A 72089-nucleotide genomic window follows, 5' to 3' on the forward strand; every position below is an offset into this window, starting at 1 on the left:
TTTCTACGTTCCGGGCAACCTAGGCTTCACTCTAGGGCGTTGCTCCACCAGATCGAATAGTTAGGGCCTAAGAAGTCAACGCCAGAAGCATAAAATACAACATAAATACAACAGATTTTCCATCGTATATAATGTATATTTGCAAACAGTGTGAAAGTAATGGTCATTTCTATGTACAGGGCAACCTAGGCCCCACTCTCGGGCGTTGCTCCACCAAATCGAATAGCTACGGCCTTAGAAGTAAACGCCCGAAGCATAAAATACAAAATAAATAAAACAGTTTTTCCATCGTATAAAACGAATAATTGCAACCAGTATGAAAGTTAACGTCATTTCTACTTTCCGGGCAACATAGGCTTCACCCTTGGTCGTTGCACCAACAGATTGAATAGTTAGGGCCTTAGAAGTCAACGCCCGAAGCATAAAATACAAAATAAATAGAACAGTTTTTCCATCGTATAAAACGAATAATTGCTACCGGTGTGAAAGTTATGGTCATTTCTACATTCCGCGCAACCTAGGCTTCACACTAGTGCGTTGCACCACCAGATCTAATAGTTAGGTCCTTAGAAGTCAACGCCAGAAGCATAAAATATGATATAAATACAACAGGGTTTCCATCATATAAAACGAATAATTGCAACCCGTGTGGAAGTTATGGTCATTTCTACGTTCCGGGCAACCTAGGCTTCACTCTAGGGCGTTGCTCGACCAGATCGAATAGCTAGGGCCTTAGAAGTCAACGACTGAAGTATAAAATACAATAAAAATACAACAGTCTTTCCATCCTATAACAGGAATAATTGCAACCCGTGTGAAAGTGATGGTCATTTCTACGTTCCAGGTTACCTAGGCTTCACCCTAGGGCGTTGTTCCACCAGATGGAATAGTTAGGGACTAAGAAGTCAACGCCAGAAGCACAGAACACTATATAAATACAACAGTTTTTCCATCATATAAAACGCATAATTGCAACCAGGATGAAAGTTATGGTCATTTCTACTCTCCGGGCAACCTAGGCTTCACTCTAGGGCGTTGCTCCACCAGATCAAACCGTTAGGGCCTTAGAAGTCAACGCCCGAAGCATTAAATACAAAATAAATAGAACAGTTTTTCCATTGTATAAAACGAATAATTGCTACCAGTGTAAAAGTTATTGTCATTTCTACGTTCCGGGCAACCTAGGCTATACCCGAGGGCGTTGTTCCACCAGATCGCATAGTTAGGGCGTAGGAAGTGATCGCCAGACGCATTAGATACAATATAAATACAACAGTCTTTCCATCCTATAACAGGAATAATTGCAACCCGTGTGAAAGTGATGGTCATTTCTACGTTCCAGGTTACCTAGGCTTCACCCTAGGGCGTTGTTCCACCAGATGGAATAGTTAGGGACTAAGAAGTCAACGCCAGAAGCACAGAACACTATATAAATACAACAGTTTTTCCATCATATAAAACGCATAATTGCAACCAGGATGAAAGTTATGGTCATTTCTACTCTCCGGGCAACCTAGGCTTCACTCTAGGGCGTTGCTCCACCAGATCAAACCGTTAGGGCCTTAGAAGTCAACGCCCGAAGCATTAAATACAAAATAAATAGAACAGTTTTTCCATTGTATAAAACGAATAATTGCTACCAGTGTAAAAGTTATTGTCATTTCTACGTTCCGGGCAACCTAGGCTATACCCGAGGGCGTTGTTCCACCAGATCGCATAGTTAGGGCGTAGGAAGTGATCGCCAGACGCATTAGATACAATATAAATACAACAGTCTTTCCATCCTATAACAGGAATAATTGCAGCCCGTGTGAAAGTGATGGTCATTTCTACGTTCCCGGCAACATAGACTTCACTCTTGGACGTTGCCGCACCAGATCGTATAGCTAGGACCTTAGCAGTCAACGACAGAAGCATAAAATACAATTAAAATACAACAGCTTTTCCATCGTATAAAACGAACAATTGCAACCAGTGTGAAAGTAATGGTCATTTCTACGTACCGGGCAACGTAGGCTTCACTCTAGGGCGTTGCTCGACCAGATCGAATAGCTGGGGCCTTAGAAGTCAACGCCTGAAGTATAAAATACAATAAAAATGCAACAGTCTTTCCATCCTATAACAGGAATAATTGCAACCCGTGTGAAAGTGATGGTCATTTCTACGTTCCAGGCAACCTAGGCTTCACCCAAGGGCGTTGTTCCACCAGATGGAATAGTTAGGGCCTAAGAAGTCAACGCCAGAAGCATAAAACACTATATGAATACAACAGTTTTTCCATCATATAAAACGAATAATAGCAACCAGGATTAAAGTTATGGTCATTTCTACTTTCCGGGCAACGTAGGCTTCACCCTAGGGCGTTGCTCCAACGGATTGTGTAGTTAGGGCCTTAGAGGTCAATGCCCGAAGCATAAAATACAAAATAAATAAAACTGTTTTTCCATCGTATAAAACGAATAATTGCTACCAGTGTGAACGTTATGGTCATTTCTACATTCCGCGCAACCTAGGCTTCACCCAAGGGCGTTGTTCCACCAGATGGAATAGTTAGGGCCTAAGAAGTCAATGCCGGAAGCATAAAATACGATATAAATACAACAGCTTTTCCATCGTATACGACGAATAATTGCAACCAGTGTGAATATAATGGTCATTTCAACGTTCCGGGCAACCTAGGCTTCGCTGTAGGGCGTTGCTCCACCAGATCGAATAATTAGGGCCTTAGAAATCAACGCCAGAAGCATAAAATACAATAAAGATGCAACAGTTTTTCCATCGTAAAACAGGAATAATTGCAACCAGTGTGAAGGTAATGGTCTTTTCTACGTTCCGGGCAACCAAGGCTTCACTCTAGGGCGGTGCACCACCAGATCAAATAGTTAGGGAATAAGAAGTCAACGCCAGAAGCATAAAATACAACATAAATACAACAGATTTTCCATCGTATATAATGTATATTTGCAAACAGTGTGAAAGTAATGGTCATTTCTACGTACCGGGCAACCTAGGCTCCACTCACGGGCGTTGCTCCACCAAATCGAATAGCTAGGGCCTTAGAAGTCAACGCCAGAAGCATAAAATACGATATAAATACAACAGCTTTTCCATCGTATAAAACGAATAATTGCAACCAGTGTGGAAGTTATGGTCATTTCTACGTTCCGGGCAACATAGGCTTCACTCTAGGGCGTTGTTCCACCAGATGGAATATTTAGGGCCTAAGAAGTCAACGCCGGAAGCATAAAATACGATACTAATACAACAGCTTTTCCAACGTATAAGACGAATAATTGCAACCAGTGTGAATGTAATGGTCATTTCTACGTTCCGGGCAACCTAGGCTTCACTCTAGGGCGTTGCTCCACCAGATCGAATAGTTAGGGCCTAAGAAGTCAACGCCAGAAGCATAAAATACAACATAAATACAACAGATTTTCCATCGTATATAATGTATATTTGCAAACAGTGTGAAAGTAATGGTCATTTCTATGTACAGGGCAACCTAGGCCCCACTCTCGGGCGTTGCTCCACCAAATCGAATAGCTACGGCCTTAGAAGTAAACGCCCGAAGCATAAAATACAAAATAAATAAAACAGTTTTTCCATCGTATAAAACGAATAATTGCAACCAGTATGAAAGTTAACGTCATTTCTACTTTCCGGGCAACATAGGCTTCACCCTTGGTCGTTGCACCAACAGATTGAATAGTTAGGGCCTTAGAAGTCAACGCCCGAAGCATAAAATACAAAATAAATAGAACAGTTTTTCCATCGTATAAAACGAATAATTGCTACCGGTGTGAAAGTTATGGTCATTTCTACATTCCGCGCAACCTAGGCTTCACACTAGTGCGTTGCACCACCAGATCTAATAGTTAGGTCCTTAGAAGTCAACGCCAGAAGCATAAAATATGATATAAATACAACAGGGTTTCCATCATATAAAACGAATAATTGCAACCCGTGTGGAAGTTATGGTCATTTCTACGTTCCGGGCAACCTAGGCTTCACTCTAGGGCGTTGCTCGACCAGATCGAATAGCTAGGGCCTTAGAAGTCAACGACTGAAGTATAAAATACAATAAAAATACAACAGTCTTTCCATCCTATAACAGGAATAATTGCAACCCGTGTGAAAGTGATGGTCATTTCTACGTTCCAGGTTACCTAGGCTTCACCCTAGGGCGTTGTTCCACCAGATGGAATAGTTAGGGACTAAGAAGTCAACGCCAGAAGCACAGAACACTATATAAATACAACAGTTTTTCCATCATATAAAACGCATAATTGCAACCAGGATGAAAGTTATGGTCATTTCTACTCTCCGGGCAACCTAGGATTCACTCTAGGGCGTTGCTCCACCAGATCGAATAGTTAGGGCCTTAGAAGTCAACGCCAGAAGCATAAAATACAAAATAAATAAAACAGTTTTTCCATCGTATAAAACGAATAATTGCTACCAGTGTGAACGTTTTGGTCATTTGTACGTTCCGCGCAACCTAGGCTTCACTCTAGGGCGTTTCTCCACCAGATCGAATAGTTAGGTCCTTAGAAGTCAACGCCAGAAGCATAAAATACGGTATAAATACAACAGCTTTTCCATCCTATAAAACGAATAATTGCAACCAGTGTGGAAGTTATGGTCATTTCTACTTTCCGGGCAACCTAGGCTTCACTCTTGGGCGTTGCTCCACCAGATCGAATAGTTAGGGCCCTAGAAGTCAACGCCAGAAGCATAAAATGCAAAATAAATAAAACAGTTATTCCATCGTATAAAACGAATAATTGCTACCAATGTGAAAGTTATGGCCATTTCTACGTTCCGCGCAACCTAGGCTTCACCCTAGGGCGTTGTTCCACCAGATTGAATAGTTAGGGCCTAAGAAGTGAACGCCAGCAGCATAAAATACAATATAAATACAACAGTTCTTCCATCATATAAAACGAATGATTGCAAACAGTATGAAAGTTATGGTCATTTCTTCGTTCCGAGCAACCTAGGCTTCACTCTATGGCGTTCATCCACCACATCGAATAGCTACGGCCTCAGAAGTCAACGCCCGAAGCATAAAATGCAATAAAAGTACAACAGTGTTTCCATCATATAACAGGAATAATTGCAACCAGTTTGAAAGTGATGGCCGATTCTACGTTCCGGGCAACCTAGGCTTCACTCTAGGGCGTTGCTCCTACAGATTGAATAGTTAGGACCTTAGAAGTCAATGCACGAAGCATAAAATGCAATAAAAATACAACAGTTTTTCCATCATATAACAGGAATAATTGCAACCAGTTAGAAAGTGATGGTCATTTCAACGTTCCGGGCAACCTAGGCTTCTCTCTAGGGCGTTGCTCCACCAGATAGAATAGTTAGTGCCTTCGAAGTCAACGCCAGAAGCATAAAATTCAATAAAGATGCAACAGTTTTTCCATCGTATAGCAGGAGTATCTGCAAACAGTGTGAAAGTACTGGTCATTTCTACGTTCCGGGTAACCTAGGCTTCAGTCTAGGGCGTTGTTCCACCAGATGGAACTGTTAGGGCCTAAGAAGGCAACGCCAGGAGCATAAAATACAATATAAATACAACAGCTTTTCCACCGTATAAAATGAATAATTGCAAACAGTGTGAAAGTAATGGTCATTTCTACGTTCCGGTTAACCTAGGCTGCACTCTAGGGCGTTGCTCCACCACATCTAATAGCTACGGCCTTAGAAGTCAACGCCAGGAGCATAAAATACAATATAAATACAACAGCTTTTCCATCGTATAAAATGAATAATTGCAAACAGTGTGAAAGTAACGGTCATGTCTACGTTCCGGGTAACCTAGGTTTCACACTAGGGCGTTGCTCCACCAGATAGAATAGCTAGGGACTTAGAATTCAACGCCAGAAGAATAAAATACAATATAAGTACAACAGTTTTTCCATCGTATAAAATGAATATTTGCAAACATTGTGAAAGTAATGGTCATTTCTACGTCCCGGGCAACCCATGCGACACTCTAGGGCGTTGCTCCGCCACATCTAATAGCTACGGCCTTCAAAGTCAACGAGAGAAGCATAAAATACGATATAAATACAACAGCTTTTCCATCATATAAAACGAATAATGGTAACCAGTGTGAAAGTTATGGTCATTTCTACGTGCCGGTCAACCTAGGCTTCACTCTAGGACGTTGCTCGACCAGATCGAATAGCTAGGGCCTTAGAAGTCAACGACTGAAGTATAAAATACAATAAAAATACAACAGTCTTTCCATCCTATAACAGGAATAATTGCAACCCGTGTGAAAGTGATGGTCATTTCTACGTTCCAGGTTACCTAGGCTTCACCCTAGGGCGTTGTTCCACCAGATGGAATAGTTAGGGACTAAGAAGTCAACGCCAGAAGCACAGAACACTATATAAATACAACAGTTTTTCCATCATATAAAACGCATAATTGCAACCAGGATGAAAGTTATGGTCATTTCTACTCTCCGGGCAACCTAGGATTCACTCTAGGGCGTTGCTCCACCAGATCGAATAGTTAGGGCCTTAGAAGTCAACGCCAGAAGCATAAAATACAAAATAAATAAAACAGTTTTTCCATCGTATAAAACGAATAATTGCTACCAGTGTGAACGTTTTGGTCATTTGTACGTTCCGCGCAACCTAGGCTTCACTCTAGGGCGTTTCTCCACCAGATCGAATAGTTAGGTCCTTAGAAGTCAACGCCAGAAGCATAAAATACGGTATAAATACAACAGCTTTTCCATCCTATAAAACGAATAATTGCAACCAGTGTGGAAGTTATGGTCATTTCTACTTTCCGGGCAACCTAGGCTTCACTCTTGGGCGTTGCTCCACCAGATCGAATAGTTAGGGCCCTAGAAGTCAACGCCAGAAGCATAAAATGCAAAATAAATAAAACAGTTATTCCATCGTATAAAACGAATAATTGCTACCAGTGTGAAAGTTATGGCCATTTCTACGTTCCGCGCAACCTAGACTTCACCCTAGGGCGTTGTTCCACCAGATTGAATAGTTAGGGCCTAAGAAGTGAACGCCAGCAGCATAAAATACAATATAAATACAACAGTTCTTCCATCATATAAAACGAATGATTGCAAACAGTATGAAAGTTATGGTCATTTCTTCGTTCCGAGCAACCTAGGCTTCACTCTATGGCGTTCATCCACCACATCGAATAGCTACGGCCTCAGAAGTCAACGCCCGAAGCATAAAATGCAATAAAAGTACAACAGTGTTTCCATCATATAACAGGAATAATTGCAACCAGTTTGAAAGTGATGGCCGATTCTACGTTCCGGGCAACCTAGGCTTCACTCTAGGGCGTTGCTCCTACAGATTGAATAGTTAGGACCTTAGAAGTCAATGCACGAAGCATAAAATGCAATAAAAATACAACAGTTTTTCCATCATATAACAGGAATAATTGCAACCAGTTAGAAAGTGATGGTCATTTCAACGTTCCGGGCAACCTAGGCTTCTCTCTAGGGCGTTGCTCCACCAGATAGAATAGTTAGTGCCTTCGAAGTCAACGCCAGAAGCATAAAATTCAATAAAGATGCAACAGTTTTTCCATCGTATAGCAGGAGTATCTGCAAACAGTGTGAAAGTACTGGTCATTTCTACGTTCCGGGTAACCTAGGCTTCAGTCTAGGGCGTTGTTCCACCAGATGGAACTGTTAGGGCCTAAGAAGGCAACGCCAGGAGCATAAAATACAATATAAATACAACAGCTTTTCCACCGTATAAAATGAATAATTGCAAACAGTGTGAAAGTAATGGTCATTTCTACGTTCCGGTTAACCTAGGCTGCACTCTAGGGCGTTGCTCCACCACATCTAATAGCTACGGCCTTAGAAATCAACGCCAGGAGCATAAAATACAATATAAATACAACAGCTTTTCCATCGTATAAAATGAATAATTGCAAACAGTGTGAAAGTAACGGTCATGTCTACGTTCCGGGTAACCTAGGTTTCACACTAGGGCGTTGCTCCACCAGATAGAATAGCTAGGGACTTAGAATTCAACGCCAGAAGAATAAAATACAATATAAGTACAACAGTTTTTCCATCGTATAAAATGAATATTTGCAAACATTGTGAAAGTAATGGTCATTTCTACGTCCCGGGCAACCCATGCGACACTCTAGGGCGTTGCTCCACCACATCTAATAGCTACGGCCTTCAAAGTCAACGAGAGAAGCATAAAATACGATATAAATACAACAGCTTTTCCATCATATAAAACGAATAATGGTAACCAGTGTGAAAGTTATGGTCATTTCTACGTGCCGGTCAACCTAGGCTTCACTCTAGGACGTTGCTCCACCAGATCGAATGGTTTGGGCCTATGCAGTCAACGCCAGAAGCATAAAATACAATAAAGGTGCAACAGTTTTTCCATCGTATAACAGGAATAATTGCAACCAGTGTGAAGGTAATGGTATGTTCTACGTTCCGGGCAACCTAGGCTTGACTCTAGGGCGGTGCTCCACCAGATCAAATAGTTAGGGCCTAAGAAGTCAACGCCAGAAGCATAAATTACAATATAAGTACAACAGCTTTTCCATCGTATATAATGTATATTTGCAAACAGTGTGGAAGTAATGGTCACTTCTACGTTCCGGGCAACCTAGGCTTCACTCTAGGGTGTTGCTCCACCAGATGGAATTGCTAGGGACTGGGAATTCAATGCCAGAAACATAAAGTGCAATATAAATTTAACAGCTTTTCCATCGTATAAAAGGAATAATAGCAACCAGTGTGAAAGTTATGGTCATTTCAACGTTCCGGGCAACCTAGGCATCACGCTAGGGTGCTGCTCCACCAGATGGAATTGCTAGGGACTTAGATTTCTATGCCAGAAGCATAATATGCAATATAAATATAACAGCTTTTCCATCGTATAAAACGAATAATAGCAACCAGTGTGAATGTTATGGTCATTTCTACTTCCCGGGCAACCTAGGCTTCACTCTAGGGCGTTGCTCCACCAGGTCTAATAGTTAGGGCCTTAGAAGTCAACGCCAGAAGCATAAAATACAAAATAAATAAAACAGTTTTTCCATCGTATAAAACGAATAATTGCTACCAGTGTGAACGTTTTGGTCATTTGTACGTTCCGCGCAACCTAGGCTTCACTCTAGGGCGTTTCTCCACCAGATCGAATAGTTAGGTCCTTAGAAGTCAACGCCAGAAGCATAAAATACGATACTAATACAACAGCTTTTCCAACGTATAAGACGAATAATTGCAACCAGTGTGAATGTAATGGTCATTTCTACGTTCCGGGCAACCTAGGCTTCACTCTAGGGCGTTGCTCCACCAGATCGAATAGTTAGGGCCTAAGAAGTCAACGCCAGAAGCATAAAATACAACATAAATACAACAGATTTTCCATCGTATATAATGTATATTTGCAAACAGTGTGAAAGTAATGGTCATTTCTATGTACAGGGCAACCTAGGCCCCACTCTCGGGCGTTGCTCCACCAAATCGAATAGCTACGGCCTTAGAAGTAAACGCCCGAAGCATAAAATACAAAATAAATAAAACAGTTTTTCCATCGTATAAAACGAATAATTGCAACCAGTATGAAAGTTAACGTCATTTCTACTTTCCGGGCAACATAGGCTTCACCCTTGGTCGTTGCACGAACAGATTGAATAGTTAGGGCCTTAGAAGTCAACGCCCGAAGCATAAAATACAAAATAAATAGAACAGTTTTTCCATCGTATAAAACGAATAATTGCTACCGGTGTGAAAGTTATGGTCATTTCTACATTCCGCGCAACCTAGGCTTCACACTAGTGCGTTGCACCACCAGATCTAATAGTTAGGTCCTTAGAAGTCAACGCCAGAAGCATAAAATATGATATAAATACAACAGGGTTTCCATCATATAAAACGAATAATTGCAACCCGTGTGGAAGTTATGGTCATTTCTACGTTCCGGGCAACCTAGGCTTCACTCTAGGGCGTTGCTCGACCAGATCGAATAGCTAGGGCCTTAGAAGTCAACGACTGAAGTATAAAATACAATAAAAATACAACAGTCTTTCCATCCTATAACAGGAATAATTGCAACCCGTGTGAAAGTGATGGTCATTTCTACGTTCCAGGTTACCTAGGCTTCACCCTAGGGCGTTGTTCCACCAGATGGAATAGTTAGGGACTAAGAAGTCAACGCCAGAAGCACAGAACACTATATAAATACAACAGTTTTTCCATCATATAAAACGCATAATTGCAACCAGGATGAAAGTTATGGTCATTTCTACTCTCCGGGCAACCTAGGCTTCACTCTAGGGCGTTGCTCCACCAGATCAAACCGTTAGGGCCTTAGAAGTCAACGCCCAAAGCATTAAATACAAAATAAATAGAACAGTTTTTCCATTGTATAAAACGAATAATTGCTACCAGTGTAAAAGTTATTGTCATTTCTACGTTCCGGGCAACCTAGGCTATACCCGAGGGCGTTGTTCCACCAGATCGCATAGTTAGGGCGTAGGAAGTGATCGCCAGACGCATTAGATACAATATAAATACAACAGTCTTTCCATCCTATAACAGGAATAATTGCAGCCCGTGTGAAAGTGATGGTCATTTCTACGTTCCCGGCAACATAGACTTCACTCTTGGACGTTGCCGCACCAGATCGTATAGCTAGGACCTTAGCAGTCAACGACAGAAGCATAAAATACAATTAAAATACAACAGCTTTTCCATCGTATAAAACGAACAATTGCAACCAGTGTGAAAGTAATGGTCATTTCTACGTACCGGGCAACGTAGGCTTCACTCTAGGGCGTTGCTCGACCAGATCGAATAGCTGGGGCCTTAGAAGTCAACGCCTGAAGTATAAAATACAATAAAAATGCAACAGTCTTTCCATCCTATAACAGGAATAATTGCAACCCGTGTGAAAGTGATGGTCATTTCTACGTTCCAGGCAACCTAGGCTTCACCCAAGGGCGTTGTTCCACCAGATGGAATAGTTAGGGCCTAAGAAGTCAACGCCAGAAGCGTAAAACACTATATGAATACAACAGTTTTTCCATCATATAAAACGAATAATAGCAACCAGGATTAAAGTTATGGTCATTTCTACTTTCCGGGCAACGTAGGCTTCACCCTAGGGCGTTGCTCCAACGGATTGTGTAGTTAGGGCCTTAGAGGTCAATGCCCGAAGCATAAAATACAAAATAAATAAAACTGTTTTTCCATCGTATAAAACGAATAATTGCTACCAGTGTGAACGTTATGGTCATTTCTACATTCCGCGCAACCTAGGCTTCACCCAAGGGCGTTGTTCCACCAGATGGAATAGTTAGGGCCTAAGAAGTCAATGCCGGAAGCATAAAATACGATATAAATACAACAGCTTTTCCATCGTATACGACGAATAATTGCAACCAGTGTGAATATAATGGTCATTTCAACGTTCCGGGCAACCTAGGCTTCGCTGTAGGGCGTTGCTCCACCAGATCGAATAATTAGGGCCTTAGAAATCAACGCCAGAAGCATAAAATACAATAAAGATGCAACAGTTTTTCCATCGTAAAACAGGAATAATTGCAACCAGTGTGAAGGTAATGGTCTTTTCTACGTTCCGGGCAACCAAGGCTTCACTCTAGGGCGGTGCACCACCAGATCAAATAGTTAGGGAATAAGAAGTCAACGCCAGAAGCATAAAATACAACATAAATACAACAGATTTTCCATCGTATATAATGTATATTTGCAAACAGTGTGAAAGTAATGGTCATTTCTACGTACCGGGCAACCTAGGCTCCACTCACGGGCGTTGCTCCACCAAATCGAATAGCTAGGGCCTTAGAAGTCAACGCCAGAAGCATAAAATACGATATAAATACAACAGCTTTTCCATCGTATAAAACGAATAATTGCAACCAGTGTGGAAGTTATGGTCATTTCTACGTTCCGGGCAACATAGGCTTCACTCTAGGGCGTTGTTCCACCAGATGGAATATTTAGGGCCTAAGAAGTCAACGCCGGAAGCATAAAATACGATACTAATACAACAGCTTTTCCAACGTATAAGACGAATAATTGCAACCAGTGTGAATGTAATGGTCATTTCTACGTTCCGGGCAACCTAGGCTTCACTCTAGGGCGTTGCTCCACCAGATCGAATAGTTAGGGCCTAAGAAGTCAACGCCAGAAGCATAAAATACAACATAAATACAACAGATTTTCCATCGTATATAATGTATATTTGCAAACAGTGTGAAAGTAATGGTCATTTCTATGTACAGGGCAACCTAGGCCCCACTCTCGGGCGTTGCTCCACCAAATCGAATAGCTACGGCCTTAGAAGTAAACGCCCGAAGCATAAAATACAAAATAAATAAAACAGTTTTTCCATCGTATAAAACGAATAATTGCAACCAGTATGAAAGTTAACGTCATTTCTACTTTCCGGGCAACATAGGCTTCACCCTTGGTCGTTGCACCAACAGATTGAATAGTTAGGGCCTTAGAAGTCAACGCCCGAAGCATAAAATACAAAATAAATAGAACAGTTTTTCCATCGTATAAAACGAATAATTGCTACCGGTGTGAAAGTTATGGTCATTTCTACATTCCGCGCAACCTAGGCTTCACACTAGTGCGTTGCACCACCAGATCTAATAGTTAGGTCCTTAGAAGTCAACGCCAGAAGCATAAAATATGATATAAATACAACAGGGTTTCCATCATATAAAACGAATAATTGCAACCCGTGTGGAAGTTATGGTCATTTCTACGTTCCGGGCAACCTAGGCTTCACTCTAGGGCGTTGCTCGACCAGATCGAATAGCTAGGGCCTTAGAAGTCAACGACTGAAGTATAAAATACAATAAAAATACAACAGTCTTTCCATCCTATAACAGGAATAATTGCAACCCGTGTGAAAGTGATGGTCATTTCTACGTTCCAGGTTACCTAGGCTTCACCCTAGGGCGTTGTTCCACCAGATGGAATAGTTAGGGACTAAGAAGTCAACGCCAGAAGCACAGAACACTATATAAATACAACAGTTTTTCCATCATATAAAACGCATAATTGCAACCAGGATGAAAGTTATGGTCATTTCTACTCTCCGGGCAACCTAGGATTCACTCTAGGGCGTTGCTCCACCAGATCGAATAGTTAGGGCCTTAGAAGTCAACGCCAGAAGCATAAAATACAAAATAAATAAAACAGTTTTTCCATCGTATAAAACGAATAATTGCTACCAGTGTGAACGTTTTGGTCATTTGTACGTTCCGCGCAACCTAGGCTTCACTCTAGGGCGTTTCTCCACCAGATCGAATAGTTAGGTCCTTAGAAGTCAACGCCAGAAGCATAAAATACGGTATAAATACAACAGCTTTTCCATCCTATAAAACGAATAATTGCAACCAGTGTGGAAGTTATGGTCATTTCTACTTTCCGGGCAACCTAGGCTTCACTCTTGGGCGTTGCTCCACCAGATCGAATAGTTAGGGCCCTAGAAGTCAACGCCAGAAGCATAAAATGCAAAATAAATAAAACAGTTATTCCATCGTATAAAACGAATAATTGCTACCAGTGTGAAAGTTATGGCCATTTCTACGTTCCGCGCAACCTAGGCTTCACCCTAGGGCGTTGTTCCACCAGATTGAATAGTTAGGGCCTAAGAAGTGAACGCCAGCAGCATAAAATACAATATAAATACAACAGTTCTTCCATCATATAAAACGAATGATTGCAAACAGTATGAAAGTTATGGTCATTTCTTCGTTCCGAGCAACCTAGGCTTCACTCTATGGCGTTCATCCACCACATCGAATAGCTACGGCCTCAGAAGTCAACGCCCGAAGCATAAAATGCAATAAAAGTACAACAGTGTTTCCATCATATAACAGGAATAATTGCAACCAGTTTGAAAGTGATGGCCGATTCTACGTTCCGGGCAACCTAGGCTTCACTCTAGGGCGTTGCTCCTACAGATTGAATAGTTAGGACCTTAGAAGTCAATGCACGAAGCATAAAATGCAATAAAAATACAACAGTTTTTCCATCATATAACAGGAATAATTGCAACCAGTTAGAAAGTGATGGTCATTTCAACGTTCCGGGCAACCTAGGCTTCTCTCTAGGGCGTTGCTCCACCAGATAGAATAGTTAGTGCCTTCGAAGTCAACGCCAGAAGCATAAAATTCAATAAAGATGCAACAGTTTTTCCATCGTATAGCAGGAGTATCTGCAAACAGTGTGAAAGTACTGGTCATTTCTACGTTCCGGGTAACCTAGGCTTCAGTCTAGGGCGTTGTTCCACCAGATGGAACTGTTAGGGCCTAAGAAGGCAACGCCAGGAGCATAAAATACAATATAAATACAACAGCTTTTCCACCGTATAAAATGAATAATTGCAAACAGTGTGAAAGTAATGGTCATTTCTACGTTCCGGTTAACCTAGGCTGCACTCTAGGGCGTTGCTCCACCACATCTAATAGCTACGGCCTTAGAAGTCAACGCCAGGAGCATAAAATACAATATAAATACAACAGCTTTTCCATCGTATAAAATGAATAATTGCAAACAGTGTGAAAGTAACGGTCATGTCTACGTTCCGGGTAACCTAGGTTTCACACTAGGGCGTTGCTCCACCAGATAGAATAGCTAGGGACTTAGAATTCAACGCCAGAAGAATAAAATACAATATAAGTACAACAGTTTTTCCATCGTATAAAATGAATATTTGCAAACATTGTGAAAGTAATGGTCATTTCTACGTCCCGGGCAACCCATGCGACACTCTAGGGCGTTGCTCCACCACATCTAATAGCTACGGCCTTCAAAGTCAACGAGAGAAGAATAAAATACGATATAAATACAACAGCTTTTCCATCATATAAAACGAATAATGGTAACCAGTGTGAAAGTTATGGTCATTTCTACGTGCCGGTCAACCTAGGCTTCACTCTAGGACGTTGCTCGACCAGATCGAATAGCTAGGGCCTTAGAAGTCAACGACTGAAGTATAAAATACAATAAAAATACAACAGTCTTTCCATCCTATAACAGGAATAATTGCAACCCGTGTGAAAGTGATGGTCATTTCTACGTTCCAGGTTACCTAGGCTTCACCCTAGGGCGTTGTTCCACCAGATGGAATAGTTAGGGACTAAGAAGTCAACGCCAGAAGCACAGAACACTATATAAATACAACAGTTTTTCCATCATATAAAACGCATAATTGCAACCAGGATGAAAGTTATGGTCATTTCTACTCTCCGGGCAACCTAGGATTCACTCTAGGGCGTTGCTCCACCAGATCGAATAGTTAGGGCCTTAGAAGTCAACGCCAGAAGCATAAAATACAAAATAAATAAAACAGTTTTTCCATCGTATAAAACGAATAATTGCTACCAGTGTGAACGTTTTGGTCATTTGTACGTTCCGCGCAACCTAGGCTTCACTCTAGGGCGTTTCTCCACCAGATCGAATAGTTAGGTCCTTAGAAGTCAACGCCAGAAGCATAAAATACGGTATAAATACAACAGCTTTTCCATCCTATAAAACGAATAATTGCAACCAGTGTGGAAGTTATGGTCATTTCTACTTTCCGGGCAACCTAGGCTTCACTCTTGGGCGTTGCTCCACCAGATCGAATAGTTAGGGCCCTAGAAGTCAACGCCAGAAGCATAAAATGCAAAATAAATAAAACAGTTATTCCATCGTATAAAACGAATAATTGCTACCAGTGTGAAAGTTATGGCCATTTCTACGTTCCGCGCAACCTAGACTTCACCCTAGGGCGTTGTTCCACCAGATTGAATAGTTAGGGCCTAAGAAGTGAACGCCAGCAGCATAAAATACAATATAAATACAACAGTTCTTCCATCATATAAAACGAATGATTGCAAACAGTATGAAAGTTATGGTCATTTCTTCGTTCCGAGCAACCTAGGCTTCACTCTATGGCGTTCATCCACCACATCGAATAGCTACGGCCTCAGAAGTCAACGCCCGAAGCATAAAATGCAATAAAAGTACAACAGTGTTTCCATCATATAACAGGAATAATTGCAACCAGTTTGAAAGTGATGGCCGATTCTACGTTCCGGGCAACCTAGGCTTCACTCTAGGGCGTTGCTCCTACAGATTGAATAGTTAGGACCTTAGAAGTCAATGCACGAAGCATAAAATGCAATAAAAATACAACAGTTTTTCCATCATATAACAGGAATAATTGCAACCAGTTAGAAAGTGATGGTCATTTCAACGTTCCGGGCAACCTAGGCTTCTCTCTAGGGCGTTGCTCCACCAGATAGAATAGTTAGTGCCTTCGAAGTCAACGCCAGAAGCATAAAATTCAATAAAGATGCAACAGTTTTTCCATCGTATAGCAGGAGTATCTGCAAACAGTGTGAAAGTACTGGTCATTTCTACGTTCCGGGTAACCTAGGCTTCAGTCTAGGGCGTTGTTCCACCAGATGGAACTGTTAGGGCCTAAGAAGGCAACGCCAGGAGCATAAAATACAATATAAATACAACAGCTTTTCCACCGTATAAAATGAATAATTGCAAACAGTGTGAAAGTAATGGTCATTTCTACGTTCCGGTTAACCTAGGCTGCACTCTAGGGCGTTGCTCCACCACATCTAATAGCTACGGCCTTAGAAGTCAACGCCAGGAGCATAAAATACAATATAAATACAACAGCTTTTCCATCGTATAAAATGAATAATTGCAAACAGTGTGAAAGTAACGGTCATGTCTACGTTCCGGGTAACCTAGGTTTCACACTAGGGCGTTGCTCCACCAGATAGAATAGCTAGGGACTTAGAATTCAACGCCAGAAGAATAAAATACAATATAAGTACAACAGTTTTTCCATCGTATAAAATGAATATTTGCAAACATTGTGAAAGTAATGGTCATTTCTACGTCCCGGGCAACCCATGCGACACTCTAGGGCGTTGCTCCACCACATCTAATAGCTACGGCCTTCAAAGTCAACGAGAGAAGCATAAAATACGATATAAATACAACAGCTTTTCCATCATATAAAACGAATAATGGTAACCAGTGTGAAAGTTATGGTCATTTCTACGTGCCGGTCAACCTAGGCTTCACTCTAGGACGTTGCTCCACCAGATCGAATGGTTTGGGCCTATGCAGTCAACGCCAGAAGCATAAAATACAATAAAGGTGCAACAGTTTTTCCATCGTATAACAGGAATAATTGCAACCAGTGTGAAGGTAATGGTATGTTCTACGTTCCGGGCAACCTAGGCTTCACTCTAGGGCGGTGCTCCACCAGATCAAATAGTTAGGGCCTAAGAAGTCAACGCCAGAAGCATAAATTACAATATAAGTACAACAGCTTTTCCATCGTATATAATGTATATTTGCAAACAGTGTGGAAGTAATGGTCACTTCTACGTTCCGGGCAACCTAGGCTTCACTCTAGGGTGTTGCTCCACCAGATGGAATTGCTAGGGACTGGGAATTCAATGCCAGAAACATAAAGTGCAATATAAATTTAACAGCTTTTCCATCGTATAAAAGGAATAATAGCAACCAGTGTGAAAGTTATGGTCATTTCAACGTTCCGGGCAACCTAGGCATCACGCTAGGGTGCTGCTCCACCAGATGGAATTGCTAGGGACTTAGATTTCTATGCCAGAAGCATAATATGCAATATAAATATAACAGCTTTTCCATCGTATAAAACGAATAATAGCAACCAGTGTGAATGTTATGGTCATTTCTACTTCCCGGGCAACCTAGGCTTCACTCTAGGGCGTTGCTCCACCAGGTCTAATAGTTAGGGCCTTAGAAGTCAACGCCCCAAGCATAAAATGCAAAATAAATAGAACAGTTTTTCCATTGTATAAAACGAATAACTGCAACCAGTGTGAAAGTACTGATCATTTCTACGTTCCGGGCAACCTAGGCTTCACTCTAGGGCGGTGCTCCACCAGATCAAATAGTTACAGCCTAAGAAGTCAACGCCAGAAGCATAAATTACAATATAAGTACAGCAGCTTTTCCATCGTATATAAAGTATATTTGCAAACAGTGTGGAAGTAATGGTCATTTCTACGTGCCTGGCAACCTACGCGTCTCTCTAGGGCGTTGCTGCTCCACATCTGATAGCTACGGCCTTAGAAGTTAACACCGGAAGCATAAAATGCAAAATAAATAGAACAGCTTTTCCATTGTATAAAACGAATAATAGCTACCAGTGTAAAAGTTATGGTCATTTCTACGTTCCGGGCAACCTAGGCTTCACTCTAGGGCGTTGCTCCACCAGATCGAATAGTTAGGGCCTTAGAAGTCCACACCAGAAGCATAAAATACGATAAAGATGCAACAGTTTTTCCATCGTATAAAATGGATAATTGCAACCAGTGTGAAATTTATGGTCATTCCTACATTCCGAGCAACCTAGACTTCACTCTAGAGCGTTGCTCCACCAGATCGAATAGTTAGGTCCTTAGACGTCAACGCCAGAAGCATAAAATACGATATCAATACAACAGTTTGTCCATCGTAGAACAGGAATAATTGCAACCAGTGTGAAAGTTATTGTCATTTCTACGCTCGGGTCAACCTAGGCTTCACTCTAGGGCGTTGCTCCACCAGATCAAATGTTAGGGCCTTAGAAGTCAACGCCCGAAGCATAAAATACAAAATAAATGGAACAGTTTTTCCATTGTATAAAACGAATAATTGCTACCAGTGTGAAAGTTATGGTCATTTCTACGTCCCGGGCAACCTAGGCTTCACCCTAGGGCGTTGTTTCACCAGTTCGAATAGTTAGGGCCTAAGAAGTGAACGCCAGAAGCATAAAATACAATATAAATACAACAGTTTTTTCATCGTATGAAACGAATAATTGCAACCAGTATGAAAGTTATGGTCACTTCTACTTTCCGGGCACCCTAGGCTTCACCCTAGGGCGTTGCTCCAACAGATTGAATAGTTAGGGCCTTAGAAGTCAATGCCCGAAGCATAAAATGCAATAAAAATACAACAGTTTTTCCATCATATAACAGGAATAATTGCAACCAGTGTGAATGTAATGGTCATTTCTACGTTCCGGGCAACCTAGGCTTCACTCTAGGGCGTTGCTCCACCAGATCGAATAGATAGGTCCTAAGAAGTCAACGCCAGAAGCATAAAATACGATATAAATGCGACAGCTTCTCCATCGTATAAAACGAATAATTGCAACCAGTGTGAAAGTAATGGTCATTTCTACGTTCCCGCCAACGTAGGTTTCACTCTACGGCGTTGATCCACCAGAGGGAATAGTTAGGGCCTAAGAATTCAACGCCAGGAGGATAAAATACAATACAAGTACAACAGTTATTCCGTCGTATATAATGAGTAGTTGCAAACATTGTGAAAGTAATGGTCATTTCTACGTCCCGGGCAACCTAGGCGTCACTCTAGGGCGTTGCTCTACCTGACCGAATAGTTAGGGAATTAGAAGTCAACGCCAGAAGCCTAAAATGCAATAAAGATGCAACAGTTTTTCCATCGTATAACAGGAATAACTGCAAACAGTGTGAAAGTTATGGTCATTTCAACGTTCCGGGCAATCTAGGCTTCACTCTGGGGCGTTGCTCCACCAGGTCAATCAGTTAGTGCCTTAGAAGTCAACGCCCGAAGCATAAAATGCAAAATAAATAGAACAGTTTTTCCATTGTATAAAACGAATAATTGCTACCAGTGTAAAAGTTAAGGTCATTTCTACGTTCCGGTCAACCTAGGCTACACCCTAGGTCGTTTTCCCACCAGATCGAATAGTTAGGGCCTAAGAAGTGAACGCCAGAAGCATAAAATACAATATAAATACAACAGTTTTTCCATCATATAAAACGAATAATTGCAACCAGTATGAAAGTTATGGTCATTTCTACTTTCCCGGCAACCTAGGCTTCACCATAGGTCGTTGCTCCAACAGATGGAATAGTTAGGGCCTTAGAAGTCAATGCCCGAAGCATAAAAGGCAATAAAAATACAACAGTTTTTCCATCATATAACAGGAATAATTGCAACCAGTTCGAAAGTGATGGTCATTTCTACGTACCGGGCACCCTAGGCTTCACCCTAGGGCGTTGCTCCACCAGATCGAATAGGTAGGTACTTAGAAGTCAACGCCAGAAGCATAAAATACAATAAAGATGCAACAGTTTTTCCATCATATAACAGGAATAATTGCAACCAGTTTGAAAGTGATGGTCATTTATACGTTCCGGGCAACCTAGGATTCACTCTCGGGCGCTGCTCCACCAGATGGAATAGCTAGGGCCTTAGAAGTCAACGCCCGAAGCATAAAATACAAAATAAATGGAACAGTTTTTCCATTGTATAAAACGAATAATTGCTACCAGTGTGAAAGTTATGGTCATTTCTACGTCCCGGGCAACCTAGGCTTCACCCTAGGGCGTTGTTTCACCAGTTCGAATAGTTAGGGCCTAAGAAGTGAACGCCAGAAGCATAAAATACAATATAAATACAACAGTTTTTTCATCGTATAATACGAATAATTGCAACCAGGATGAAAGTTATGGTCATTTCTACTTTCCGAGCAACCTAGACTTCACTCTAGAGCGTTGCTCCACCAGATCGAATAGTTAGGTCCTTAGACGTCAACGCCAGAAGCATAAAATACGATATCAATACAACAGTTTGTCCATCGTAGAACAGGAATAATTGCAACCAGTGTGAAAGTTATTGTCATTTCTACGCTCGGGTCAACCTAGGCTTCACTCTAGGGCGTTGCTCCACCAGATCAAATGTTAGGGCCTTAGAAGTCAACGCCCGAAGCATAAAATACAAAATAAATGGAACAGTTTTTCCATTGTATAAAACGAATAATTGCTACCAGTGTGAAAGTTATGGTCATTTCTACGTCCCGGGCAACCTAGGCTTCACCCTAGGGCGTTGTTTCACCAGTTCGAATAGTTAGGGCCTAAGAAGTGAACGCCAGAAGCATAAAATACAATATAAATACAACAGTTTTTTCATCGTATAAAACGAATAATTGCAACCAGTATGAAAGTTATGGTCACTTCTACTTTCCGGGCACCCTAGGCTTCACCCTAGGGCGTTGCTCCAACAGATTGAATAGTTAGGGCCTTAGAAGTCAATGCCCGAAGCATAAAATGCAATAAAAATACAACAGTTTTTCCATCATATAACAGGAATAATTGCAACCAGTGTGAATGTAATGGTCATTTCTACGTTCCGGGCAACCTAGGCTTCACTCTAGGGCGTTGCTCCACCAGATCGAATAGTTAGGTCCTAAGAAGTCAACGCCAGAAGCATAAAATACGATATAAATGCGACAGCTTTTCCATCGTATAAAACGAATAATTGCAACCAGTGTGAAAGTAATGGTCATTTCTACGTTCCCGCCAACGTAGGTTTCACTCTACGGCGTTGATCCACCAGAGGGAATAGTTAGGGCCTAAGAATTCAACGCCAGGAGGATAAAATACAATACAAGTACAACAGTTATTCCGTCGTATATAATGAGTAGTTGCAAACATTGTGAAAGTAATGGTCATTTCTACGTCCCGGGCAACCTAGGCGTCACTCTAGGGCGTTGCTCTACCTGACCGAATAGTTAGGGAATTAGAAGTCAACGCCAGAAGCCTAAAATGCAATAAAGATGCAACAGTTTTTCCATCGTATAACAGGAATAACTGCAAACAGTGTGAAAGTTATGGTCATTTCAACGTTCCGGGCAATCTAGGCTTCACTCTGGGGCGTTGCTCCACCAGGTCAATCAGTTAGTGCCTTAGAAGTCAACGCCCGAAGCATAAAATGCAAAATAAATAGAACAGTTTTTCCATTGTATAAAACGAATAATTGCTACCAGTGTAAAAGTTAAGGTCATTTCTACGTTCCGGTCAACCTAGGCTACACCCTAGGTCGTTTTCCCACCAGATCGAATAGTTAGGGCCTAAGAAGTGAACGCCAGAAGCATAAAATACAATATAAATACAACAGTTTTTCCATCATATAAAACGAATAATTGCAACCAGTATGAAAGTTATGGTCATTTCTACTTTCCCGGCAACCTAGGCTTCACCATAGGTCGTTGCTCCAACAGATGGAATAGTTAGGGCCTTAGAAGTCAATGCCCGAAGCATAAAAGGCAATAAAAATACAACAGTTTTTCCATCATATAACAGGAATAATTGCAACCAGTTCGAAAGTGATGGTCATTTCTACGTACCGGGCACCCTAGGCTTCACCCTAGGGCGTTGCTCCACCAGATCGAATAGGTAGGTACTTAGAAGTCAACGCCAGAAGCATAAAATACAATAAAGATGCAACAGTTTTTCCATCATATAACAGGAATAATTGCAACCAGTTTGAAAGTGATGGTCATTTATACGTTCCGGGCAACCTAGGATTCACTCTCGGGCGTTGCTCCACCAGATGGAATAGCTAGGGCCTTAGAAGTCAACGCCCGAAACATAAAATACAAAATAAATGGAACAGTTTTTCCATTGTATAAAACGAATAATTGCTACCAGTGTGAAAGTTATGGTCATTTCTACGTCCCGGGCAACCTAGGCTTCACCCTGGGGCGTTGTTTCACCAGTTCGAATAGTTAGGGCCGAAGAAGTGTACGCCAGCAGCATAAAATACAATATAAATACAACAGTTTTTCCATCATATAAAACGAATAATTGCAACCTGTATGAAAGTTCTGGTCATTTCTACGTTCCGGGCAACCTAGGCTTCACCCTATGGCGTTCTTCCACCACATCGAATAGCTACGGCCTCAGAAGTCAACGCCTGAAGCATGAAATACAATAAAAATACAACAGTCTTTCCATTCTATAACAGGAATAGTTGCAACCCGTGTGAAAGTGATGATCATTTCTACGTTCCGGGCAGCCTCGGCTTCACTCTAGGGCGTTGCTCCACCATATCAAACAGTTAGGGCCTTAGAAGTCAACGCACGAAGCATAAAATACAAAATAAATAGAACAGTTTTTCCATCGTATAAAACGAATAATAGCAACCAGTGTCAAAGTTACGGTCATTTCTACGTTCCGGGCAACCTAGGCGTCACCCCAGGGCGTTGTTCCACCAGATTGAATAGTTAGGGCCTAAGAAGTGAACGCCAGCAGCATAAAATACAATATAAATACAACAGTTCTTCCATCATATAAAACGAATAATAGCAACCAGGATTAAAGTTATGGTCATTTCTACTTTCCGGGCAACGTAGGCTTCACCCTAGGGCGTTGCTCCAACGGATTGAGTAGTTAGGGCCTTAGAGGTCAATGCCCGAAGCATAAAATACAAAATAAATAAAACTGTTTTTCCATCGTATAAAACGAATAATTGCTACCAGTGTGAACGTTATGGTCATTCCTACGTTCCGGGCAACCTAGGCTTCACTCTAGGGCGTCGTTCCACCATATCGAATAGTTAGGGCCTATGAAGTGAACGCCAGAAGCATAAGATACAATATAAATACAACAGTTTTTCCATCGTATAAAACGAATAATTGCTACCAGTGTGAAAGTTATGGTCATTTCTACGTTCCGGGCAACCTAGGCTTCACTCTAGGGCGTTGCTCCACCAGATCAAACCGTTAGGGCCTTAGAAGTCAACGCCCGAAGCATTAAATACAAAATAAATAGAACAGTTTTTCCATTGTATAAAACGAATAATTGCTACCAGTGTAAAAGTTATTGTCATTTCTACGTTCCGGGCAACCTAGGCTATACCCGAGGGCGTTGTTCCACCAGATCGCATAGTTAGGGCGTAGGAAGTGATCGCCAGACGCATTAGATACAATATAAATACAACAGTCTTTCCATCCTATAACAGGAATAATTGCAGCCCGTGTGAAAGTGATGGTCATTTCTACGTTCCCGGCAACATAGACTTCACTCTTGGACGTTGCCGCACCTGATCGTATAGCTAGGACCTTAGCAGTCAACGACAGAAGCATAAAATACAATTAAAATACAACAGCTTTTCCATCGTATAAAACGAATAATTGCAACCAGTGTGAAAGTAATGGTCATTTCTACGTACCGGGCAACGTAGGCTTCACTCTAGGGCGTTGCTCGACCAGATCGAATAGCTGGGGCCTTAGAAGTCAACGCCTGAAGTATAAAATACAATAAAAATGCAACAGTCTTTCCATCCTATAACAGGAATAATTGCAACCCGTGTGAAAGTGATGGTCATTTCTACGTTCCAGGCAACCTAGGCTTCACCCAAGGGCGTTGTTCCACCAGATGGAATAGTTAGGGCCTAAGAAGTCAACGCCAGAAGCATAAAACACTATATAAATACAACAGTTTTTCCATCATATAAAACGAATAATAGCAACCAGGATTAAAGTTATGGTCATTTCTACTTTCCGGGCAACGTAGGCTTCACCCTAGGGCGTTGCTCCAACGGATTGAGTAGTTAGGGCCTTAGAGGTCAATGCCCGAAGCATAAAATACAAAATAAATAAAACTGTTTTTCCATCGTATAAAACGAATAATTGCTACCAGTGTGAACGTTATGGTCATTTCTACATTCCGCGCAACCTAGGCTTCACCCAAGGGCGTTGTTCCACCAGATGGAATAGTTAGGGCCTAAGAAGTCAATGCCGGAAGCATAAAATACGATATAAATACAACAGCTTTTCCATCGTATACGACGAATAATTGCAACCAGTGTGAATATAATGGTCATTTCAACGTTCCGGGCAACCTAGGCTTCACTGTAGGGCGTTGCTCCACCAGATCGAATAATTAGGGCCTTAGAAATCAACGCCAGAAGCATAAAATACAATAAAGATGCAACAGTTTTTCCATCGTAAAACAGGAATAATTGCAACCAGTGTGAAGGTAATGGTCTTTTCTACGTTCCGGGCAACCAAGGCTCCACTCTAGGGCGGTGCACCACCAGATCAAATAGTTAGGGCCTAAGAAGTCAACGCCAGAAGCATAAAATACAACATAAATACAACAGATTTTCCATCGTATATAATGTATATTTGCAAACAGTGTGAAAGTAATGGTCATTTCTACGTACCGGGCAACCTAGGCTCCACTCACGGGCGTTGCTCCACCAAATCGAATAGCTAGGGCCTTAGAAGTCAACGCCAGAAGCATAAAATACGATCTAAATACAACAGCTTTTCCATCGTATAAAACGAATAATTGCAACCAGTGTGGAAGTTATGGTCATTTCTACGTTCCGGGCAACCTAGGCTTCACTCTAGGGCGTTGTTCCACCAGATGGAATATTTAGGGCCTAAGAAGTCAACGCCGGAAGCATAAAATACGATACTAATACAACAGCTTTTCCAACGTATAAGACGAATAATTGCAACCAGTGTGAATGTAATGGTCATTTCTACGTTCCGGGCAACCTAGGCTTCACTCTAGGGCGTTGCTCCACCAGGTCGAATAGTTAGGGCCTAAGAAGTCAACGCCAGAAGCATAAAATACAACATAAATACAACAGATTTTCCATCGTATATAATGTATATTTGCAAACAGTGTGAAAGTAATGGTCATTTCTATGTACAGGGCAACCTAGGCCCCACTCTCGGGCGTTGCTCCACCAAATCGAATAGCTACGGCCTTAGAAGTAAACGCCCGAAGCATAAAATACAAAATAAATAAAACAGTTTTTCCATCGTATAAAACGAATAATTGCAACCAGTATGAAAGTTAACGTCATTTCTACTTTCCGGGCAACATAGGCTTCACCCTTGGTCGTTGCACCAACAGATTGAATAGTTAGGGCCTTAGAAGTCAACGCCCGAAGCATAAAATACAAAATAAATAGAACAGTTTTTCCATCGTATAAAACGAATAATTGCTACCGGTGTGAAAGTTATGGTCATTTCTACATTCCGCGCAACCTAGGCTTCACCCTAGTGCGTTACTCCACCAGATCGAATAGTTAGGTCCTTAGAAGTCAACGCCAGATGCATAAAATACGATATAAATACAACAGCTTTTCCATCGTATAAAACGAATAATTGCAACCAGTGTGGAAGTTACGGTCATTTCTACGTTCCGGGCAACCTAGGCTACACTCTAGGGCGTCACTCGACCAGATAGAATAGCTAGGGCCTTAGAAGTCAACGCCCGAAGCATAAAATACAAAATAAATAGAATAGTTTTTCCATCGTATAAAACGAATAATTGCTACCGGTGTGAAAGTTATGGTCATTTCTCCGTTCCGGGCAACCTAGGCCCCACTCTAGGGCGCTGCTCCACCAGATCGAATAGTTAGGGCCTTAGAAGTCAACGCCAGAAGCATAAAATACAAAATAAATAAAAGAGTTTTTCCATCGTATAAAACGAATAATTGCAACCAGTGTGAAGGTAATGGTCTTTTCTACGTTCCGGGCAACCTAGGCTTCACCCAAGGACGTTGTTCCACCAGATGGAATAGTTAGGGCCTAAGAAGTCAACGCCGGAAGCATAAAATACGATATAAATAGAACAGCTTTTCCATCGTATAAGACGAATAATTGCAACCAGTGTGAATGTAATGGTCATTTCTACGTTCCGGGCAACATAGGCTTCACCCTTGGTCGTTGCACCAACAGATTGAATACTTAGGGCCTTAGAAGTCAACGCCCGAAGCATAAAATACAAAATAAATAGAACAGTTTTTCCATCGTATAAAACGAATAATTGCTACCGGTGTGAAAGGTATGGTCATTTCTCGGTTCCGGGCAACCTAGGCTTCACTCTAGGGCGTTGCTCCACCAGATCGAATAGTTAGGGCCTTAGAAGTCAACGCCAGAAGCATAAAATACAAAATAAATAAAACTGTTTTTCCACCGTTTAAACCGAATAATTGCTACCAGTGTGGACGTTATGGTCATTTCTACATTCCGCGCAACCTAGGCTTCACACTAGTGCGTTGCTCCACCAGATCTAATAGTTAGGTCCTTAGAAGTCAACGCCAGAAGCATAAAATATGATATAAAAACAACAGGGTTTCCATCATATAAAACGAATAATTGCAACCCGTGTGGAAGTTATGGTCATTTCTACGTTCCGGGCAACCTAGGCTTCACTCTAAGGCGTTGCTCGACAAGATCGAATAGCTAGGGCCTTAGAAGTCAACGCCTGAAGTATAAAATACAATAAAAATACAACAGTCTTTCCATCCTGTAACAGGAATAATTGCAACCCGTGTGAAAGTGATGGTCATTTCTACGTTCCAGGTTACCTAGGCTTCACCCTAGGTCGTTGTTCCACCAGACGGAATAGTTAGGGACTAAGAAGTCAACGCCAGAGGCATAGAACACTATATAAATACAACAGTTTTTCCATCATATAAAACGCATAATTGCAACCAGGATGAAAGTTATGGTCATTTCTACTTTCCGGGCAACCTAGACTTCACTCTAGGGCGTTGCTCCACCAGATCGAATAGTTAGGGCCTTAGAAGTCAACGCCAGAGGCATAAAATACAAATTAAATAAATCAGTTTTTCCATCGTATAAAACGAATAATTGCTACCAGTGTGAACGTTATGGTCATTTCTACGTTCCGCGCAACCTAGGCTTCACTCTAGGGCGTTTCTCCTCCAGATCGAATAGTTAGGTCCTTAGAAGTCAACGCCAGAAGCATAAAATACGATATAAATACAACAGCTTTTCCATCGTATAAAACGAATAATTGCAACCAGTGTGGAAGTTATGGTCATTTCTACGTTCCGGGCAACCTAGGCTTCACTCTAGGGCGTTGCTCGACCAGATCGAATAGCTAGGGCCTTAGAAGTCAACGCCTGAAGTATAAAATACAATAAAAATACAACAGACTTTCCATCCTATAACAGGAATAATTGTAACCCGTGTGAAAGTGATGGTCATTTCTACGTTCCAGGCAACCGAGGCTTCACCCTAGGGCGTTGTTCCACCAGATGGAAAGTTAGGTACTAAGAAGTCAACGCCAGAAGCATAAAACACTATATAAATACAACAGTTTTTCCATCATATAAAACGCATAATTGCAACCAGGATGAAAGTTATGGTCATTTCTACTTTCCGGGCAACCTAGGCTTCACTCTAGGGCGTTGCTCCACCACATCGAATAGTTAGGGCCTTAGAAGTCAACGCCAGAAGCATAAAATACAAAATAAATAAAACAGTTTTTCCATCGTATAAAACGAATAATTGCTACCAGTGTGAAAGTTATGGCCATTTCCACGTTCCGCGCAACCTAGGCTTCACCCTAAGGCGTCGTTCCACCAGATGGAATAGTTGGGGCCTAAGAAGTCAACGCCAGAACCATAAAATACGATATAAATACAACAGCTTTTCCATCGTATAAAACGAATAATTGCAACCAGTGTGAATGTTATGGTCATTTCTACGTTCCGGGCAACATAGGCTTCACTCTAGGGCGTTGCTCGACCAGATAGAATAGCTAGGGCCTTAGAAGTCAACGCCCGATGCATAAAATACAAAATAAATAGAACAGTTTTTCTATCGTATAAAACGAATAATTGCTACCAGTGTGAAAGCTATGGTCATTGCTACGTTCCGCGCAACCTAGCCTTCACCCATGGGCGTTGTTCCACCAGATGCAATAGTTAGGGCCTTAGAAGTCAACGCCAGAAGAATAAAATACAATATAAGTACAAAAGCTTTTCCGTCGTATAAAATGAATAATTGCAAACATAGTGAAAGTAATGGTCATTTCTACGTTCCGGGCAACCTAGGCGTCACTCTAGGGCGTTGCGACACCAGATCGAATAGTTAGGGCCTTAGAAGTCAACGCCCGAAGCATAAAATACAAAATAAATCAAACAGTTTTTCCATCGTATAAAACGAATAATTGCAACCAGTATGAAAGTTAACGTCATTTCTACTTTCCGGGCAACATAGGCTTCACCCTTGGTCGTTGCACCAACAGATTGAATAGTTAGGGCCTTAGAAATCAACGCCCGAAGCATAAAATACAAAATAAATAGAACAGTTTTTCCATCGTATAAAACGAATGATTGCTACCGGTGTGAAAGTTATGGCCATTTCCCCGTTCCGGGCAACCTAGGCTTCACTCTAGGGCGCTGCTCCATCAGATCGAATAGTTAGGGCCTTAGAAGTCAACGCCAGAAGCATAAAATACAAAATAAATAAACCTGTTTTTCCATCGTATAAAACGAATAATTGCTACCAGTGTGAACGTTATGGTCATTTCTACATTCCGCGCAACATAGGCTTCACTCTAGTGCGTTGCTCCACCAGATCGAATAGTTAGGTCCTTAGAAGTCAACGCCAGAAGCATAAAATACAAAATAAATAGAACAGTTTTTCCATCGTATAAAACGAATGATTGCTACCGGTGTGAAAGTTATGGTCATTTCTCCGTTCCGGGCAACCTACGCTTCACTCTAGGGCGCTGCTCCATCAGATCGAATAGTTAGGGCCTTAGAAGTCAACGCCAGAAGCATAAAATACAAAATAAATAAACCTGTTTTTCCATCGTATAAAACGAATAATTGCTACCAGTGTGAACGTTATGGTCATTTCTACATTCCGCGCAACATAGGCTTCACTCTAGTGCGTTGCTCCACCAGATCGAATAGTTAGGTCCTTAGAAGTCAACGCCAGAAGCATAAAATACGATATAAATACAACAGCTTTTCCATCGTATAAAACGAATAATTGCAACCAGTGTGGCAGTTATGGTCATTTCTGCGTTCCGGGCAACCTAGGCTTCACTCTAGGGCGTTGCTCGACCAGATCGAATAGCTAGGGCCTTAGAAGTCAACGCCTGAAGTATAAGATACAATAAAAATACAACAGTCTTTCCATTCTATAACAGGAATAATTGAAACCCGTGTGAAAGTGATGGTCATTTCTACGTTCCAGGTAACCTAGGCTTCACCCTAGGGCGTAGTTCCACCAGATGGAATAGTTAGGGACTAAGAAGTCAACGCCAGAAGCATAAAACACTATATAAATACAACAGTTTTTCCATCATATAAAACGAATAATTGCAACCAGGATGAAAGTTATGGTCATTTGTACTTTCCGGGCAACCTAGGCTTCACTCTAGGGCGTTGCTCCACCAGATCGAATAGTTAGGGCCTTAGAAGTGAACGCCAGAAGCATAAAATACAAAATAAATAAAACAGTTTTTCCATCCTATAAAACGAATAATTGCTACCAGTGTGAACGTTATGGTCATTTCTTCGTTCCGAGCAACCTAGGCTTCACTCTATGGCGTTGCTCCACCAGATCGAATAGTTAGGTCGTTATAAGTCAGCGCCAGATGCATAAAATACGATATAAATACAACAGCTTTTCCATCGTATAAAACGAGTAATTGCAACCAGTGTGAAAGTCATGGTCATTTCTACGTTCCGCGCAACCTCGGCTTCAATCTAGGGCGTTGTTCCAACAGATCGAATATTTAGGGCCTGAGAAGTCAACGCTAGAAGCATAAAATACAATATAAATAGAAGGGCTTTTCCAGCGCACAAAATGAATAACTGCAGCCAGTGTGAAAGTACTGGTCATTTCTACGTTCCGGGCAGCCTAGGCTACACTCTAGGGCGTTGCTCCCCAAGATCGAATAATTAGGGCCTAAGAAGTCAACGCCAGAAGAATAAAATACAATATAAGTACAAAAGCTTTTCCATCGTATAAAATGAATAATTGCAAACATTGTGAAAGTAATGGTCATTTCTACGTTCCGGGCAACCTAGGCGTCACTCTAGGGCGTTGCGCCACCATATCGAATAGTTAGGGCCTTAGAAGTCAACGCCCGAAGCATAAAATACAGAATAAATACAACAGTTTTTCCATCCTATATAACGAATAATTGCAACCAGGATGAAAGGTATGGTCATTTCTACTTTCCGGGCAACCTAGGCTTCACTCTAGGGCGTTGCTCCACCAGATCGAATAGTTAGGGCCTTAGAAGTCAACGCCAGAAGCATAAAATACAAAATAAATAAAACAGTTTTTCCATCGTATAAAACGAATAATTGCAACCAGTATGAAAGTTAACGTCATTTCTACTTTCCGGGCAACATAGGCTTCACCCTTGGTCGTTGCACCAACAGATTGAATAGTTAGGGCCATAGAAGTCAACGCCCGAAGCATAAAATACATAATAAATAGAACAGATTTTCCATCGTATAAAACGAATAATTGCTACCGGTGTGAAACTTATGGTCATTTCTCCGTTCCGGGCAAGCTAGGCTTCACTCTACGGCGTTCCTCCACCAGATCGAATAGTTAGGGCCTTAGAAGTCAACGCCAGAAGCATAAAATACAAAATAAATAAAACTGCTTTTCCATCGTTTAAACCGAATAATTGCTACCAGTGTGAACGTTATGGTCATTTCTACATTCCGCGCAACCTAGGCTTCACACTAGTGCGTTGCTCCACCAGATCGAATAGTTAGGTCCTTAGAAGTCAACGCCAGAAGCATAAAATATGATATAAATACAACAGGGTTTCCATCGTATAAAACGAATCATTGCAACCCGTGTGGAAGTTATGGTCATTTCTACGTTCCGGGCAACCTAGGCTTCACTCTAGGGCGTTGCTCGACCAGATCGAATAGCTAGGGCCTTAGAAGTCAACGCCTGAAGTATAAAATACAATAAAAATACAACAGTCTTTCCATCCTATAACAGGAATAATTGCAACCCGTGTGAAGGTGATGGTCATTTCTACGTTCCAGGTTACCTAGGCTTCACCCTAGGGCGTTGTTCCACCAGATGGAATAGTTAGAGACTAAGAAGTCAACGCCAGAAGCATAAAACACGATATAAATACAACAGCTTTTCCATCGTATATAATGTATATTTGCAAACAGTGTGAAAGTAATGGTCATTTCTACGTACCGGGCAACCTAGGCACCACTCTCGGGCGTTGCTCCACCAAATCGAATAGCTAGGGCCTTAGAAGTCAACGCCAGAAGCATACAATACAATATAAGTACAAAAGTTTTTCCATCGTATAAAACGAATAATTGCAAACAGTGTGAAAGATATGGACATTTCTACGTTCCGGGCTACCTAGGCTTCACTCTATGGCGTTCTTCCACCACATCGAAATCAACGGCCTCAGAAGTCAACGCCAGAGGCATAAAATACAATATAAATGTAACAGTTTTTCCATCGTATAAAACGAATAGTAGCGACCAGTGTGAAAGTTATGGTCATTTCTACGTTCCGGGAAACCTAGGCTTCACTCTAGGGCGTTGCTCCACCAGATCAAACAGTTACGGCCTTAGAAGACAACGCCCGAAGCATAAAACACAAAATAAATAGGACGGTGTTTGCATTGTATAAAACGAATAATTGCTACCAGTGTAAAAGTTATGGTCATTTCTACGTTCCGGGCAACCTAGGCTTCACTCTAGGGCGTCGTTCCACCATATCGAATAGTTAGGGCCTAAGAAGTGAACGCCAGAAGCATAAAATACAATATAAATACAACAGTTTTTCCATCGTATAAAACGAATAATTGCTACCAGTGTGAAAGTTATGGTCATTTCTACGTTCCGGGCAACCTAGGCTTCACTCTAGGGCGTTGCTCCACCAGATCAAACCGTTAGGGCCTTAGAAGTCAACGCCCGAAGCATTAAATACAAAATAAATAGAACAGTTTTTCCATTGTATAAAACGAATAATTGCTACCAGTGTAAAAGTTATTGTCATTTCTACGTTCCGGGCAACCTAGGCTATACCCGAGGGCGTTGTTCCACCAGATCGCATAGTTAGGGCGTAGGAAGTGATCGCCAGACGCATTAGATACAATATAAATACAACAGTCTTTCCATCCTATAACAGGAATAATTGCAGCCCGTGTGAAAGTGATGGTCATTTCTACGTTCCAGGCAAACTAGGCTTCACTCTAGGGCGTTGTTCCACCAAATCGAATAGCTAGGGCCCTAGAAGTCAACGCCAGAAGCATAAAATACAATAAAGATGCAAAAGTTTTTCCATAGTATAACAGGAATAACTGCAAACAGTGTGAAAGTAATGGTCATTTCCATGTTCCGGGCAACCTAGTCTTCACTCTAGGGCGTTGTTCCACCAGATCGAATAATTAGGGCCTAAGAAGTCAACGCCAGAAGAATAAAATACAATATAAGTACAAAAGCTTTTCCATCGTATAAAATGAATAGTTGCAAACATTGTGAAAGTAATGGTCATTTCTACGTTCCGGGAAACATAGCGTCACTCTAGGGCGTTGCGCCACCAGATCGAATAGTTAGGGCCTTAGAAGTCAACGCCCGAAGCATAAAATACAAAATAAATCAAACAGTTTTTCCATCGTATAAAACGAATAATTGCAACCAGTATGAAAGTTAACGTCATTTCTACTTTCCGGGCAACATAGGCTTCACCCTTGGTCGTCGCACCAACAGATTGAATAGTTAGGGCCTTCGAAATCTACGCCCGAAGCATAAAATACAAAATAAATAGAACAGTTTTTCCATCGTATAAAACGAATAATTGCTGCCGGTGTGAAAGTTATGGTCATTTCTCCGTTCCGGGCAACCTAGGCTTCACTCTAAGGCGCTGCTCCACCAGATCGAATAGTTAGGGCCTTAGAAGTCAGCGCCAGAAGCATAAAATACAAAATAAATAAAACTGTTTTTCCATTGTATAAAACGAATAATTGCTACCAGTGTGAAAGTGATGGTCATTTCTACTTTCCGGGCAACCTAGGCTTCACTCTTGGGCGTTGCTCCACCAGATCAAATAGTTAGGTCCTTAGAAGTCAACGCCAGAAGCATAAAATACGATATAAATACAACAGATTTTCCATCGTATATAATGTATATTTGCAAACAGTGTGAAATAAATGGTCATTTCTATGTCCCGGGCAAGCTAGGCCCCACTCTCGGGCGTTGCTCCAACAAATCGAATAGCTAGGGCCTTTGAAGTCAACGCCAGAAGCATAAAATACGATATAAATACAGCAGCTTTTCCATCGTATAAAACGAATAATTGCAACCAGTGTGGAAGTTATGGTCATTTCTACGTTCCGGGCAACCTAGGCTTCACTCTAGGGCGTTGTTCCACCAGATGGAATATTTAGGGCCTAAGAAGTCAACGCCGGAAGCATAAAATACGATACTAATACAACAGCTTTTCCAACGTATAAGACGAATAATTGCAACCAGTGTGAATGTAATGGTCATTTCTACGTTCCGTGCAACCTAGGCTTCACTCTAGGGCGTTGCTCCACCAGATCGAATAGTTAGGGCCTAAGAAGTCAACGCCAGAAGCATAAAATACAACATAAATACAACAGATTTTCCATCGTATATAATGTATATTTGCAAACAGTGTGAAAGTAATGGTCATTTCTATGTACAGGGCAACCTAGGCCCCACTCTCGGGCGTTGCTCCACCAAATCGAATAGCTACGGCCTTAGAAGTCAACGCCCGAAGCATAAAATACAAAATAAATAAAACAGTTTTTCCATCGTATAAAACGAATAATTGCAACCAGTATGAAAGTTAACGTCATTTCTACTTTCCGGGCAACATAGGCTTCACCCTTGGTCGTTGCACCAACAGATTGAATAGTTAGGGCCTTAGAAGTCAACGCCCGAAGCATAAAATACAAAATAAATAGAACAGTTTTTCCATCGTATAAAACGAATAATTGCTACCGGTGTGAAAGTTATGGTCATTTCTACATTCCGCGCAACCTAGGCTTCACACTAGTGCGTTGCTCCACCAGATCTAATAGTTAGGTCCTTAGAAGTCAACGCCAGAAGCATAAAATATGATATAAATACAACAGGGTTTCCATCATATAAAACGAATAATTGCAACCCGTGTGGAAGTTATGGTCATTTCTACGTTCCGGGCAACCTAGGCTTCACTCTAGGGCGTTGCTCGACCAGATCGAATAGCTAGGGCCTTAGAAGTCAACGCCTGAAGTATAAAATACAATAAAAATACAACAGTCTTTCCATCCTATAACAGGAATAATTGCAACCCGTGTGAAAGTGATGGTCATTTCTACGTTCCAGGTTACCTAGGCTTCACCCTAGGGCGTTGTTCCACCAGATGGAATAGTTAGGGACTAAGAAGTCAACGCCAGAAGCACAGAACACTATATAAATACAACAGCTTTTCCATCGTATAAAACGAATAATTGCAACCAGTGTGGAAGTTATGGTCATTTCTACTTTCCGGGCAACCTAGGCTTCACTCTTGGGCGTTGCTCCACCAGATCGAATTGTTAGGGCCCTAGAAGTCAACGCCAGAAGCATAAAATGCAAAATAAATAAAACAGTTTTTCCATCGTATAAAACGAATAATTGCTACCAGTGTGAAAGTTATGGCCATTTCTACGTTCCGCGCAACCTAGGCTTCACCCTAGGGCGTAGCTCCACCACATGGAATAGCTCCGGCCTTAGAAGTCAACGCCTGAAGCATAAAATACAATAAAAATACAACAGTTTTTTCATCGTATAACAGGAATAATTGCAACAAGCGTGAAGGTAATGGTTATTTCTACATTCCGAGCAACCGAGGCTTCACTCTAGGGCGTTGCACCACTAGATCAAATAGTTAGGGCCTTAGAAGTCGACGCCAGAGGCAGAAAAAACAATATAAATACAACATTTTTTCCATCGTATAGCAGGGATAATTGCAGCCTACGTGGAAGTAGTGGTCATTTCAACGTTCCGGGCAACCTATGGTTCATTCTAGGGCGTTGCTCCACCATATCGAATAGTTGGGGCCTTAGAAAACAACGACAGAAGCATAAAATACAATAAAAATACAACAGTTTTTCTATCGTATAACAGGAATAATTGCAAACAGTGTGAAGGTAATGGTCATTTCTACGTTCCGGGCAACCTAGGCTTCCCCAAGGGCGTTGTTCCACCAGATCGAATAGTTAGGACCTTAGAAGTCGACGCCAGGAGCATAAAATACAATAAACATGCAACAGTCTTTCCACCGTTTAAAAGGAATAATTGCAACCAGTGTGAAACTAATGGTCATTTCTACGTTCCCGGCAACATAGACTTCACTCTTGGACGTTGCCACACCAGATCGTATAGCTAGGACCTTAGCAGTCAACGACAGAAGCATCAAATACAATTAAAATACAACAGCTTTTCCATCGTATAAAACGAATAATTGCAACCAGTGTGAATGTTATGGTCATTTCTACGTTCCGGGCAACCTAGGCTTCACTCTAGGGCGTTGTTCCACCAGATTGAATAGCTAGGGCCTAAGAAGTCAACGCCAGAAGATTAAAATACAATATAAGTACAACAGCTTTTCCATCGTATAAAATGAATAATTGCAAACATTGTGAAACTAATGGTCATTTCTACGTTCCGGGCAACCTATGCTTCACACTAGGGCGTTGCTCCTCCAGATCGAATAGCTAGCACATTAGAAGTCAACGCCAGACACATAAGGTACAATAAAAAAACAACTGTTTTTCCACCGTATAACAGGAATAATTGCAACCAGTGCGAATGTGATGGTCATTTCTACGTTCCGGGCAACCTAGGCTTCACTCTAGGGCGTTGCTCCACCACATCAAATAGATACGGCCTTAGAAGTCAACTCCAGAAGCATAAAATACAATATAATTAAAACAGTTTTTCCATCGTATAAAATGAATAATTGCAAACAATGTGAAAGTAACGGTCATTCCTACGTTTCTGGCAACCTAGGCTTCACTCTAGGGCGTTGCACCACCAGATCGCATAGTTAGGGCCTAAGGAGTCGAAGCCAGAAGAATGAAATACAATATAAATACAACAGCTTTTCCACCATTTAAATGAATATTTGCAAACAGTGTGAATGTAATGGTCATTTCTACGTTCCGGGCAACCTAGGCTTCACTCTAGGGCATTGCTCCACCAGATCGAATAGATAGGGCCTAAGAAGTCAACGCCAGAAGCATAAAATACAATATAAATACAACAGCTTTTCCACCATATAAAATGAATATTTGCAAACAGTGTGAAAGTAATGGTCATTTCTACGTTCCCGGCAACGTATGCCTCACACTAGGGCGTTGCTCCTCCAGATCGAATAGCTAGCGCATTAGAAGTCAACGCCAGACGCATAAGATACAATAAAAATACAACAGTTTTTCCACCGTATAACAGGAATAATTGCAACCAGTGTGAATGTCATGGTCATTTCTACGTTCAGGGCAACATTGGCTTCACTCTAGGGCGTTGCTCCACCAGATCGAATAGTTAGGGCCTTGGAAGTCAACGCCCGAAGCATAAAATACAAAATAAATAGAACAGTTTTTCCATCGTATAAAACGAATAATTGCTACCAGTGTGAAAGTTATGGTCATTGCTACGTTCCGCGCACCCTAGGCTTCACCCAAGGGCGTTGTTCCACCAGATGGAATAGTTAGGGCCTAAGAAGTCAACGCCAGAAGCATAAAATACGATATAAATACAACAGCTTTTCCATCGTATAAGACGAATAATTGCAACCAGTGAGAATGTAATGGTCATTTCTACGTTCTGGGCAGCCTAGGCTTCACTCTAGGGCGTTGCTCCACCAGATCGAATAATTAGGGCCTTAGAAATCAACGCCAGAAGCATAAAATACAATAAAGATGCAACAGTTTTTCCATCGTAAAACAGGAATAATTGCAAACAATGTGAAAGTAACGGTCATTCCTACGTTCCGGGCAACCCAGGGTTCACTCTAGGGTATTGCTCCCCCTGATCGAATAGATATGGCCTAAAAAGTCAACGCCTGAAGCATAAAATACAATAGAAATACAACAGTTTTTCCGTCGTATAACAGGAATAATTGCAACCAGTCTGAAGGACTTTGTCATTTCTACGTTGCGGGCAACCTAGGCTTCTCTCTAGGGCGTTGCTATACCAGACCGAATAGTTAGGGCCTAGGAAGTCATCGCCAGAAGCATATAATACAATATAAATACAACACCTTTTCCATGGTATAACAGGAATAATTGCAACCAGCGTTCAGGTTATGGTCATTTCTACGTTCCGGGCAACATAGGCTTCATTCTAGGGCGTTGCTCCACTAGATCGAATAGTTAGGGCCTTAGAAGTCAACGCCAGAAGCATAAAATACGATATAGATACAACAGTTTTTCCATCGTATAAAACGAATAATTGCAACCAGTGTGAAGGAAATGGTCATTTCTACGTTCCGGGCAACCTAGGCTTCCCTCAAGGGTGTTGTTCCACCAGATCGAATTGCTAGGGCCTTAGAAGTCAACGCACAAAGCATAAAATACAATAAAAGGACAACAGTTTTTCCTTCATATAGCATGAATAATTGCAATCAGTGTGAAAGTAATGATCACTTCGACGTTTCGGGCATCCTAGATTTAACTGTGAGGTATTGCTCCACCAGATCGAATACGTAGGGCCTTAGAAGTCAAATCCAGAAGCATAAAGTACTATAAAAATCCAACAGTTTGTCCATCGTATAACAGGAATAATTGCAACCCGTGCGAAAGTGATGGTCATTTCTACTTTCCGGGCAACACAGGCTTCACTCTAGGGCGTTGTTCCACCAGATCGAATAGTTAGGGCCTAAGATGTCAACGCCAGAAGCATAAAATACAATAAAAATGGAAGAGTTTTTCCATCATATAGAATGAATAATTGCAATCAGTGTGAAAGTAATGATCATTTCGACGTTTCGGTCATCCTAGGTTTAACTGTGAGGCACTGCTCCACCATTTCGAATACGTAGGGCGTTAGAAGTCAACGCCAGAAGCATAAAGTACAATAAAAATGCAACAGTTTGTCCATCGTATAACAGGAATAATTGCATCCAGTGCGAATGTAGTGGTCATTTCTACGTTTCGGGCAACATACGCTTCACTCTTGGTCGCTGCCCCCGAAGATCGAATAGTTAGGGCCTAAGAAGTCAACGCCAGAAGCATAAGGTACAATAGAAATGCAACAGTTTTTCCATCGTATAGCATGAATAATTGCAACCAGTGTGACAGTAATGATCATTTCAACGTTTCGGGCATCCTAGACTTAACTGTGAGGCATTGCTCAACCAGATCGAATACAAAGGGCCTTAGCAGTCAACGCCAGAAGCATAAAGTACAGAAAAATCCAACAGTTTGTCCATCGTATAACAAGAATATTGCAACCAGTGTGAAAGTAATGGGCATTTCGACGTTCCGTGCAGCCTAGGCTTCACTCTAGGGCATTGCACCACCAGGTCGAATAGGTAGGGCCTTAGAAAGCAACTCCAGACGCATAAAATACAATAAAAATACAACAGTCTTTCCATCGTATAAAAAGAATAATTGTAACCAGTGTGAAAGTAACGGTCATTTCTTCGTTTCGGGCAGCATACGCTTCACTCTTGAACGTTGCCCCGCGAGGTCGAATAGCTAGGACCTTAGAAGTCAACGCCAGAATCATAAAATACTATAAAAATGCAACACCTTTTCCATCGTATAAAACGAATAATTGCAATCAGTATGAAAGTTATCGTCATTTCTACTTTCCGGGCAACCCAGGCTTCACCCTAGGGCGTTGTTCCACCAGATGGAATAGTTAGGACCTAAGAAGTCAACGCCAGAAGCATAAAATACGATATAAATACAACAGCTTTTCCATCGTATAAAACAAATAATTGCAACCAGTTTGATAGTGATGGTGATTTCTACGTACCGGGCAACCTAGGCTTCACTCTAGGGCGTTGCTCCAGCAGATCGAATGGTTAGGGCCTTAGAAGTCAACGCCCGAAGCATAAAATGTAAAATAAATAGAATAGTTTTTCCATCGTATAAAACGAATAATTGCTACCAGTGTGAAAGTTATGGTCATTTCTACTTTCCGGGCAACCTAGACTTCACCCTAGGGCGTTGTTCCACCAGATGGAATAGTTAGAGCCTAAGAAGTCAACGCCAGAAGCATAAAATACGATATAAATACAACAGCTATTCCATCGTATAAAACGAATAATTGCAACCAGTGTGAAAGTTATGGTCATTTCTACGTTCCGGGCAACCTAGGCTTCCCCTAGGGCGTTGCTCCAACAGATTGAATAGTTAGGGCCTTAGAAGTCAATGCCCGAAGCATAAAATGCAATAAAAATACAACAGCTTTTCCATCGTATAGCAGGATTGATTTGCAACCAGTGTGATAGTAGTGGTCATTTCTACGTTCCGGGCAACCTAGGTTTCACTCCAGGGCGGTGCTCCACCAGATCGAATAGTTACGGCCTAAGAAGTCAACGCCAGAAGCATAAAATACAATATAAATACAACAGCTTTTCCACCATATAAAATGAATATTTGCAAACAGTGTGAAAGTAATGGTCATTTCTACGTTCCGGGCAACGTATGCTTCACACTAGGGCGTTGCTCCTCCAGATCGAATAGCTAGCGCATTAGAAGTCAACGCCAGACGCATAAGATACAATAAAAATACAACAGTTTTTCCACCGTATAACAGGAATAATTGCAACCAGTGTGAATGTCATGGTTATTTCTACGTTCAGGGCAACATTGGCTTCACTCTAGGGCGTTGCTCCACCAGATCGAATAGTTAGGGCCTTGGAAGTCAACGCCCGAAGCATAAAATACAAAATAAATAGAACAGTTTTTCCATCGTATAAAACGAATAATTGCTACCAGTGTGAAAGTTATGGTCATTGTTACGTTCCGCGCACCCTAGGCTTCACCCAAGGGCGTTGTTCCACCAGATGGAATAGTTAGGGCCTAAGAAGTCAACGCCAGAAGCATAAAATACGATATAAATACAACAGCTTTTCCATCGTATAAGACGAATAATTGCAACCAGTGAGAATGTAATGGTCATTTCTACGTTCTGGGCAGCCTAGGCTTCACTCTAGGGCGTTGCTCCACCAGATCGAATAATTAGGGCCTTAGAAATCAACGCCAGAAGCATAAAATACAATAAAGATGCAACAGTTTTTCCATCGTAAAACAGGAATAATTGCAACCAGTGTGAAGGTAATGGTCTTTTCTACGTTCCGGGCAACCTAGGCTTCACTCTAGGGCGGTGCACCACCAGATCAAATAGTTAGGGCCTAAGAAGTCAACGCCAGAAGCATAAAATGCAACATAAATACAACAGATTTTCCATCGTATATAATGTATATTTGCAAACAGTGTGAAAGTAATGGTCATTTCTACGTACCGGGCAACCTAGGCACCACTCTCGGGCGTTGCTCCACCAAATCGAATAGCTAGGGCCTTAGAAGTCAACGCCAGAAGCATACAATACAATATAAGTACAAAAGTTTTTCCATCGTATAAAATGAATAATTGCAAACAGTGCGAAAGTAACGGTCATTCCTACGTTTCGGTCAACCCAGGCTTCACTCTAGGGAGCTGCTACACCAGATCGAATAGTTACGGCCTTAGAAGTCAACGCCAGAAGCATAAAATACAATATAAATACAACAGTTTTTCCTTCGTATAGCAGGAATAATTGCAACCAATGCGAAAGTAACGGTCATTTCTACGTTCCGGGCAGCCTAGGCTTCACTCTAGGGCGTTGCTCCACCACATCAAATAGATACGGCCTTAGAAGTCAACTCCAGAAGCATAAAATACAATATAATTAAAACAGTTTTTCCATCGTATAAAATGAATAATTGCAAACAATGTGAAAGTAACGGTCATTCCGACGTTCCGGGCAACCAAGGGTTCACTCTAGGGCATTGCTCCCCCAGATCGAATAGATAGGGCCTAAAAAGTCAACGCCAGAAGCATAAAATACAATATAAATACAAAAGCTTTTCCACTATATAAAATGAATATTTGCAAACAGTGTGAAAGTAATGGTCATTTCTATGTTCCGGGCAACCTAGGCTTCACTCTAGGGCGTTGCTCCACCAGTTCGAATAGCTGCGACCTTAGAAGACAACGCCTGAAGCATAAAATACAATAAAAATACAACAGTTTTTCCGTCGTATAACAGGAATAATTGCAACCAGTCTGAAAGACATTGTCATTTCTACGTTGCGGGCAACCTAGGCTTCTCTCTAGGGCGTTGCTATACCAGACCGAATAGTTAGGGCCTAGGAAGTCATCGCCAGAAGCACATAATACAATATAAATACAACACCTTTTCCATCGTATAACAGGAATAATTGCAACCAGCGTTCAGGTTATGGTCATTTCTACGTTCCGGGCAACATAGGCTTCATTCTAGGGCGTTGCTCCACTAGATCGAATAGTTAGGGCCTTAGAAGTCAACGCCAGAAGCATAAAATACGATATAGATACAATAGTTTTTCCATCGTATAAAACGAATAATTGCAACCAGTGTGAAAGTAATGGCCATTTCTACGTTCCGGGCACCCTAGGCTTCGCACTAGGGCGTTGCTCCACCAGATCGAATAGCTAGGGACTTGGAGGTCAACGCCAGGAGCATAAAATGCAATAAAAATACATCAGTCTTTCCATCGTATAACAGGAATAATTGCAACCAGTGTGAATATAATGGGCACTTCGACGTTTCGTGCAACCTAGGCTTCACTCTAGGGCATTGCACCACCAGGTCGAATAGTTAGGGCCTTAGAAAGCAACTCCAGACGCATAAAATACAATAAAAATACAACAGTCTTTCCATCGTATAAGAAGAATAATTGTAACCAGTGTGAAGGTAATGGTCATTTCTACGTTTCGGGCAACATACGCTTCACTCTTGAACGTTGCCCCACGAGATGGAATAGCTAGGACCTTAGAAGTCTACGCCAGAAACATAAAATACTATAAAAATGCAACAGTTTTTCCATCCTATAACAGGAATAACCACAACCAGTGTGAAAGTACTGGTCATTTCTACGTTCCGGGTATCCTAGGCTTCTCTCTAGGGCGTTTCTCCACCAGAGCGAATAGTTAGGGCCTAAGAAGTCAACGCCAGAAGCATAAAGTGCTATAAAAATACAACAGTCCTTCCACCGTGTAACAGGAATAATTGCAACCTGTGTGAAGGAAATGGTCATTTCTACGTTCCGGGCAACCTAGGCTTCCCTCTAGGGTGTTGTTCCACCAGATCGAATTGCTAGGGCCTTAGAAGTCAACGCACAAAGCATAAAATACAATAAAAGGACAACAGTTTTTCCTTCATATAGCATGAATAATTGCAATCAGTGTGAAAGTAATGATCATTTCGACGTTTCGGGCATCCTAGATTTAACTGTGAGGTATTGCTCCACCAGATCGAATACGTAGGGCCTTAGAAGTCAAATCCAGAAGCATAAAGTACTATAAAAATCCAACAGTTTGTCCATCGTATAACAGGAATAATTGCAACCCGTGCAAAAGTTATGGTCATTTCTACTTTCCGGGCAACCCAGGCTTCACTCTAGGGCGTTGTTCCACCAGATCGAATAGTTAGGGCCTAAGATGTCAACGCCAGAAGCATAAAATACAATAAAAATGGAACAGTTTTTCCATCATATAGAATGAATAATTGCAATCAGTGTGAAAGTAATGATCATTTCGACGTTTCGGTCATCCTAGGTTTAACTGTGAGGCACTGCTCCACCATTTCGAATACGTAGGGCGTTTGAAGTCAACGCCAGAAGCATAAAGTACAATAAAAATGCAACAGTTTGTCCATCGTATAACTGGAATAATTGCATCCAGTGCGAATGTAGTGGTCATTTCTACGTTTCGGGCAACATACGCTTCACTCTTGGACGCTGCCCCCGAAGATCGAATAGTTAGGGCCTAAGAAGTCAACGCCAGAAGCATAAGGTACAATAGAAATGCAACAGTTTTTCCATCGTATAGCATGAATAATTGCAACCAGTGTGACAGTAATGATCATTTCAACGTTTCGGGTATCCTAGACTTAACTGTGAGGCATTGCTCAACCAGATCGAATACAAAGGGCCTTAGCAGTCAACGCCAGAAGCTTAAAGTACAGAAAAATCCAACAGCTTGTCCATCGTATAACAGGAATATTGCAACCAGTGTGAAAGTAATGGGCATTTCGACGTTCCGTGCAGCCTAGGCTTCACTCTAGGGCATTGCACCACCAGGTCGAATAGGTAGGGCCCTAGAAAGCAACTCCAGACGCATAAAATACAATAAAAATACAACAGTCTTTCCATCGTATAAAAAGAATAATTGTAACCAGTGTGAAAGTAACGGTCATTTCTTCGTTTCGGGCAGCATACGCTTCACTCTTGAACGTTGCCCCGCGAGGTCGAATAGCTAGGACCTTAGAAGTCAACGCCAGAATCATAAAATGCAATAAAAATACAACAGCTTTTCCATCGTATGGCAGGATTGATTTGCAACCAGTGTGATAGTAGTGGTCATTTCTACGTTCCGGGCAACCTAGGTTTCACTCCAGGGCGGTGCTCCAACAGATCGAATAGTTACGGCCTAAGAAGTCAACGCCAGAAGCACAAAATACGATAAAGATGCAACAGTTTTTCCATCGTATAAAACGAATAATTGCAACCAGTGTGAAAGTTATGGTTATTTCTACAGTCCGAGCAACCTAGGCTTCACCCTAGGGCGTTGCTCCACCAGACCGAATGGTTAGGTCCTTAGAAGTCAACGCCAGAAGCATAAAATACGATATAAATACAACAGCTTTTCCATCGTATAAAAGGAATAATTGCAACCAGTATGAAACTTATGGTCATTTCTACGTACCGGGCATCCTAGGCTTCACTCTAGGGCGTTGCTCTACCAGATCGAATAGTTAGGGCCTTAGAAGTCAACGCCCGAAGCATAAAATACAAAATAAATAGAACAGTTCTTCCATCGTATAAAACGAATAATTGCTACCAGTTTGAAAGTTATGGTCATTTCTACGTTCCGGGCAACCTAGGCTGCACTCTAGGGCGTTGCTCCACTAGATCGAATAGTTAGGGCCTTAGAAGTCAACGCCCGAAGCATAAAATACGATATAAATACAACAGCTTTTCCATCGTATAAAACAAATAATTGCAACCAGTGTGAAAGTTATGGTCATTTCTACGTTCCGGGCAACCTAGGCTTGTCTGTATGGCGTTCTTCCACCACATCGGATAGCTACGGCCTCAGAATTCAGCGCCTGAAGTATAAAATACAATAAAAATACAACAGTCTTTCCATTCTATAACAGGAATAATTGCAACCCGTGTGAAAGGGATGGTCATTTCTACGTTCCACGCAACCTAGGCTTCGCTCTAGGGCGTTGCTCCACCAGATCAAACAGTTAGGTCCTTAGAAGTCAACGCCAGAAGCATAAAATACGATATAAATACAACAGCTTTTCCATCGTATAAAAGGAATAATTGCAAACAGTGTGAAAGTAATGGTCATTTCTACGTTCCGGGCAACCTAGGCTTCACTGCATGGCGTTCTTCTACCACATCGAATAGCTACGGCCTCAGAAGCCAACTCCAGAAGCATAAAATACGATATAGATACAACAGTTTTTCCATCGTATAAAACGAATAATTGCAACCAGTGTGAAAGTAATGGCCATTTCTACGTTCCGGGCACCCTAGGCTTCGCACTAGGGCGTTGCTCCACCAGATCGAATAGCTAGGGACTTGGAGGTCAACGCCAGGAGCATAAAATGCAATAAAAATACATCAGTCTTTCCATCGTATAACAGGAATAATTGCAACCAGTGTGAATATAATGGGCACTTCGACGTTCCGTGCAACCTAGGCTTCACTCTAGGGCATTGCACCACCAGGTCGAATAGTTAGGGCCTTAGAAAGCAACTCCAGACGCATAAAATACAATAAAAATACAACAGTCTTTCCATCGTATAAGAAGAATAATTGTAACCAGTGTGAAGGTAATGGTCATTTCTACGTTTCGGGCAACATACGCTTCACTCTTGAACGTTGCCCCACGAGATCGAATAGCTAGGACCTTAGAAGTCTACGCCAGAAACATAAAATACTATAAAAATGCAACAGTTTTTCCATCCTATAACAGGAATAACCACAACCAGTGTGAAAGTACTGGTCATTTCTACGTTCCGGGTATCCTAGGCTTCTCTCTAGGGCGTTTCTCCACCAGAGCGAATAGTTAGGGCCTAAGAAGTCAACGCCAGAAGCATAAAGTGCTATAAAAATACAAAAGTCCTTCCACCGTGTAACAGGAATAATTGCAACCTGTGTGAAGGAAATGGTCATTTCTACGTTCCGGGCAACCTAGGCTTCCCTCTAGGGTGTTGTTCCACCAGATCGAATTGCTAGGGCCTTAGAAGTCAACGCACAAAGCATAAAATACAATAAAAGGACAACAGTTTTTCCTTCATATAGCATGAATAATTGCAATCAGTGTGAAAGTAATGATCATTTCGACGTTTCGGGCATCCTAGATTTAACTGTGAGGTATTGCTCCACCAGATCGAATACGTAGGGCCTTAGAAGTCAAATCCAGAAGCATAAAGTACTATAAAAATCCAACAGTTTGTCCATCGTATAACAGGAATAATTGCAACCTGTGCAAAAGTGATGGTCATTTCTACTTTCCGGGCAACCCAGGCTTCACTCTAGGGCGTTGTTCCACCAGATCGAATAGTTAGGGCCTAAGATGTCAACGCCAGAAGCATAAAATACAATAAAAATGGAACAGTTTTTCCATCATATAGAATGAATAATTGCAATCAGTGTGAAAGTAATGATCATTTCGACGTTTCGGTCATCCTAGGTTTAACTGTGAGGCACTGCTCCACCATTTCGAATACGTAGGGCGTTTGAAGTCAACGCCAGAAGCATAAAGTACAATAAAAATGCAACAGTTTGTCCATCGTATAACAGGAATAATTGCATCCAGTGCGAATGTAGTGGTCATTTCTACGTTTCGGGCAACATACGCTTCACTCTTGGACGCTGCCCCCGAAGATCGAATAGTTAGGGCCTAAGAAGTCAACGCCAGAAGCATAAGGTACAATAGAAATGCAACAGTCTTTCCATCGTATAAAAAGAATAATTGTAACCAGTGTGAAAGTAACGGTCATTTCTTCGTTTCGGGCAGCATACGCTTCACTCTTGAACGTTGCCCCGCGAGGTCGAATAGCTAGGACCTTAGAAGTCAACGCCAGAATCATAAAATACTATAAAAATGCAACACCTTTTCCATCGTATAAAACGAATAATTGCAATCAGTATGAAAGTTATCGTCATTTCTACTTTCCGGGCAACCAAGGCTTCACCCTAGGGCGTTGTTCCACCAGATGGAATAGCTAGGACCTAAGAAGTCAACGCCAGAAGCATAAAATACGATATAAATACAACAGCTTTTCCATCGTATAAAACAAATAATTGCAACCAGTTTGATAGTGATGGTGATTTCTGCGTACCGGGCAACCTAGGCTTCACTCTAGGGCGTTGCTCCACCAGATCGAATGGTTAGGGCCTTAGAAGTCAACGCCCGAAGCATAAAATGTAAAATAAATAGAATAGTTTTTCCATCGTATAAAACGAATAATTGCTACCAGTGTGAAAGTTATGGTCATTTCTACTTTCCGGGCAACCTAGACTTCACCCTAGGGCGTTGTTCCACCAGATGGAATAGTTATAGCCTAAGAAGTCAACGCCAGAAGCATAAAATACGATATAAATACAACAGCTTTTCAATCGTATAAAACGAATAATTGCAACCAGTGTGAAAGTTATGGTCATTTCTACGTTCCGGGCAACCTAGGCTTCACCCTAGGGCGTTGCTCCAACAGATCGAATAGTTAGGGCCTAAGAAGTGAACGCCAGAAGCATAAAATGCAATAAAAATACAACAGTTTTTCCATCGTATAGCAGGAATAATTTGCAACCAGTGTGATAGTAGTGGTCATTTCTACATTCCGGGCAACCCAGGTTTCACTCCAGGGCGTTGCTCCACCAGATCGAATAGTTACGGCCTAAGAAGTGAACGCCAGAAGCATAAAATACGATGAAGATGCAACAGTTTTTCCATCGTATAAAAAGATTAATTGCAATCAGTGTGAAAGTTATGGTCATTTCTACATTCCGAGCAACCTAGGCTTCACTCTAGGGCGTTGCTCCACCAGATCGAATAGTTCGGTCGTTAGAAGTTAACACCCGAAGCATAAAATACGATATAAATACAACAGCATTTCCATCGTATTAAATGAATAATTGCAAACAGTGTGAAAGTAGTGGTCATTTCTACGTTCCGGGCAACCTAGGCTACACTCTACGGCGTTGTTCCACCAGATCGTATAGTTAGGTCCTAAGAAGTCAACACCAGAAGAATAAAATACAAAATAAATACAACAGCATTTACACCGTATAAAACGAATAATTGCAACCTGTGTGAAGGTTATGGTCATATCTACGTTCCGGCAACCTAGGCTTCACTGTCGGGCGTTGCTCCACCAGATCGAAATGTTAGGGCCTAAGAAGTCAACGTCCGAAGCATAAAATACGATATAAATACAACAGCATTTCCATCGTATTATATGAATAATTGCAAACAGTGTGAAAGTAGTGGTCATTTCTACGTTCCGGGCAGCCTAGGCTTCACTGTATGGCGTTCTTCCACCACATCGAATAGCTACGGCCTCAGAAGTCCACGCCTGAAGCATAAAATACAATAAAAATACAACAGTCTTTTCATCGCATAACAGGAATAATTGCAACAAGCGTGAAAGTAATGATCATTTCGGCGTTACTTGCATCCTAGACTTAACTCTGAGGCATTGCTCCACCAGATCGAATAATTAGGGCCTGAGAAGTCAACGCCAGAAGCATAAAATACAATATAAATACAACAGTTTTTCTATCGTATAAAACGAATAATTGCAACCAGTTGAAACTTATGGTCATTTCTACTTTCCGAGCAACATAGGCTTCACTCTAGGGCCTTGCTCTACCAGATCGAATAGTTAGGTCCTTAGAAGTCAACGCCAGAAGCATAAAATACGATATAAATGCAACAGCTTTTCCATTGTATAAAACGAATAATTGCTACCAGTGTAAAAGCTATGGTCACTTCTACGTTCCGAGCAACATAGGCTTCACTCTAGGGCGTTGCTCCACCAGAGCGAATAGTATGGGCCTTAGAAGTCAACGCCCGAAGCATAAAATGTAAAATAAATAGAACAGTTTTTCCATCGTATAAAACGAATAATTGCTACCAGTGTAAAAGCTATGGTCACTTCTACGTTCCGAGCAACATAGGCTTCACTCTAGGGCGTTGCTCCACCAGAGCGAATAGTTAGGGCCTTAGAAGTCAACGCCCGAAGCATAAAATATAAAATAAATAGAACAGTTTTTCCATCGTGTAAAACGAAAAATTGCTACCAGTGTGAAAGTTATGGTCATTTCTACGTTCCGCGCAATCTGGGCTTTACCCTAGTGCATTGTTCCACCAGATGGAATAGCTAGGACCTAAGAAGTCAACGCCAGAAGCATAAAATACGATATAAATACAACAGCTTTTCCATCGTATAAAACAAATAATTGCAACCAGTTTGATAGTGATGGTGATTTCTGCGTACCGGGCAACCTAGGCTTCACTCTAGGGCGTTGCTCCACCAGATCGAATGGTTAGGGCCTTAGAAGTCAACGCCCGAAGCATAAAATGTAAAATAAATAGAATAGTTTTTCCATCGTATAAAACGAATAATTGCTACCAGTGTGAAAGTTATGGTCATTTCTACTTTCCGGGCAACCTAGACTTCACCCTAGGGCGTTGTTCCACCAGATGGAATAGTTATAGCCTAAGAAGTCAACGCCAGAAGCATAAAATACGATATAAATACAACAGCTTTTCAATCGTATAAAACGAATAATTGCAACCAGTGTGAAAGTTATGGTCATTTCTACGTTCCGGGCAACCTAGGCTTCACCCTAGGGCGTTGCTCCAACAGATCGAATAGTTAGGGCCTAAGAAGTGAACGCCAGAAGCATAAAATGCAATAAAAATACAACAGTTTTTCCATCGTATAGCAGGAATAATTTGCAACCAGTGTGATAGTAGTGGTCATTTCTACATTCCGGGCAACCCAGGTTTCACTCCAGGGCGTTGCTCCACCAGATCGAATAGTTACGGCCTAAGAAGTGAACGCCAGAAGCATAAAATACGATGAAGATGCAACAGTTTTTCCATCGTATAAAAAGATTAATTGCAATCAGTGTGAAAGTTATGGTCATTTCTACATTCCGAGCAACCTAGGCTTCACTCTAGGGCGTTGCTCCACCAGATCGAATAGTTCGGTCGTTAGAAGTTAACACCCGAAGCATAAAATACGATATAAATACAACAGCATTTCCATCGTATTAAATGAATAATTGCAAACAGTGTGAAAGTAGTGGTCATTTCTACGTTCCGGGCAACCTAGGCTACACTCTACGGCGTTGTTCCACCAGATCGTATAGTTAGGTCCTAAGAAGTCAACACCAGAAGAATAAAATACAAAATAAATACAACAGCATTTACACCGTATAAAACGAATAATTGCAACCTGTGTGAAGGTTATGGTCATATCTACGTTCCGGCAACCTAGGCTTCACTGTCGGGCGTTGCTCCACCAGATCGAAATGTTAGGGCCTAAGAAGTCAACGTCCGAAGCATAAAATACGATATAAATACAACAGCATTTCCATCGTATTATATGAATAATTGCAAACAGTGTGAAAGTAGTGGTCATTTCTACGTTCCGGGCAGCCTAGGCTTCACTGTATGGCGTTCTTCCACCACATCGAATAGCTACGGCCTCAGAAGTCCACGCCTGAAGCATAAAATACAATAAAAATACAACAGTCTTTTCATCGCATAACAGGAATAATTGCAACAAGCGTGAAAGTAATGATCATTTCGGCGTTACTTGCATCCTAGACTTAACTCTGAGGCATTGCTCCACCAGATCGAATAATTAGGGCCTGAGAAGTCAACGCCAGAAGCATAAAATACAATATAAATACAACAGTTTTTCTATCGTATAAAACGAATAATTGCAACCAGTTGAAACTTATGGTCATTTCTACTTTCCGAGCAACATAGGCTTCACTCTAGGGCCTTGCTCTACCAGATCGAATAGTTAGGTCCTTAGAAGTCAACGCCAGAAGCATAAAATACGATATAAATGCAACAGCTTTTCCATTGTATAAAACGAATAATTGCTACCAGTGTAAAAGCTATGGTCACTTCTACGTTCCGAGCAACATAGGCTTCACTCTAGGGCGTTGCTCCACCAGAGCGAATAGTATGGGCCTTAGAAGTCAACGCCCGAAGCATAAAATGTAAAATAAATAGAACAGTTTTTCCATCGTATAAAACGAATAATTGCTACCAGTGTAAAAGCTATGGTCACTTCTACGTTCCGAGCAACATAGGCTTCACTCTAGGGCGTTGCTCCACCAGAGCGAATAGTTAGGGCCTTAGAAGTCAACGCCCGAAGCATAAAATATAAAATAAATAGAACAGTTTTTCCATCGTGTAAAACGAAAAATTGCTACCAGTGTGAAAGTTATGGTCATTTCTACGTTCCGCGCAATCTGGGCTTTACCCTAGTGCATTGTTCCACCAGATGGAATAGTTAGGGCCTAAGAAGTCAACGCCAGGAGCATAAAAAACGATATAAATACAACAGCTTTTCCATCGTATAAAACGAATAATTGCAACCAGTGTGGAAGTTATGGTCATTTCTACGTTCCGGGCAACCTAGGCTTCACTCTAGGGCATTGCTCTACCAGATCGAATAGTTAGGGCCTTAGAAGTCAACGCCCGATGCATAAAATACAAAATAAATGCAACAGTTTTTCCATCGTATAAAACGAATAATTGCTACCAGTTTGAAAGTTATGGTCATTTCTACTTTCCGGGCAAGCTAGGCTTCACCCTAGGGCGTTGTTCCACCAGATGGAATAGTTAGGGCCTAAGAAGTCAACGCCAGAAGCATAAAATACGATATAAATACAACAGATTTTCCATCGTATAAAACAAATAATTGCAACCAGTTTGATAGTGATGGTCATTTCTACGTACCGGGCAACCTAGGCTTCACACTAGGGCGTTGCTCCACCAGATCGAGTAGTTAGGGCCTTAGAAGTCAACGCCCGAAGCATAAAATGTAAAATAAATAGAACAGTTTTTCCATCGTATAAAACGAATAATTGCTACCAGTGTGAAAGTTATGGTCATTTCTACTTTCCGGGCAACCTAGTCTTCACCCTAGGGCGTCGTTCCACCAGATGGTATAGTTTGGGCCTAAGAAGTCAACGCCAGAAGCATAAAATACGATATAAATACAACAGCTTTTCCATCGTATAAAACGAATAATTGCAACCAGTGTGAAAGTTATGGTCATTTCTACGTTCCGGGCATCCTAGGCTTCACCCTAGGGCGTTGCTCCAACAGATCGAATAGTTAGGGCCTAAGAAGTGAACGCCAGAAGCATAAAATGCAATAAAAATACAACAGTTTTTCCATCGTATAGCAGGAATAATTTGCAACCAGTGTGATAGTAGTGGTCATTTCTACATTCCCTGCAACCCAGGTTTCACTCCAGGGCGTTGCTCCACCAGATCGAATAGTTACGGCCTAAGAAGTCAACGCCAGAAGCATAAAATACAATAAAAATGGAACAGTTTTTCCATCATATAGAATGAATAATTGCAATCAGTGTGAAAGTAATGATCATTTCGACGTTTCGGTCATCCTAGGTTTAACTGTGAGGCACTGCTCCACCATTTCGAATACGTAGGGCGTTTGAAGTCAACGCCAGAAGCATAAAGTACAATAAAAATGCAACAGTTTGTCCATCGTATAACAGGAATAATTGCATCCAGTGCGAATGTAGTGGTCATTTCTACGTTTCGGGCAACATACGCTTCACTCTTGGACGCTGCCCCCGAAGATCGAATAGTTAGGGCCTAAGAAGTCAACGCCAGAAGCATAAGGTACAATAGAAATGCAACAGTCTTTCCATCGTATAAAAAGAATAATTGTAACCAGTGTGAAAGTAACGGTCATTTCTTCGTTTCGGGCAGCATACGCTTCACTCTTGAACGTTGCCCCGCGAGGTCGAATAGCTAGGACCTTAGAAGTCAACGCCAGAATCATAAAATACTATAAAAATGCAACACCTTTTCCATCGTATAAAACGAATAATTGCAATCAGTATGAAAGTTATCGTCATTTCTACTTTCCGGGCAACCAAGGCTTCACCCTAGGGCGTTGTTCCACCAGATGGAATAGCTAGGACCTAAGAAGTCAACGCCAGAAGCATAAAATACGATATAAATACAACAGCTTTTCCATCGTATAAAACAAATAATTGCAACCAGTTTGATAGTGATGGTGATTTCTGCGTACCGGGCAACCTAGGCTTCACTCTAGGGCGTTGCTCCACCAGATCGAATGGTTAGGGCCTTAGAAGTCAACGCCCGAAGCATAAAATGTAAAATAAATAGAATAGTTTTTCCATCGTATAAAACGAATAATTGCTACCAGTGTGAAAGTTATGGTCATTTCTACTTTCCGGGCAACCTAGACTTCACCCTAGGGCGTTGTTCCACCAGATGGAATAGTTATAGCCTAAGAAGTCAACGCCAGAAGCATAAAATACGATATAAATACAACAGCTTTTCAATCGTATAAAACGAATAATTGCAACCAGTGTGAAAGTTATGGTCATTTCTACGTTCCGGGCAACCTAGGCTTCACCCTAGGGCGTTGCTCCAACAGATCGAATAGTTAGGGCCTAAGAAGTGAACGCCAGAAGCATAAAATGCAATAAAAATACAACAGTTTTTCCATCGTATAGCAGGAATAATTTGCAACCAGTGTGATAGTAGTGGTCATTTCTACATTCCGGGCAACCCAGGTTTCACTCCAGGGCGTTGCTCCACCAGATCGAATAGTTACGGCCTAAGAAGTGAACGCCAGAAGCATAAAATACGATGAAGATGCAACAGTTTTTCCATCGTATAAAAAGATTAATTGCAATCAGTGTGAAAGTTATGGTCATTTCTACATTCCGAGCAACCTAGGCTTCACTCTAGGGCGTTGCTCCACCAGATCGAATAGTTCGGTCGTTAGAAGTTAACACCCGAAGCATAAAATACGATATAAATACAACAGCATTTCCATCGTATTAAATGAATAATTGCAAACAGTGTGAAAGTAGTGGTCATTTCTACGTTCCGGGCAACCTAGGCTACACTCTACGGCGTTGTTCCACCAGATCGTATAGTTAGGTCCTAAGAAGTCAACACCAGAAGAATAAAATACAAAATAAATACAACAGCATTTACACCGTATAAAACGAATAATTGCAACCTGTGTGAAGGTTATGGTCATATCTACGTTCCGGCAACCTAGGCTTCACTGTCGGGCGTTGCTCCACCAGGTCGAAATGTTAGGGCCTAAGAAGTCAACGTCCGAAGCATAAAATACGATATAAATACAACAGCATTTCCATCGTATTATATGAATAATTGCAAACAGTGTGAAAGTAGTGGTCATTTCTACGTTCCGGGCAGCCTAGGCTTCACTGTATGGCGTTCTTCCACCACATCGAATAGCTACGGCCTCAGAAGTCCACGCCTGAAGCATAAAATACAATAAAAATACAACAGTCTTTTCATCGCATAACAGGAATAATTGCAACAAGCGTGAAAGTAATGATCATTTCGGCGTTACTTGCATCCTAGACTTAACTCTGAGGCATTGCTCCACCAGATCGAATAATTAGGGCCTGAGAAGTCAACGCCAGAAGCATAAAATACAATATAAATACAACAGTTTTTCTATCGTATAAAACGAATAATTGCAACCAGTTGAAACTTATGGTCATTTCTACTTTCCGAGCAACATAGGCTTCACTCTAGGGCCTTGCTCTACCAGATCGAATAGTTAGGTCCTTAGAAGTCAACGGCAGAAGCATAAAATACGATATAAATGCAACAGCTTTTCCATTGTATAAAACGAATAATTGCTACCAGTGTAAAAGCTATGGTCACTTCTACGTTCCGAGCAACATAGGCTTCACTCTAGGGCGTTGCTCCACCAGAGCGAATAGTATGGGCCTTAGAAGTCAACGCCCGAAGCATAAAATGTAAAATAAATAGAACAGTTTTTCCATCGTATAAAACGAATAATTGCTACCAGTGTGAAAGTTATGGTCATTTCTACTTTCCGGGCAACCTAGTCTTCACCCTAGGGCGTCGTTCCACCAGATGGTATAGTTTGGGCCTAAGAAGTCAACGCCAGAAGCATAAAATACGATATAAATACAACAGCTTTTCCATCGTATAAAACGAATAATTGCAACCAGTGTGAAAGTTATGGTCATTTCTACGTTCCGGGCAACCTAGGCTTCACCCTAGGGCGTTGCTCCAACAGATCGAATAGTTAGGGCCTAAGAAGTGAACGCCAGAAGCATAAAATGCAATAAAAATACAACAGTTTTTCCATCGTATAGCAGGAATAATTTGCAACCAGTGTGATAGTAGTGGTCATTTCTACATTCCGGGCAACCCAGGTTTCACTCCAGGGCGTTGCTCCACCAGATCGAATAGTTACGGCCCAAGAAGTCAACGCCAGAAGCATAAAATACGATGAAGATGCAACAGTTTTTCCATCGTATAAAAAGATTAATTGTAATCAGTGTGAAAGTTATGGTCATTTCTACATTCCGAGCAACCTAGGCTTCACTCTAGGGCGTTGCTCCACCAGATCGAATAGTTAGGTCCTTAGAAGTCAACACCCGAAGCATAAAATACGATATAAATACAACAGCATTTCCATCGTATTAAATGAATAATTGCAAACAGTGTGAAAGTAGTGGTCATTTCTACGTTCCGGGCAACCTAGGCTTCGCTCTACGGCGTTGTTCCACCAGGTCGAATAGTTAGGTCCTAAGAAGTCAACACCAGAAGAATAAAATACAAAATAAATGCAACAGCCTTTACACCGTATAAAACGAATAATTGCAACCTGTGTGAAGGTTATGGTCATATCTACGTTCCGGGCAACCTAGGCTTCACTGTCGGGCGTTGCTCCACCAGATCGAAATGTTAGGGCCTAAGAAGTCAACGTCCGAAGCATAAAATACGATATAAATGCAACAGCATTTCCATCGTATTATATGAATAATTGCAAACAGTGTGAAAGTAGTGGTCATTTCTACGTTCCGGGCAGCCTAGGCTTCACTGTATGGCGTTCTTCCACCACATCGAATAGCTACGGCCTCAGAAGTCCACGCCTGAAGCATAAAATACAATAAAAATACAACAGTCTTTTCATCGCATAACAGGAATAATTGCAACAAGCGTGAAAGTAATGATCATTTCGGCGTTACGGGCATCCTAGACTTAACTCTGAGGCATTGCTCCACCAGATCGAATAATTAGGGCCTGAGAAGTCAACGCCAGAAGCATAAAATACAATATAAATACAACAGTTTTTCTATCGTATAAAACGAATAATTGCAACCAGTTGAAACTTATGGTCATTTCTACTTTCCGAGCAACATAGGCTTCACTCTAGGGCCTTGCTCTACCAGATCGAATAGTTAGGTCCTTAGAAGTCAACGCCAGAAGCATAAAATACGATATAAATGCAACAGCTTTTCCATTGTATAAAACGAATAATTGCTACCAGTGTAAAAGCTATGGTCACTTCTACGTTCCGAGCAACATAGGCTTCACTCTAGGGCGTTGCTCCACCAGAGCGAATAGTTAGGGCCTTAGAAGTCAACGCCCGAAGCATAAAATATAAAATAAATAGAACAGTTTTTCCATCGTGTAAAACGAAAAATTGCTACCAGTGTGAAAGTTATGGTCATTTCTACGTTCCGCGCAATCTGGGCTTTACCCTAGTGCATTGTTCCACCAGATGGAATAGTTAGGGCCTAAGAAGTCAACGCCAGGAGCATAAAAAACGATATAAATACAACAGCTTTTCCATCGTATAAAACGAATAATTGCAACCAGTGTGGAAGTTATGGTCATTTCTACGTTCCGGGCAACCTAGGCTTCACTCTAGGGCATTGCTCTACCAGATCGAATAGTTAGGGCCTTAGAAGTCAACGCCCGATGCATAAAATACAAAATAAATGCAACAGTTTTTCCATCGTATAAAACGAATAATTGCTACCAGTTTGAAAGTTATGGTCATTTCTACTTTCCGGGCAAGCTAGGCTTCACCCTAGGGCGTTGTTCCACCAGATGGAATAGTTAGGGCCTAAGAAGTCAACGCCAGAAGCATAAAATACGATATAAATACAACAGATTTTCCATCGTATAAAACAAATAATTGCAACCAGTTTGATAGTGATGGTCATTTCTACGTACCGGGCAACCTAGGCTTCACACTAGGGCGTTGCTCCACCAGATCGAGTAGTTAGGGCCTTAGAAGTCAACGCCCGAAGCATAAAATGTAAAATAAATAGAACAGTTTTTCCATCGTATAAAACGAATAATTGCTACCAGTGTGAAAGTTATGGTCATTTCTACTTTCCGGGCAACCTAGTCTTCACCCTAGGGCGTCGTTCCACCAGATGGTATAGTTTGGGCCTAAGAAGTCAACGCCAGAAGCATAAAATACGATATAAATACAACAGCTTTTCCATCGTATAAAACGAATAATTGCAACCAGTGTGAAAGTTATGGTCATTTCTACGTTCCGGGCAACCTAGGCTTCACCCTAGGGCGTTGCTCCAACAGATCGCATAGTTAGGGCCTAAGAAGTGAACGCCAGAAGCATAAAATGCAATAAAAATACAACAGTTTTTCCATCGTATAGCAGGAATAATTTGCAACCAGTGTGATAGTAGTGGTCATTTCTACATTCCCTGCAACCCAGGTTTCACTCCAGGGCGTTGCTCCACCAGATCGAATAGTTACGGCCTAAGCAGTCAACGCCAGAAGCATAAAATACGATGAAGATGCAACAGTTTTTCCATCGTATAAAAAGATTAATTGCAATCAGTGTGAAAGTTATGGTCATTTCTACGTTCCGGGCAACCTAGGCTTCACTCTACGGCGTTGCTCCACCAGATCGAATAGTTAGAGCCTTAGAAGTCAACGCCCGAAGCGTAAAATACAAAATATATAAAACAGTTTTTCCATCGCATACAACGAAAAATTGCAAACAGTGTGAAAGATATGGACATTTCTACGATCCGGGCTACCTAGGCTTCCCTCTATGGCGTTCTTCCACCACATCGAATAGCAACGGCCACAGAAGTCAACGCCAGAAGCTTAAAATATAAAATAAATAGAACAGTTTTTCCATCATATAAAACGAATGATAGCAACCAGTGTGAAAGCTAATGTCATTTCTACGTTCCGGGCAACCTAGGCTGCACTCTAGGGCGTTGCTCCACCAGATCGAATAGTTAGGGCCTTAGAAGTCAACGCCCGAAGCGTAAAATACAAAATAAATAAAACAGTTTTTCCATCGTATAAAACGAATAATTGGTACCAGTGTGAAAGTTATGGTCATTTCTACTTTCCGGACAACCTAGGCTTCACCCTAGGGCGTTGTTCCACCAGATGGAATAGTTAGGTCCTAAGAAGTCAACGCCAGAAGCATAAAATACGATATAAATACAACAGCTTTTCCATCGTATAAAACAAATACTTGTAACCAGTTTGATAGTGATGGTCATTTCTACGTACCGGGCAACCTAGGCTTCACTCTAGGGCGTTGCTCCACCAGAGCGAATAGTTAGGGCCTTAGAAGTCAACGCCCGAAGCATAAAATATAAAATAAATAGAACAGTTTTTCCATCGTGTAAAACGAAAAATTGCTACCATTGTGAAAGTTATGGTCATTTCTACGTTCCGCGAAATCTGGGCTTTACCCTAGTGCATTGTTCCACCAGATGGAATAGTTAGGGCCTAAGAAGTCAACGCCAGGAGCAAAAAAAACGATATAAATACAACAGCTTTTCCATCGTATAAAACGAATAATTGCAACCAGTGTGGACGTTATGGTCATTTCTACGTTCCGGGCATCCTAGGCTTCACTCTGGGGCGGTGCTCCACCAAATCGAATAGCTAGGGCCTTAGAAGTCAACGCCACAAGCATAAAATACAATAAAGATGCAAAAGTTTTTTCATCGTATAACAGGAATAACTGCAAACAGTATGAAAGTACTTGTCATTTCTACGTTCCGGGTAACATAGGTTTCACTCTAGGGCGTTGCTCCACCAGATCGAATAGCTAGGGACTTAGAATTCAACGCCATAAGAATAAAATACAATATAAATACAACAGTTTTTCCATCGTATAAAACGAATAATAGCAACCAGTGTGAAAGTTATGGTCATTTCTACGTACCGGGCAACCTGGGCTTCACTCTAGGGCGTTGCTCTACCAGATGGAATAGTTAGGGCCTTAGAAGTCAACGCCCGAAGCATAAAATACAAAATAAATGGAACAGTTTTTCCATCGTATAAAACGAATAATTGCTACCAGTGTGAAAGTTATGGTCATTTCTACTTTCCGGGCAACCTAGGCTTCACCCCAGGGCGTTGTTCCTCCAGATGGAATAGTTAGGGCCTAAGAAGTCAACGCCAGAAGCATAAAATACGATATAAATACAACAGCTTTTCCATCGTATAAAACAAATAATTGCAACCAGTTTGATAGTGATGGTCACTTCTACGTACCGGGCAACCTAGGCTTCACTCTAGGGCGTTGCTCCACCAGATCGAATAGTTAGGGCCTTAGAAGTCAACGCCCGAAGCATAAAATATAAAATAAATAGAACAGTTTTTCCATCGTATAAAACGAAAAATTGCTACCAGTGTGAAAGTTATGGTCATTTCTACTTTCCGGGCAACCTAGGCTTCACCCTAGGGCGTTGTTCCACCAGATGGAATAGTTAGGGCCTAAGAAGTCAGCGCCAGAAGCATAAAATACGATATAAATACAACAGCTTTTCCATCGTATAAAACAAGTAATTGCAACCAGTTTGATAGTGATGGTCATTTCTACGTACCGGGCAACCTAGGCTTCACTGTACGGCGATGCTCCACCAGATCAAACAGTTAGGGCCTTGGAAGTCAACGCCCGAAGCATAAAATACAAAATAAATAGAACGGTTTTTCCATTGTATAAAACGAATAATTGCTGCCAGTGTAAAAGTTATGGTCATTTCTACGTTCCGGGCAACCTAGGCTGCACTCTAGGGCGTTGCTCCACCAGATCGAATAGTTAGGGCCTTAGAAGTCAACGCCCGAAGCGTAAAATACATAATAAATAAAACAGTTTTTCCATCGTATACAACCAAAAATTGCAAACAGTGTGAAAGATTAGGACATTTCTACGATCCTGGCTACCTAGGCTTCCCTCTATGGCGTTCTTCCACCACATCGAATAGCAACGGCCTCAGAAGTCAACGCCAGAAGCTTAAATACAATATAAATATAACAGTTTTTCCATCGTATACAACGAATAATAGCAACCAGTGTGAAAGTTGTGGTCATTTCTACGTTCCGGGCAACCTAGGCTTCGCTGTACGGCGATGCTCCACCAGGTCAAACCGTTAGGGCCTTGGAAGTCAACGCCCGAAGCATAAAATACAAAATAAATAGAACGGTTTTTCCATCGTATAAAACGAATAATTGCAACCAGTATGAAACTTATGGTCATTTCTACTTACCGGGCAGCCTAGGCTTCACTCTAGGGCGTTGCTCTACCAGATCGAATAGTTAGGGCCTTAGAAGTCGACGCCAGAAGCATAAAATACGATATAAATACAACAGCTTTTCCATCGTATAAAACAAATACTTGTAACCAGTTTGATAGTGATGGTCATTTCTACGTACCGGGCAACCTAGGCTTAACTCTAGGGCGTTGCTCCACCAGATCGAATAGTTAGGGCCTTAGAAGTCAACGCCCGAGGCATAAAATACAAAATAAATAGAACAGTTTTTCCACCGTATAGAACGAATAATTGCTACCAGTGTGAAAGTTATGGTCATTTCTGCGTTCCTGGCAACCTAGGCTTCACCCTAGGGCGTTGTACCACCAGATCGAATAGTTAGGGCCTAAGAAGTCAACGCCAGGAGCATAAAAAACGATATAAATACAACAGCTTTTCCATCGTATAAAACGAATAATTGCAACCAGTGTGGAAGTTATGGTCATTTCTACGTTCCGGGCAACCTGGGCTTCACTCTAGGGCGGTGCTCCACCAAATCGAATAGCTAGGGCCTTAGAAGTCAACGCCAGAAGCATAAAATACAATAAAGATGCAAAAGTTTTTTCATCGTATAACAGGAATAACTGCAAACAGTATGAAAGTACTTGTCATTTCTACTTTCCGGGTAACCTAGGTTTCACTCTAGGGCGTTGCTCCACCAGATCGAATAGCTAGGGACTTAGAATTCAACGCCATAAGAATAAAATACAATATAAGTACAACAGTTTTTCCATCGTATAAAACGAATAATAGCAACCAGTGTAAAAGTTAAGGACATATCTACGTTCCGGGCAACCTAGGCTGCACTCCAGGGCGTTGCTCCACCAGATCGAATAGTTAGGGCCTTAGAAGTCAACGCCCGAAGCGTAAAATACAAAATAAATAAAACAGTTTTTCCATCGTATAAAACGAAAAATTGCAAACAGTGTGAAAGATATGGACATTTCTACGATCCGGGCTACCTAGGCTTCCCTCTATGGCGTTCTTCCACCGCATCAAATAGCAACGGCCTCAGAAGTCAACGCCCGAAGCATAAAATACAAAATAAATAGAACGGTTTTTCCATTGTATAAAACGAATAATTGCTGCCAGAGTAAAAGCTATGGTCATTTCTACGTTCCGGGCAACCTAGGCTTCACCCTAGGGCGTTGTACCACCAGATCGAATAGTTAGGGCCTAAGAAGTCAACGCCAGGAGCATAAAAAACGATATAAATACAACACCTTTTCCATCGTATAAAACGAATGATAGCAACCAGTGTAAAAGTTATGGTCATTTCTACGTTCCGGGCAACCTAGGCTGCACTCTAGGGCGTTGCACCACCAGATCGAATAGTTAGGGCCTTAGAAGTCAACGCCCGAAGCGTAAAATACAAAATAAATAAAACAGTTTTTCCATCGTATAAAACGAATAATTGCAACCATTATGAAACTTATGGTCATTTCTACTTACCGGGCAACCTAGGCTTCACTCTAGGGCGTTGCTCTACCAGATCGCTTAGTTAGGGCCTTAGAAGTCAACGCCCGAAGCATAAAATACAAAATAAATAGAACAGTTTTTCCATCGTATAAAACGAATAATTGCCTCCAGTGTGAAAGTTATGGTCATTTCTACTTTCCGGACAACCTAGGCTTCACCCTAGGGCGTTGTACCACCAGGTGGAATAGTTAGGTCCTAAGAAGTCGACGCCAGAAGCATAAAATACGATATAAATACAACAGCTTTTCCATCGTATAAAACAAATAATTGTAACCAGTTTGATAGTGATGGTCATTTCTACTTACCGGGCAACCTAGGCTTAACTCTAGGGCGTTGCTCCACCAGATCGAATAGTTAGGGCCTTAGAAGTCAACGCCCGAAGCATAAAATATAAAATAAATAGAACAGTTTTTCCATCGTATAGAACGAAAAATTGCTACCAGTGTGAAAGCTATGGTCATTTCTACGTTCCGCGCAATCTGGGCTTTACCCTAGTGCGTTGTTCAACCAGATGGAATAGTTAGGGCCTAAGAAGTCAACGCCAGGAGCATAAAAAACGATATAAATACAACAGCTTTTCCATCGTATAAAACGAATAATTGCAACCAGTGTGGAAGTTATGGTCATTTCTACGTTCCGGGCAACCTAGGCTTCACTCTAGGGCGGTGCTCCACCAAATCGAATAGCTAGGGCCTTAGAAGTCAACGCCAGATGCATAAAATATAATAAAGATGCAAAGGTTTTTTCACCGTATAACAGGAATAACTGCAAACAGTATGAAAGTACTTGTCATTTCTACGTTCCGGGTAACCTAGGTTTCACTCTAGGGCGTTGCTCCACCAGATCGAATAGCTAGGGACTTAGAATTCAACGCCATAAGAATAAAATACAATATAAGTACAACAGTTTTTCCATCGTATAAAACGAATAATGGCAACCAGTGTGAAAGTTATGGTCATTACTACGTACCGGGCAACCTGGGCTACACTCTAGGGCGTTGCTCTACCAGATCGAATAGTTAGGGCCTTAGAAGTCAACGCCCGAAGCATAAAATACAAAATAAATAGAACAGCTTTTCCATCGTATAAAACAAATAATTGCAACCAGTTTGATAGTGATGGTCACTTCTACGTACCGGGCAACCTAGGCTTCACTCTAGGGCGTTGCTCCACCAGATCGAATAGTTAGGGCCATAGAAGTCAACGCCCGAAGCATAAAATATAAAATAAATAGAACAGTTTTTCCATCGTATAAAACGAAAAATTGCTACCAGTGTGAAAGTTATGGTCATTTCTACTTTCCCGGCAACCTAGGCTTCACCCTAGGCCGTTGTTCCACCAGATCGAATAGTTAGGGCCTAAGAAGTGAACGCCAGAAGCATAAAAAACGATATAAATACAACAGTTTTTCCATCATATAAAACGAGTGATAGCAACCAGTGTGAAAGTTATGGTCATTTCTACTTTCCGGGCAACCTAGGCTTCACCCTAGGCCGCTGTTCCACCAGATCGAATAGTTAGGGCCTTAGAAGTCAACGCCAGAAGCATAAAATACAATAAAGATGCAAAAGTTTTTTCATCGTATAACAGGAATAACTGCAAACAGTATGAAAGTACTTGTCATTTCTACGTTCCGGGTAACCTAGGTTTCACTCTAGGGCGTTGCTCCACCAGATCGAATAGCTAGGGACTTTGAATTCAACGCCATAAGAATAAAATACAATATAAGTACAACAGTTTTTCCATCGTATAAAACGAATAATAGCAACCAGTGTAAAAGTTATGGACATATCTACGTTCCGGGCAACCTAGGCTTCACCCTAGGCCGTTGTTCCACCAGGTCGAAAGTTAGGGCCTAAGAAGTGGACGCCAGAAGCATAAAATACAATCTAAATACAACAGTTTTTCCATCATATAAAACGAATGATAGCAACCAGTGTGAAAGCTATGGTCATTTCTACGTTCCGGGCAACCTAGGCTGCACTCTAGGGCGTTGCTCCACCAGATCGAATAGTTAGGGCCTTAGAAGTCAACGCCCGAAGCGTAAAATACAAAATAAATAAAACAGTTTTTCCATCGTATAAAACGAATAATTGCAACCAGTATGAAACTTATGGTCATTTCTACTTACCGGGCAGCCTAGGCTTCACTCTAGGGCGTTGCTCTACCAGATCGAATAGTTAGGGCCTTAGAAGTCGACGCCAGAAGCATAAAATACGATATAAATACAACAGCTTTTCCATCGTATAAAACAAATACTTGTAACCAGTTTGATAGTGATGGTCATTTCTACGTACCGGGCAACCTAGGCTTAACTCTAGGGCGTTGCTCCACCAGATCGAATAGTTAGGGCCTTAGAAGTCAACGCCCGAAGCATAAAATACAAAATAAATAGAACAGTTTTTCCATCGTATAGAACGAATAATTGCTACCAGTGTGAAAGTTATGGTCATTTCTACGTTCCGGGCAACCTAGGCTTCACCCTAGGGCGTTGTACCACCAGATCGAATAGTTAGGGCCTAAGAAGTCAACGCCAGGAGCATAAAAAACGATATAAATACAAGAGCTTCTCCATTGTATAATACGTATAATTGCTACCAGTGTAAAAGTTATGGTCATTTCTACGTTCCGGGCAACCTAGGCTTCACCCTAAGCCATTGTTCCATCAGATCGAATAGTTAGGCCCTAAGAAGTGAACGCCAGAAGCATAAAATACAATATAAATACAACAGTTTTTCCATTGTAGAAAACGAATAATTGCAACCAGTGTGAAAGTTATGGTCATTTCTATATTCCGAGCAACCTAGGCTTCACTCTAGGGCGGTGCTCCACCATATCCAATAGCTACGGCCTTAGAAGCCTACGCCTGAAGCATAAAATACAATTAAAATACAACGGTCTTTTCATCGTATAACAGGAATAATTGCAACAAGCGTGAAAGTAATGATCATTTCGGCGTTTCGAGCATCCTCGACTTAACTCGGAGGCATTGCTCCACCAGATCGAATAGTTAGGGCCTAAGAAGTCATCGCCAGAAGCATAAAATACAATACAAATACAACAGTTTTTCCATTGTATAAAACGAATAATTGCTACCAGTGTAAAAGTTATGGTCATTTCTACGTTCCGGGCAACCTAGGCTTCACCCTAGGGTTTGTTCCACCAGATCGAATAGTTAGGGCCTAAGAAGTGAACGCCAGAAGCATAAAATACAATATAAATACAACAGTCTTTCCATCGTATAAAACGAATAATTGCAACCGGTGTGAAAGTTATGGTTATTTCTACATTCCGAGCAACCTAGGCTTCACTCTAGGGCGTTGTTCCACCAGATCGAATAGTTAGGGCCTAAGAAGTGAACGCCAGAAGCATAAAATACAATATAAATACAACAGTTTTTCCATCATATAAAACGAATGATAGCAACCAGTGTGAAAGTTATGGTCATTTCTACGTTACGGGCAACCTAGGCTGCACTCTAGGGCGTTGCTCCACCAGATCGAATAGTTAGGGCCTTAGAAGTCAACGCCCGAAACATAAAATACAAAATAAATAAAACAGTTTTTCCATGGTATAAAACGAAAAATTGCAAACAGTGTGAAGGATATGGACATTTCTACGATCCGGGCTACCTAGGCTTCACTCTATGGCGTTCTTCCACCACATCGAATAGCAACGGCCTCAGAAGTCAACGCCAGAAGCTTAAATACAATATAAATATAACCGTGTTTCCATCGTATAAAACGAATAATTGCTACCAGTGTGAAAGTTATGGTCATTTCTACGTTCCGCGAAATCTGGGCTTTACCCTAGTGCATTGTTCCACCAGATGGAATAGTTAGGTCCTAAGAAGTCAACGCCAGGAGCATAAAAAACGATGTAAATACAACAGCTTTTCCATCGTATAAAACGAATAATTGCAACCAGTGTGGAAGTTATGGTCATTTCTACGTTCCGGGCAACCTAGGCTTCACTCTGGGGCGGTGCTCCACCAAATCGAATAGCTAGGGCCTTAGAAGTCAACGCCAGAAGCATAAAATACAATAAAGATGCAAAAGTTTTTTCATCGTATAACAGGAATAACTGCAAACAGTATGAAAGTACTTGTCATTTCTACGTTCCGGGTAACCTAGGTTTCACTCTAGGGCGTTGCTCCACCAGATCGAATAGCTACGGACTAAGAATTCAACGCCATAAGAATAAAATACAATATAAATACAACAGTTTTTCCATCGTATAAAACGAATAATTGCTACTAGTGTGAAAGTTATGGTCATTTCTACTTTTCGGGCAACCTAGGCTTCACCCCAGGGCGTTGTTCCACCAGATGGAATAGTTAGCGCCTAAGAAGTCAACGCCAGAAGCATAAAATACGATATAAATACAACAGCTTTTCCATCGTATAAAACAAATAATTGCAACCAGTTTGATAGTGATGGTCACTTCTACGTACCGGGCAACCTAGGCTTCACTCTAGGGCGTTGCTCCACCAGATCGAATAGTTAGGGCCTTAGAAGTCAACGCCCGAAGCATAAAATATAAAATAAATAGAACAGTTTTTCCATTGTATGAAACGAATAATTGCAACCAGTGTAAAAGTTATGGACATTTCTACGTTCCGGGCAACCTAGGCTTCACCCTAGGCCGTTGTTCCACCAGATCGACGAGTTAGGGCCTAAGAAGTGAACGCCAGAAGCATAAAATACAATATAAATACAACAGTTTTTCCATCATATAAAACGAACGATAGCAACCAGTGTGAAAGCTATGGTCATTTCTACGATCCGGGCTACCTAGGCTTCTCTCTATGGCGTTCTTCCACCACATCGAATAGCAACGGCCTCAGAAGTCAACGCCAGAAGCTTAAATACAATATACATATAACAGTGTTTCCATCGTATAAAACGAATAATTGCTACCAGTGTGAAAGTTATGGTCATTTCTACTTTCCGGACAACCTAGGCTTCACCCTAGGGCGTTGTTCCACCAGATGGAATAGTTAGGTCCTAAGAAGTCAGCGCCAGAAGCATAAAATGCGATATAAATGCAGCAGCTTTTCCATCGTATAAAACAAGTAATTGCAACCAGTTTGATAGTGATGGTCATTTCTACGTACCGGGCAACCTAGGCTTCACTGTACGGCGATGCTCCACCAGATCAAACAGTTAGGGCCTTGGAAGTCAACGCCCGAAGCATAAAATACAAAATAAATAGAACGGTTTTTCCATTGTATAAAACGAATAATTGCTGCCAGTGTAAAAGTTATGGTCATTTCTACGTTCCGGGCAACCTAGGCTGCACTCTAGGGCGTTGCTCCACCAGATCGAATAGTTAGGGCCTTAGAAGTCAACGCCCGAAGCGTAAAATACAAAATAAATAAAACAGTTTTTCTATCGTATACAACCAAAAATTGCAAACAGTGTGAAAGATATGGACATTTCTACGATCCTGTCTACCTAGGCTTCCCTCTATGGCGTTCTTCCACCACATCGAATAGCAACGGCCTCAGAAGTCAACGCCAGAAGCTTAAATACAATATAAATATAACAGTTTTTCCATCGTATACAACGAATAATAGCAACCAGTGTGAAAGTTGTGGTCATTTCTACGTTCCGGGAAACCTAGGCTTCACTGTACGGCGATGCTCCACCAGATCAAACAGTTAGGGTCTTAGAAGTCAACGCCCGAAGCATAAAATACAAAATAAATACAACGGTTTTTCTATTGTGTAAAACGAATAATTGCTGCCAGTGTAAAAGTTATGGACATTTCTACGTTCCGGGCAACCTAGGCTTCACCCTAGGGCGTTGTACCACCAGATAGAATAGTTAGGGCCTAAGAAGTCAACGCCAGGAGCATAAAAAACGATATAAATACAACAGCTTTTCCATCGTATAAAACGAATAATTGCAACCAGTGTGGAAGTTATGGTCATTTCTACGTTCCGGGCAACCTAGGCTTCACTCTAGGGCGGTGCTCCACCAAATCGAATAGCTAGGGCCTTAGAAGTCAACGCCAGAAACATAAAAAACAATAAAGATGCAAAAGTTTTTTCATCGTATAACAGGAATAACTGCAAACAGTATGAAAGTACTTGTCATTTTTACGTTCCGGGTAACCTAGGTTTCACTCTAGGGCGTTGCTCCACCAGATCGAATAGCTAGGGACTTAGAATTCAACGCCATAAGAATAAAATACAATATAAATACAACAGTTTTTCCATCGTATAAAACGAATAATAGCAACCAGTGTGAAAATTATGGTCATTTCTACGTACCGGGCAACCTGGGCTTCACTTTAGGGCGTTGCTCTACCAGATCGAATAGTTAGGGCCTTAGAAGTCAACGCCCGAAGCATAAAATACAAAATAAATAGAACAGTTTTTCCATCGTATAAAACGAATAATTGCTACCAGTGTGAAAGTTATGATCATTTCTACTTTCCGGGCAACCTAGGCTGCACCCCAGGGCGTTGTTCCACCAGATGGAATAGTTAGGTCCTAAGAAGTCAGCGCCAGAAGCATAAAATACGATATAAATGCAGCAGCTTTTCCATCGTATAAAACAAGTAATTGCAACCAGTTTGATAGTGATGGTCATTTCTACGTACCGGGCAACCTAGGCTTCACTGTACGGCGATGCTCCACCAGATCAAACAGTTAGGGCCTTGGAAGTCAACGCCCGAAGCATAAAATACAAAATAAATAGAACGGTTTTTCCATTGTATAAAACGAATAATTGCTGCCAGTGTAAAAGTTATGGTCATTTCTACGTTCCGGGCAACCTAGGCTGCACTCTAGGGCGTTGCTCCACCAGATCGAATAGTTAGGGCCTTAGAAGTCAACGCCCGAAGCGTAAAATACAAAATAAATAAAACAGTTTTTCTATCGTATACAACCAAAAATTGCAAACAGTGTGAAAGATATGGACATTTCTACGATCCTGTCTACCTAGGCTTCCCTCTATGGCGTTCTTCCACCACATCGAATAGCAACGGCCTCAGAAGTCAACGCCAGAAGCTTAAATACAATATAAATATAACAGTTTTTCCATCGTATACAACGAATAATAGCAACCAGTGTGAAAGTTGTGGTCATTTCTACGTTCCGGGCAACCTAGGCTTCACTGTACGGCGATGCTCCACCAGATCAAACAGTTAGGGCCTTAGAAGTCAACGCCCGAAGCATAAAATACAAAATAAATAGAACGGTTTTTCTATTGTGTAAAACGAATAATTGCTGCCAGTGTAAAAGTTATGGACATTTCTACGTTCCGGGCAACCTAGGCTTCACCCTAGGGCGTTGTACCACCAGATCGAATAGTTAGGGCCTAAGAAGTCAACGCCAGGAGCATAAAAAACGATATAAATACAACAGCTTTTCCATCGTATAAAACGAATAATTGCAACCAGTGTGGAAGTTATGGTCATTTCTACGTTCCGGGCAACCTAGGCTTCACTCTAGGGCGGTGCTCCACCAAATCGAATAGCTAGGGCCTTAGAAGTCAACGCCAGAAACATAAAAAACAATAAAGATGCAAAAGTTTTTTCATCGTATAACAGGAATAACTGCAAACAGTATGAAAGTACTTGTCATTTTTACGTTCCGGGTAACCTAGGTTTCACTCTAGGGCGTTGCTCCACCAGATCGAATAGCTAGGGACTTAGAATTCAACGCCATAAGAATAAAATACAATATAAATACAACAGTTTTTCCATCGTATAAAACGAATAATAGCAACCAGTGTGAAAATTATGGTCATTTCTACGTACCGGGCAACCTGGGCTTCACTTTAGGGCGTTGCTCTACCAGATCGAATAGTTAGGGCCTTAGAAGTCAACGCCCGAAGCATAAAATACAAAATAAATAGAACAGTTTTTCCATCGTATAAAACGAATAATTGCTACCAGTGTGAAAGTTATGATCATTTCTACTTTCCGGGCAACCTAGGCTGCACCCCAGGGCGTTGTTCCACCAGATGGAATAGTAAGGGCCTAAGAAGTCGACGCCAGAAGCATAAAATACGATATAAATACAACAGCTTTTCCATCGTATAAAACAAATAATTGCAACCAGTTTGATAGTGATGGTCACTTCTACCTACCGGGCAACCTAGGCTTCACTCTAGGGCGTTGCTCCACCAGATCGAATAGTTAGGGCCTTAGAAGTCAACCTCCGAAGCATAAAATATAAAATAAATAGAACAGTTTTTCCATCGTATAAAACGAAAAATTGCTACCAGTGTGAAAGTTATGGTCATTTCTACTTTCCGGGCAACCTAGGCTTCACCCTAGGCCGTTGTTCCACCAGATGGAATAGTTAGGGCCTAAGAAGTCAACGCCAGAAGCATAAAATACAATATAAATGCAACAGTTTTTCCATCACATAAAACGAATGATAGCAACCAGTGTGAAAGTTATGGTCATTACTACGTTACGGGCAACCTAGGCTGCACTCTAGGGCGTTGCTCCACCAGATCGAATAGTTAGGGCCTTAGAAGTCAACGCCCGAAACATAAAATACAAAATAATTAAAACAGTTTTTCCATCACATAAAACGAATGATAGCAACCAGTGTGAAAGTTATGGTCATTACTACGTTACGGGCAACCGAGGCTTCACCCTAGGGCGTTGCTCCACCAGATCAAACAGTTAGGGCCTTAGAAGTCAACGCCCGAAGCATAAAATGCGATATAAATACAACAGCTTTTCCATCGTATAAAAGAAAATAATTGCAAACAGTGTGAAGGTAATGGTCATTTCTACGTTCCGGGCAACCTAGGCTTCACCCTAGGGCGTTGCTCCACCAGATCAAACAGTTAGGGCCTTAGAAGTCAACGCCCGAAGCATAAAATACAAAATAAATAGAACAGTTTTTCCATTGCATAAAACGAATAATTGCTACCAGTGTAAAAGTTATGGTCATTTCTGCGTTCCGGGCAACCTAGGCTTCACCCTAGGGCGTTGTTCCACCAGATCGAATAGCTAGGGCCTAGGAAGTGAACGCCAGAAGCATAAAATGCAATATAAATACAACAGTTTTTCCATTGTATAAAACGAATAATTGCTACCAGTGTAAAAGTTATGATCATTTCTTCGTTCCGGGCAACCTAGGCTTCACTCTAGGGCGTTGCTCCACTAGATCAAATAGTAAGGGCCTTAGAAGTCGACGCCAGGTGCAGAAAAAACAATATAAATACAACAGTTTTTCCATCGTATAGCAGGGATAATTGCAGCCAACGTGGAAGTAGTGGTCATTTCAACGTTCCAGGCAAACTAGGCTTCGCACTAGGGCGTTGTTCCACCAGATCGAATAGCTAGGGCCTAAGAAGTCAACGCCAGAAGCATAAAATACGATATAAATACAACAGCTTTTCCATCGTGTAAAACGAATAATGGCAACCAGTGTGAAAGTTACGGCCATTTCTACGTTCCGGGCAACCTAGTCTTCACGCTAGGGCGTTGTTCCACCAGATGGAATAGTTAGGGCCTAAGAAGTCAACGCCAGAAGCATAAAATACGATATAAATACAACAGCTTTTCCATCGTGTAAAACGAATAATGGCAACCAGTGTGAAAGTTACGGCCATTTCTACGTTCCGGGCAACCTAGGCTTCACTCTAGGGCGGTGCTCCACCATATCGAATAGCTACGGCCTTAGAAGCCTACGCCTGAAGCATAAAATACAATAAAAATACAACGGTCTTTTCATCGTATAACAGGAATAATTGCAACCAGCGTGAAAGTAATGATCATTTCGGCGTTTCGGGAATCCTAGACTTAACTCTGACGCATTGCTCCACCAGATCGAATAGTTAGGGCCTAAGAAGTCAACGCCAGAAGCATAAAATACAATAGAAATACAACAGCTTTTCCATCGTATGAAACGAATAATTGCAACCATTATGAAACTTATGGTCATTTCTACGTTCCGGGCAACCTAGGCTTCACTCTAGGGCGTTGCTCCACTAGATCGAATAGCT

Source organism: Calliopsis andreniformis, unplaced genomic scaffold (genome assembly GCF_051401765.1).
Source record: "Calliopsis andreniformis isolate RMS-2024a unplaced genomic scaffold, iyCalAndr_principal scaffold0008, whole genome shotgun sequence".
NCBI classification, from domain to species: Eukaryota; Metazoa; Arthropoda; class Insecta; order Hymenoptera; family Andrenidae; genus Calliopsis; species Calliopsis andreniformis.